This window comes from Dendrobates tinctorius, unplaced genomic scaffold (genome assembly GCF_039654945.1).
Source record: "Dendrobates tinctorius isolate UK_male_01 unplaced genomic scaffold, ASM3965494v1 ptg000173l, whole genome shotgun sequence".
Taxonomy (NCBI): Eukaryota; Metazoa; Chordata; class Amphibia; order Anura; family Dendrobatidae; genus Dendrobates; species Dendrobates tinctorius.
The window spans coordinates 7,577,625-7,649,713 of record NW_027361840.1 but is presented as its reverse complement, the minus strand read 5'-3'; the positions used below and the strand labels follow the sequence as shown (position 1 = coordinate 7,649,713).

General features: G+C 45.0%; 1 protein-coding gene across 2 annotated transcripts; it reads right to left on the bottom strand.

Annotated features, from left to right (window-relative positions):
• Positions 1 to 25,450: 25,450 nt before the first annotated feature.
• On the bottom strand, positions 25,451 to 69,876 carry MYL3 (myosin light chain 3). 2 transcript variants are annotated; one of them, XM_073551149.1, is made up of 7 exons: positions 69,737 to 69,876; positions 45,003 to 45,030; positions 34,372 to 34,521; positions 33,585 to 33,758; positions 33,411 to 33,488; positions 31,499 to 31,531; positions 25,451 to 25,597 (listed from the first exon to the last, which is right to left on the bottom strand). In XM_073551149.1, exons 1-6 carry the CDS (start codon positions 69,857 to 69,859, stop codon positions 31,503 to 31,505), a joined length of 582 nt encoding a protein of 193 aa, XP_073407250.1. In that variant the 5' UTR covers positions 69,860 to 69,876; the 3' UTR covers positions 25,451 to 25,597; positions 31,499 to 31,502. The 2 variants fall into 2 exon arrangements, with proteins under 2 accessions (XP_073407250.1, XP_073407251.1); XM_073551150.1 differs by lacking the exons at positions 45,003 to 45,030; positions 69,737 to 69,876 and adding an exon at positions 34,651 to 34,744.
• Between the last annotated feature and the right edge of the window lie 2,213 nt (positions 69,877 to 72,089).

Here is a 72,089-nt window from a genome sequence, read left to right as displayed (position 1 = left end):
TTTTGGTCAATAAATCTGTTGGATTATTCCCAGGCCTGTTGTCCCTCCTTGCTCTGGAGAATACTCCCGTCACACCGTATACACACATACACACCGTATACACACTGTATACACACCGTATTCACACATACACACACTGTATACACACATACACACACTGTATACACACATACACACACCGTATACACACATACACACACCGTATACACACATACACACACCGTATACACACTGTATACACACCATATTCACACATACACACTGTATACACACATACACACACTGTATACACACATACACACACCGTATACACACTGTATACACACATACACACCGTATACACACATACACACCGTATACACACATACACACCGTATACACACATACACACACTGTATACACACATACACACACCGTATACACACATACACACACCGTATACACACTGTATACACACATACACACACCGTATACACACATACACACACCGTATACACACTGTATACACACCGTATTCACACATACACACTGTATACACACATACACGCACCGTATACACACATACTCACACTGTATACACACATACACACACTGTATACACACATACACACACCGTATACACACATACACACACCGTATACACACTGTATACACACATACACACACCGTATACACACATACACACTGTATACACACATACACACTGTATACACACATACACACCGTATACACACATACACACCGTATACACACACCGTATACACACACACACACCGTATACACACATACACACTGTATACACACATACACACACCGTATACACACATACACACTGTATACACACATACACACCGTATACACACACTGTATACACACATACACACTGTATACACACCTACACACCGTATACACACTGTATACACACCGTATTCACACATACACACTGTATACACACACTGTATACACACATACACACACCGTATACACACATACACACACCGTATACACACATACACACACCGTATACACACTGTATACACACATACACACACCGTATACACACATACACACTGTATACACACATACACACCGTATACACACACTGTATTCACACATACACACTGTATACACACATACACACACTGTATACACACATACACACACCGTATACACACATACACACCGTATACACACCGTATACACACATACACACTGTATACACACCATATACACACATACACACACCGTATACACACATACACACCGTATACACACATACACACACCGTATACACACCGTACACACATACACACACTGTATACACACATACATGCCGTATACACACATACACACACCGTATACACACATACACACCGTATACACACATACACACACCGTATACACACCGTATACACACATACACACATTGTATACACACATACACACACTGTATACACACATACACACCGTATACACACATACACACTGTATACACACATACACACCGTATACACACCGTATACACACATACACACCGTATACACACTGTATACACACATACACACACTGTATACACACATACACACCGTATACACACATACACACTGTATACACACATACACACACTGTATACACACATACACACACCGTATACACACTGTATACACACCGTATACACACATACACACACCGTATACACACATACACACACCGTATACACACATACACACACCGTATACACACATACACACACCGTATACACACATACACACACCGTATACACACTGTATACACACTTCCACACACTGTATACACACATACACACACTGTATACACACATACACACTGTATACACACATACACACACCGTATACACACATACACACACCGTATACACACATACACACACCGTATACACACTGTATACACACCGTATACACACATACCCACACCGTATACACACATACACACACCGTATACACACATACACACACCGTATACACACATACACACACCGTATACACACATACACACACCGTATACACACATACACACACCGTATACACACTGTATACACACATCCACACACTGTATACACACATACACACACTGTACACACACATACACATGTATACACACATACACACACTGTATACACACATACACACCGTATACACACTACACCACAGACGGCGCTTGCTGCCCCACGCTTCCAGCTCATCTTAGAACCTCTGCCTGGTCCCTGTCAGACTGGATCTTTTTTCAGCCCCTCCTGCACATTCATACTGCCATGATTGCTTCCTTTTTTTTCTCTTGTGCTTTAAGTGAGGTTTGAAAAAGACCCGACATAGGGTCGAAACGTTACCTCAACACACTATTCTGCTGTGGTGTCTTCAATAAAAAAATTTTTTTGCATTGAAAATCAAAATTTCCCAGAGTGCAGCTGTTTTCTCTTCACTGGATGACTGTCTGGTCTAAGTTCCACGTTCAGCTTGCACCTATCTCATATCCACAGAGTGCACGCCTTGTCTGTATCACTACACACTGTATACACACAGACACACCGTATACACACAGACACACCGTATACACACATACACACCGTATACACACATACACACTGTATACACACATACACACTGTATACACACATACACACCGTATACACACACATACACACCGTATACACACATACACACCATATACACACACATACACACCGTATACACACACATACACACCGTATACACACACATACACACCGTATACACACACATATACACCGTATACACACATACACACCGTATACACACATACACACCGTATACACACACTGTATACACACATACACACCGTATACACACATACACACTGTATACACACCGTATACACACTTACACACACACACTGTATACACACATATACACTGTATACACACATACACACTGTATACACACATACACACACACACCGTATACACACTGTATACACACATACACCCTTAGGAGCGTTATCAGAAGGAATCTTTGATGTCATTTTTATTTGTTGTTTGTGTTTTCCTTTTATTTTTGTATCAAATTTATGAAAGTTTTCAATTGGTCCAGAATTATTATTGCGTTTGCAACTATTTTTTATCTCTTTTTTTCTAGTCTATGGCTCTTTTTTTTTTGTTTTGCAGTACATTTTTCTTTTACGTTGTTTTCTATTTTCTATTCTCTGTGCGCCATTTTAGAAGGTATTTCTGCAATCTAGATGTTTGAGCCTTTTTTTTTAAAAGTCACAGTATCTGTGTGCACATGTGGTTCAGCCCCCGCTCAGAGTAATGGTACCAGTTGTGACTTTTTAATAGATCATGTAAATTTTTGTTCTAAAAAGGCGTAAAAAAAGGTATAAGAATACAAAATAAAAATAAAAAAAGAGCTTTTTTTTCTTTTAATTTTGCACAAAATTCAGGAACTCCTTGGTGACAATTCAAAGAATTTGGCTCAAAAAACTGCAATGTTTTACAGTATAATTATAGCATTTATTTGGGTATCACACTTCTGTCTGGACTCTGGACCAGATGTAGGACTTTTTGCTCCACCCGCCCTGGGCTAAGTTTGTTACTTTTTGTGTTACTTTTCTAAAAAAGACCATTTATAAACCAGCCTCAAACCTCAGTTGCATAGCGTAGTAACCTGTGTGGTCAGTATTAGTCTGCACTTACATTTCACAGGAATGTCCATATGATAATCCAACTAGCAGAAAACATATACAGACTGGCAGAGGAGGAGAAGCTGTGTAGATCAAGGAAGCAACTACACCACAGCTAGCTAGAAGTGGGGGTGAGTAGCACTGGTTATTTTGGTGCATCAACCTACGGCTTGGTGATGGCCACAGAAGAAAAAGCAAAAATGACCAGCCTGCACTGTATGCTGGTGAAGATTGAAGCAGGCCAGCTCTCCTGTCTGAGAGCACCATTATTACTGAGAGAAGGTGATGATTTGCCGCCTCAGAGAGACCTATTTCTGTGAATGAAAAGTGCATGAGTCATAAGAGCAAGGAGGTGGGTGTATAGAGCATGACAAAGATGGCAGCAGACCGATGCGGGCGTCAGATCATTGCCACAGGTGTAAGTGCCACCTGTTCAGGAAGCTTAGAGCCAGTGTGCTGTCGCCTCTTGTGAGTAAGCTGTTTTTGCGTTGCCTCCTGTGGACACCGGTAATCTTACTGCCATCAGGCCATGCAAAAATCACTTTATCCCTGACAGCAAAATCATCCTAGAAATGTAAAGGGATAACATAAACCCTGTTCCAACTTGGAGACCACCATAAACTTGCTCTCCACATAAACCAACCATTCAGATGTATTCCAAATGTTGCCATTTTTTTCCTCCTTTTCAGATCAGTAGCATGTCTCCATTCTGTGATTTCCATAAGTCCACGACTGTTGCTTCATGGAAATGTTGAGGAGTGCAGTGGCCCAGCCTCATACGGTCAGACATACGGTAGTCATCCCTTGCAGCTTGAATTGTTCTGGATGATTTGCATTCATACAATAGGATAAAAGTAAAACATTCATATTTATATTTATGCCTCAACAAGGTTGGGAGGCAGGAGGACAAACTAGTGCATGGAGAATATGGAGGAGGAATGTGCAAGGATGAGAAGAAGTGGCCTGATAATAATTATCAGTCTACAATAGTGATCCAGGAGTCATGGAAAACCACTGGTGTATGTGAGAGCTGGATAGGGAGAGATCCATGGCATGCAAATCCAAAATTGAGGAGAACTGAGGAAAAAGGGATCTTGGAACCAGAAAAATTACAAAAGTAATGAAGGAGGACATAAGAGAGCCAGGGATGAAGTGATCATGCACATAGAGAATCACATGTATAAGATGAGAGATAAACAAGAAAGGATGCCAGATTTAGGAGAGCAGGAAAAAAGGGAAAATAGAATAAAGAGAGCTGATGATAAAAGGATTCAAGACATAAACCAGAGATAGGAGGGAGACAGTAGATATAAAAGCAGCTGTTATCTAAGATATAGGAAAGCCAGATAAGAGAGAATCACACAGACTGTAAGAAAGCTGTGAAAGGAAGGATCCAGGACCTGGGAGAAATGCTGAGGTCAGTACACAGGCCTGAGAAGATCTGGTGAAGTAGGGATCCAGGAACTTGGAGAAATGCTGAGGTCGGTACACAGGCCTGAGAAGATCTGGTGAAGTAGGGATCCGGGACATGGGAGAAATGCTGAGGTCAGTACACAGGTCTGAGAAGATCTGGTGAAGTAGGGATCCAGGAACTTGGAGAAATGCTGAGGTCGGTACACAGGCCTGAGAAGATCTGGTGAAGTAGGGATCCAGGACCTGGGAGAAATGCTGAGGTCGGTACACAGGCCTGAGAAGATCTGGTGAAGTAGGGATCCAGGACATGGGAGAAATGCTGAGGTCAGTACACAGGCCTGAGAAGATCTGGTGAAGTAGGGATCCAGGACCTGGGAGAAATGCTGAGGTCAGTACACAGGCCTGAGGTGATCTGGTGAAGTAGGGATCCAGGACCTGGGAGAAATGATGAGGTCAGTACACAGGCCTGGGAAGATCTGGTGAAGTAGGGATCCAGGACCTGGGAGAAATGCTGAGGTCAGTACACAGGCCTGAGAAGATCTGGTGAAGTAGGGATCCAGGACCTGGGTGAAATGATGAGGTCAGTACACAAGTCTGTGAAGATCTGGTGAAGTAGGGATCCAGGGCCTAGGAGAAATGATGATGTCAGTACACAGGCCTGAGAAGATCTGGTGAAGTAGGGATCCAGGACCTGGGAGAAATGCTGAGGTCAGTGCATGGACCTGAGAAGAGCTGGTGAAGTAAGGATCCAGGACCTTGTAGAGATGGTGATCTAGGGATCCAGGACCTTGTAGAGCTGGTGAAGGAGGGATCCAGGACATGGGAGAAATGATGGGGTCAGTACACAGGCCTGTGAAGATCTGGTGAAGTCGGTATCCAGAACCTTGTAGAGCTGGTGACGTAGGTGTACGAGTGGTGGACTGTACTGTCACGTTTCTACCTCTGAAGCCACCAATCACATTATAACAGAGTGTAAATAATGTTAGGCATGTTTTATATGCATTGTGATTTGGTAATGTGTAATGAATACTGTTAGGTGTTATGATGAGTCACCGAAGGAGGAAAAAACAAAATACCAGCTAAGTCCAGAAAAACCAGAGAGGTTGGCAGCTATCGGATTGCAGACCCCTGAACCTATCCACAACAACTAGTAGTAGCCGTGGGGGGTTCCTACGGAGCCCTAGACCCCTTGATCACAGCCGGAGAGCTACATAGCCTAAAGACAGAAAGGGGAAAAACTAAACTGCCCCAGAGCAGATCCCAAAGCAATAGGCAGCCCCCAACATATAATGACGGTGAAGCAAGATGAAAACACTAACACAGATAGAAAGATAGCTTGAGCAAATGATGGGGCCCAAGCTAACTACATAGGACAGGATAGGAAAGCTGCTGTCTGCCATCCGCAAAAACCCTATCAAAATGAGCCAACCAACTGATAGGAAAAACAGGCCCTGAAGTCGCTAGGCTTCAAAAGACTATATCAGCACTCAGGTATATTCTGAAGACAGAGCAAAAGATCAACAGATCAGAGACAAAAATGGAATTCAGCTCACCCCCGGCCGGGGATGGCAGAACTCCCAAAAAACAAGGCAAAACAAAAACAAAACTGAAAAGTACAAAGCAGAGCAGAAAAACTTAGCTTTGAGACGCAGGAATCAGACTGGTCTCCAAGAATCCAGCAGGAAAATCACCAGCCAGGAAGAAGGGCGTCGGCAGCCTTATATCCAGTCCTCAATTCCAGCCACCCAGTTATCATCTAGCTGCCCAGGTGTTTGGTAATCAGTTTCACTACCTTCCTTCACCAGAGGAGGGAGTTCATCAGACCTCAATGGTGAAGGGAAAAATGAACTCACAACAGTTAGGGCTGGCGGAACACACCAAATAATAAAGATGGTAAAAGGTGCGTTCACAGCCCGCGGTTCACAGTGCAGGGGTGGTAAACTGCTGCTAGTAATGGTGGACGCTATATAACGGTATAATAGAGGAACATATGCGGGTGAACCTCACCCGGTGTGTACTGGGGCGGACTCTGTTGCTTCACAGAGCCGCACTACCGCTGAACATAAATGCCGGAGCCGGTTAAAGCTCACAGAGCTCGGCAAGGTAAACGCTCAGTATCAGGTCACAGAACTCAGCCCCAAGGACACAGGGTCAGAGTCCCTCTAGACCTACTAAGCGTGCGGCGTCACAACTGCGGACAACACTAAGTGATGTTGGCGACCGTGGAGTGTTGACCTAGAGAACTGTGGCGTACAGACCAAGCCACCACTTGGTGTTGATGCCAGTCTCTGACTCTGCCTCCTACTTGCTCCTCAGCATGGGCGCTAACAGGCTAGGCTACACAACACATGCGTACCAAGGGTAGGGGTTTCCAATGAGTCATTCACCAGAGACATTCATACATGCATACAACTCTCACTCCACATGGTCTAAATCTTTCTCTATATTAGAGCATGGCTGAGCGGCCATGCAAACCTTTTATAGCCGTGTCCTTCCGGGACCTTCCTGACCTTCCAGATGGTCCAATCCGAGCAGGAGGAGGACCTGAGCATGTGACCTCCGATCTCCAATGAGAGATCGTCCCACGGGCATGCTCAGTGGACCGAAGGGAGGACTTAGTCCTTGGAGTAGCTCGCTGCTGACCAGCATGCGTTGCTATCACTGGACCTGAGGGGGAAGCAGCAACCAAACCTACAGAGCTGGTCTGAGCAGAGTGCCTGGATCAATGAGTCTGCTGAGCAGCCTCCTCTGCGGCTGGAGAGGAATGGAAGACTGCTGAATGCAAGGCTTGGGATTCCTACAGTGCAGCGAGGTCTAATGAACTCCCTCCTCTGGTGAAGGAAGGTAGTGAGGCTGATTACCAAACACCTGGGCAGCTAGATGATGACTGGGTGGCTGGAATTGAGGACTGGATATAAGGCTGCCAACGCCCTTCTTCCTGGCTGGTGATTTAACTGCTGGATTCTTGGAGACCAGTCTGATTCCTGCATCTCAAAGCTAAGTTTTTCTGCTCTTCTTTGTACTCTTCAGTTTTGTTTTTGTTTTGCCTTGTTTTTTGGGAGTTCTGCCATCCCCGGCCGGGGGTGAGCTGAACTCCATTTTTGTCTCTGATCTGTTGATATTTTGCTCTGTCTTCAGAATATACCTGAGTGCTGATAAAGTCTTTTGAAGCCTAGCGACTTCAGGGCCTGTTTTTCCTATCAGTCGGTTGGCTCATTTTGATAAGGTTTTTGCAGATGGCAGACAGCAGCTTTCCTATCCTGTCCTATGTAGTTAGCTTGGGCCCCATCTTTTGCTCAACCTATCTTTCTATCTGTGTTAGTGTTTTCATCTTGCTTCACCGTCATTATATGTTGGGGGCTGCCTATTGCTTTGGGGTCTGCTCTGGGGCAGTTTAGTTTTTCCCCTTTCTGTCTTTAGGCTATATAGTTCTCCGGCTGTGATCGAGGAGTCTAGGGCACCGTAGGAACCCCCCACAGCTACTGCTAGTTGTTGTGGATAGGTTCAGGGGTCTGCAATCCGATAGCTGCCAACCTCTCTGGTTTTTCTGGATTTAGCTGGTATTTTGTTTTTTCCTCCTTCGGTGACTCATCATAACAGGGGATGTTCTCCACTGGCTCCCAGGTCCGAGCTTCTGGACCACGACCCTTCCAGTCCACCAAATTAAACTTTTTTCCACGTACCACCCTGCATCCCACGATGGCATTAACCTCAAACTCATCTGAGGACAGGTCTGATGTTTCGGCAGATGACTCGGAGAACCGAGATATGTGGACCGGCTTAAGAAGGAACTCGTGGAAGGTGTCAGAGATAGTCAAGTGTGGTGGAAAGGCCAGCTGATAGACCACAGAACTGATCTGCTCGAGGACCTTAAAGGGACCAAAGTAGCACGGCGCAAACTTAGTGTACTCGACCCGCAGCCTGATATTATGGGCAGAGAGCCACACCAAGTCGCCAGGGGCGAAAGTTGGAGCGGGACGCCGGTGCGTGTCAGAGGATGCCCTCATTCTCTCCTTAGAGGCCCGGATGGCATCCTGAGTGCAGTCCCAAATGTCCCAAGCCTCCACTGCCCAGTCTGCCACCCTGGAATCAGTGGACGACACTGGCATCGGGACAGGAACGCGTGGATGCTGGCCGTAGTTAAGGAGGAACGGGGTCTGACCGGTGGAGTCGGCTACAGCATTGTTCAGGGCAAATTATGCCCACTGTAGTAAGCATGCTCAGTCATCCTGCCTGGCCGAGACAAAATGTCGAAGGTATGTGACCAAGGTTTGGTTAGCCCTCTCAACCAACCCGTTTGTCTCGGGGTGATAGGCAGAAGACAAATTTAGCTCAATACTGAGCAGGCTGCAGAGCTCCCTCCAAAACCGGGACGCGAACTGGGGACCCCGGTCACTAACTATCTTGTCCGGTATACCGTGCAAGCGAAACACGTGTTTTATGAACAACGCCGCCAGACCTCGGGCAGAAGGCAACCGCGAGAGTGGCACCAGGTGCACTATTTTAGAAAAATGATCGGTGACCACCCAGATGACCGTGCTGCTACTGGACTTGGGCAGACCGACCACAAAATCCATGCCAATCATCTCCCAAGGTCTGTCCACCACCGGTAGCGGGTAAAGAAGTCCGGCCGGTCTCTGCCTAGAGGACCTGTTCTGGGAGCAGGAGACGCATGCCCGAATGTACTCTCCCACATCCAGAGCCATATGTGGCCACCAACATGTCTTTGCCAAGAGTTCCGTGGTCCACTTCGTCCCAAAGTGACCGCCCACCCTAGACACGTGAGCCCACGAGAGGACCTCTGACCGCAGGCAGGGAGGGACAAAAGTCTTGCCCAGTGGCACTGACTCAAGAGCAACCGGAGCCACGGTCCTCAGACTCTCCTCGGAGGGGATGATTAGCCAAGGCACAGTGTTGTGAGTTCATTTTCCCCTCCGTCACTGAGACCTGGTGAACTCCCTATTCTAGTGAAGGAAGGTAGTGAGCCTGATTATCAGGCACCTGGGACTAATGAAGACGATTGGCTGAGTGGAGTCACTGACTGGATTTAAGGCAGCCTATGCCCTTTCTGCCCTGCGGGTGATTTCTCTGTGGACTCTTGGACACCAGTCTGATTCCTGCTCTCCTAAAGCTAAGTTTTCTGTTTTGCCTTTTGCATTTAAGATTTGTTTTTGTTTTTCTTGCTTTTTGGATTCTGCCATTCCCTGCTGGAGTGTGCAGTGTTCCGTGAGCTCTGTCTTCTGAAAGTACCTGAGTGCTGATTTAGTTTTTGAAGATTAGTTGCTTCAGGGCCATTTTTATATCAGCTTGTTGGCTTTTGTCTCTGATAGGGTTTTGGCAGATTGCAGACAGCAGCCTTCCTATCCGTTCCTATCTAGGTAGTTTTTGGGCCCCGTCTTTGCTCAGCCTGTCTTTCTGTCTGTGTAAGTGTTTTCATCTTGCTTCACCGTCATTATATGTGGGGGGCTGCCTATTGCTTTGGGGTCTGCTCTGGGGCAGTTAGATTTCCCCTTTCCTTCTTTAGGCCTATGTATCTCTCCGGCTGTGATCGAGGGGTCTAGGTCATCGTAGGAACCCCCCACGGCTACTGCTAGTTGTGTTGATAGGTTCAGGGGTCTGCAATCTGATAGTTGCCAACTTCTCTGGTTTTCAGGACTTAGCTAGCATTTCTGTTTTTGCCTCCTACGGTGACTCAATCATAACAGCACAGCCTCCTCCTCCTCCACTGACACCACGGAGCGAGAGAGGGCATCAGCCCAGACATTCTTCTCACTGGACAGAAAATGCAGGGTAAACCGAAACGGGAGAAGAAAAGTGACCATCTGGCCTGGTGAGAGTTCAGGCACTGGGCCGTTTGCAAGTACACCAGATTTTTATGGTCAGTGTGCACCTGAAAGGGGAACCGAGCTCCCTCCAGGAGATGTCTCCACTCAGAGAAGGCCAACTTCATTGCCAGCAGGTCCCTGTCCCCGATGGAGCAGTTTCTCTCTGCCAGTGAAAAGGTCCTGGAGAAGAAGAAGCAGGGATGCTTCCGACCTTGAGCATCCTTCTGAAAAAGGACTGCTCCAGCACCGATGGACGAGGCATCAACTTCTAGGATAAAGGGTGTATCCACATCGGGACGGTGGAGGATAGGAGTGCCAGCAAAGTGGGTCTTGATGGCGGAGAAGGCCTCGGAGACTTGTTCAGACCATACCTTGGGATTGGCTCCCTTTTTGGTGAGGGCGACCAAGGGAGCCACCAAGGTGGAGAAGTGGAGAATGAACTGGCGGTAGTAATTAACGAACCCCAAAAAGTGCTGCACCGCCTTAAGGGAGTGGGGTTCTTGCCAGTCCATTACCGCCTGCAATTTGGCAGGATCCATAGCCAAACCCTGGGCCGAAATTATATTGCACAGGAACGGCAAGGACTCCAGCTCAAACTGGCACTTCTCCAACTTGGCATAGAGAGAGTTCGCTCACAGGCGGTCGAAGACCTTGCAAACGTCTCTCCGGTGGGAGGCTAAGTCTGGAGAAAAGATAAGAAGGTCATCCAGATAGACCACCACTGAGGTGGAGAGCATGTGGAGCGCTCCGGCCAGGGCTATCGGGGTACTCGGCATCGGGCCCGTTGATCTCAATGGGAGTTGTCATGGAAGCTGTGACCCGGTCCGTGGCCCTGGGGCTCCATTGCAAAAGGGGGTTGAAAGAATAATTAAATGGAATTGATGAATAGTTTGTGACGCCACCAGTGGTGTTCGGCAAGGGAGGTGTTAAGCCGACGCTGCATGCAGATCCTCTGGGACTGGTGGTGTGTTGCAGCCAAGATGGTGAAGCTCCCCACAGGTGGAGCTGTAGTCCCAGGGCAGTGTAGATATAGGGGTAGCTGAGAGGCGCAGGTAGTGTAGAAGCTGGTACCCAGATGTGGCGGTACCAGGTGTGCTGGCGCAATAGTGAATGGAGGACACCAGGGCTTGTAGTTCCAAAGCTTTACTCACAGTCTGTAGTACACACAGGTGCCGGCCTCCGCACTGTGTCCTCCGGGTCAGTGGCTCAATCAACCTCCAGGTCAGATGGAATTCTCCCTTCCAACACTCCGCCAACATGTGCCTTTCTGAATGTCTCCTCTATAGCGCCTTTAAGTGTGAAGATCTCCTAGTACGGAGTTACACTGGAGTTCCTCCTGACAGATGTTCCCAAGAACTCTACTTGTACGGCAGACAGCTGTAGCCTGCTTCAGGGACTCCTTACTCCTGAGTGCCGGCTCACCATCCGAGTTGCTGTTGTGCCCCCAAGTCTTAGATGGGAGTAGTGCATTTACAGCCCACTACTCCACCGGTGTCTGCTGCAGGACCATTAGCATCCATACAACCTCAGGGACCGGGCCCTGGCCTTGCGCTTAGAACTTCTAGGCAGGGTTCTCCTCTAACCCTCTTCCTCTGTTCTCTTTTACTCCTTCGTTCCGTACTAATCTCTCCCTCTCATGGAAGATCAGGTTTCAGTTCAATGTCTTTCTCCTTCTTTCCTTTCCCGTGCCAGCAGACCCAGGTCACTGAGGTCTGCTGCAGCACCTCCTTCCTACATCCCTCTCTCAGGGATCTTCTTTCCTCACTCCTCTCTGAGTGGCTTCCTCTCCTGACTGTCCCGACTGACTGACTGACCTCTAATCCTAAACCTCCCCGCTCTTTTATTTATTCTCAACTCCACCCGCCTCCCAGCACGTTTCGTGTTCCAAGCAGGGAGCCACCAAAGGTGCTCTGCTACACTCCAAGCAGGGAGCCACAATGTGGCTTTGCTGAACTACCGTGTTGTGTGGGATGCGAGTGTTGGAGCGTGGTCAGGAGCCCCCAACTCACCTGGATGGTGGGGTACCACACCTCAGGAGGAGGTGCAGTACCTCTGTGGCAACCGAACCCTCAGGGGCGCCACACATGTCCCGGAAGACATCATTCACAAAGTCTTGGAAGACAGCTGGGGCATTACAGAGGCCGAAGGGCATGACCAAATACTCATAGTGGCAGTCCCTGGTGTTAAAGACCGTCTTCCATTCGTCCCCTTCGCGAATACCTATCAGGTTGTAAGCCCCCCGTAGATCTAGCTTGGAGAAGATCCTTGCCCCACGTAACCTGTCGAACAACTCAGATATCAGGGGCAGAGGATATTTGTTCTTAACGGTTATAGCGTTAAGACCCCTGTAATCGATACAAGGACGCAGCTCTCCAATCTTCTTCTGCACAAAGAAGAATCCCGCCCCCGCTGGTGACACCGACTTCCTAATAAACCCTCTTGCCAGGTTCTCTCTGATATATTGTGACATGGCCTCCGACTCCGGGAGACACAGGGGATACACGCGACCTCGAGGAGGCGCCGCACCTGGCAAAAGGTCTATAGGACAGTCGTAGGGGTGATGAAGCGGAAGGGTCTCTGCAGTCTTTTTAGAGAATACGTCCGCGTACTGTTGGTACTGCCTTAGGAGTGCGGAAAGATCCGCGGGGACCTCGGTAGAGACTACCTGAATGCATTCCCTCACGCATCTACCCTCGCAGGACTTGCTCCAGGCAAGTATTCTCCCCAAGGACCACTCTATGTGCGGAGCGTGGCAACGTAACCAGGGAACTCCTAGGAGAACCTGATCGATGCCCTCAGGCATAATGAGGAGAGACAAGGTCTCGTGGTGGGATGGCGACAGTGATAGCCTAAGGGGAGCAGTCTGGTGTGTAACTTGGGAGGGCAGAGTCGAGCCGTTCACCACCCTGATGGTAATGGGGTGAGGTAGCTGCACCAAAGGAACTGCGTGCCGTTGGGCGAAGGCAGAAGACATAAAATTGCCCTCCGCCCCGGAGTCCACGCAGACCTCTACCTCCAGGGTGGAAACTCCACTCTCTATCGTCACTTTAAAGGACAGTTTGGAGGAGAAAGTTCCAGTGTCTAGTAGGCCTCCTCCAATTACCACTAGACGCGGGCGTTTCCTTGCTGTGGGCACCTGTTGACCAGGTGACCAGACTGTCGACACTGGAAACAGAGGGTGGAAGTACACACTGTGTGGGACTTGGAGCCCGTGCGAGACACTTCTATGGCCTCAGGAGGCATGATCCCCTGATCAGAAGGTTCCAGGGGTTTAGAAAAGACGGGAGCTAACTTAATCCTCGATCTGGACTTGGAGCGCTCCATGCCGCGCTCCGTGAAACGGAGATCTATGCAGGTGGAGCCGGTAATGAGCTCCTCCAGATTAACGGTGACCTCCCTGGTAGCCAGAGCATCCTTGACGTGCTCCGCCAAACCCCTCCAGAAAACCGGTATGAGAACCTTGTCAGGCCATTCTAGTTCGGAAGCCAGTGTCCAGAACCGGGCGGCGTAATGGCTGACCGAAAAGGAACCCTGTGTCAGTGCTAACAACAGCAGCGCATTGTCATGTGTGACCTGTGGCCCCAGAAAAACCTGTTTCAGGGAGACCAAGAACTGGGAGGCACTCTGTACCACGGGGTCACCACGCTCCCACAGTGGGGTGGCCCATTCCAGAGCCCTGCCCGACAGGAGGGAGATGGTGAATCCCACCTTAGCCCTTTCTGAGGGGAATCGTGTGGCCAACAGCTCAAGCTGGATAGAGCACTGGCTTACGAAACCCCTGCAGGAGGAGCTGTCACCCGAGAACATGTCGGGCAGCGGGAGACGGGACAAAGTCGGGGCAGGTATGGACGTGGAGGCGCGGAAGACAGCTTCTGCAGCTGCCTGAACAGCGACTGCAGTGACATCCGCAGCTGAGGCTGACCGCTCAAGAGCTGACAACCTGCCCTCCAGCTGCTGGACATACCTCTGCAGACACTGCTCGTCCGTCATTGCTAGCCAGACCCTGGCTCTAATATACTGTTAGGGCTGGCGGAATGCACCAAATAATAAAGATGGTAAAAGGTGCGTTCGCAGCCCGGGGTCCACCTTGCAGGGGTGGTAAATTGCTGCTAGTAATGGCGGACGCTATATAACGGTATAATAGAGGAACATATGCGGGTTAACGTCACCCGGTGTGTACAGGGGCGGACTATGTTGCTGCACAGAGCCGCATTACCGCTGAACATAAATGCCGGAGCCTGTTAAAACTCACAGAGCTCAGCAAGGTAAACGCTCAGTATCAGGTCACAGAACTCAGCCCCAAGGACACAGGGTCAGAGTCCCTCTAGACCTACTAAGCGTGCGGCGTCGCAACTGCGGATACCACTAAGTGACGTTGGCGACCGTGGAGTGTTGACCTAGAGAACTGTGGCGTACAGACCAAGACACCACCTGGCGTTGATGCCAGTCTCTGACTCTGCCTCCTACTTGTTCCTCAGCCTGGGCGCTAACAGGCTAGGCTACACAACACATGCGTACCAAGGGTGGGGGTTTCCAATGAGTCATTCACCAGAGACATTCATACAGGCATACAACTCTCACTCCACATGGTCTAAATCTTTCTCTATATTAGCGCATGGCCGAGCGGCCATGCAAACCTTTTATAGCTGCGTCCTTTCGGGACCTTCCTGACCTTCCAGATGGTCCAATCCGAGCAGGAGGAGGACCTGAGAATGTGACCTCCGATCTCCAGTGTGAGATCGTCCCACGGGCATGCTCAGTGGACCGAAAGGAGGACTTAGTTCCTGGAGTAGCTCGTTGCTGACAAGCATGCGTTGCTATCGCTGGACCAGAGTTGGCAGCAGCAACCAAACCCACAGAGCTGGTCTGAGCAGAGTGCCTGGATCAACGAGTCTGCTGAGCAGCCTCCTCTGCGGCTGGACAGGAATGGGAGACTGCTGAATGCAAGGCTTGGGATTCCTGCTGTGCAGCGACAGGAACCCGACGCCTAACAGTATTGAGGGCCAGCATTTACCAGTCGTTCAAGGCAGTGTTGGGCCATACTTATTTACCATGGGAACATTCTGGCTATGTCAGGAGGCCGTGGCGTGGGGTCTGATAGGCGCATCATGTTCACTTGTGCACAGGGGAAGATGAATGCAAAACCGTCTGAAGGTCAGGTGGATGATCCTGGGGCTGATGGAATCAGTGGGCTTAGGGATAGTCCAAGAGGAATGAATAGTAGGTTTGAAGATGTGTTGTGCCAAGGAAGTAAGGTATATGAAGTCCTATACCCTGTCCCACATGTTACACCCTGATAAACTTGAACTGACCAGTAAATGTTTGCTTGTTGCAATAAACTTGATGTCCCCTGAGTTGTGTGTCGGCTCCTGAAGATGGAGGCCTGGAGACAGTGGACTGAGTGTGATGCACCCCACACTTGACAGGCCACTGGGACTGGGACCCTGCTTTCCTGTAAAGTGCCAGAGTGAAACCGGACAGCAGCTTGATCATGACTACGGTTCATGGCACTTTACATAGGGATCAAGGAATTTGGAAAGCTGGTGAAGTATGGACCCAAGAGTCAAGGCCTATGAGACCTGATGAATTAAAGAAACAGGAGAGCTTATGTAATAGGGATCCAGGACCTTGTAGAGCAGGTGAAGTAGGGATCCAGGACCTGGAAGAAATGATGAGGTCAGTAGATGGGCCTGAGAAGATCTGGTGAAGTAGGGATCCAGGACCTTGTAGAGCTAAAGAAGTAGGGATCTAGGACCTGGGAGAAATGATGGAGTCAGTACACAGGCCTGAGAAGAGCTGATAATGTAGGAATCCAGGACCTTGTAGAGCTGGTGACATAGGAAACCTGGACCTTGTTGAGCTGGTGACATAGGTGTAAGAGTGGTGGAGTATACTGTCACGTTTGTACCCCTGAAATCACCAATCACATTATAGCAGAGTGTGAATAATGTTATGTGTGTTTTATATGCTTTGTGATTTGGTAATGCTCGTAGAGTGTGATAAGCATTGTGAAGTATAATATGCATGATATGTAGCAATTTAGGATGTTGGTAATGTACAGCATAGGGCAAGACATAGATTATGATCTAGGGCATAAGATAAGGATATTAGGTTTAGTACATATTGATATAAGACACAGTTAATGTTTGGGACTAGCCCATTGTGGAATGAGGTTAGTAATGTAAAAAAGGCACTCAATTCTTGGTAGGTGGCAGATAGGGAAGTACAGTAATATGGTAAAGTTCACGTGCAGGGCCAGGAAGTACCAATCATTCTAGGCAGTGTTAGGCCGTACTTATATACTGTGGGAACATTCTGGCTATGTCAGGAGGCCAAGGACTGGCGTGAGGCTGATGGGTGCATCATGCTCTCTTGCACACAGGGGAAGATGATTGCAAAACGGTTTGAAGGGCAGGTGGATGATCCCGGGTGCACTTAGGAACTGCACAGGAAATTTCTGGAGCTGATGGAATCAGTGGGCTTAGGGATAGTCCAAGAGAAACGAATGGTAGGGCTGAAATGTGTTGTGCTAAGGAAGTAAGGAATGTAAAGTGCTATGACCTGTTTCACATGTTACACCCTGATGTCTTTGAAATGACCAGTAAACATTTGCTTGTTGCAACAAAATAGATGTCTGCTGAGTTGTTTGTGTCGGCTCCTGAAGATGGAGGCCTGGAGACACCAGACTGAGTGTGATGCATCTCACTCCTGACAGAATACTGGGACCCTGTTTTCCTGTAACATGCCAGAGCGAAACCGGACAGCAGCTCAGTCATGACTACTGCTCTTGGCAACTCTACATAGGGATCAAGGACCTTGGAGAGCTGGTGAAGTAGGGACCAAAGACCTATGAGACCTGATGAAGTAAAGATACAGGACTTAGGAGAGCTTATGTAATAGGTATCCAGCACCTTGGAAAGCTGGTGAAGTAGGGATCCAGGACTACGGAGAGCAGGCGAAGTATGGATTCAGGACCTTGGAGAGCTGGTGAAGTAGGGATCCAGGACCTTGGAGAGCCGGTGTAGTAGGGATAAGGAACTAGGAGGCTGATGATATAGGGCTCAAAAACTTTGTGAGATGAGAAAGACTTGTTTAATATACAGTATGTACAGTAAGATCTGGGAATGTATTGATGGAGCCCATGTGTGACAACAAGGAATCCAGCCTATACGAATTCTGGGGATGGAAATAACCTGGAACATTAACATTCTTGAGTTGAAATTTCTTAGCAATAATTTGGGGAACTTATTAATTAGGGAGAAGTCTCATACAGCCTTTGCCTAGATATTACTCTAAGTTGGGTGGACTTAAGTCTGATTGTTCAGTCCCCACTAATTGAAGCAGACTTCAGGTAGCTTATACAGGCGGCTAAACCGCTATTCCAGGGTCCAATAAGAAGACTGTAGGTTGAATCTGCATTTTATTGAACGTGGTGGCATATTGGCGCGGTGAAACTACAAACAAAAACATATATATACACTGAGTCAATACAGGGTACATCAGGGATACATATCATACATAATACATTAAGAATCAACATCTGCACTACTAGCTGAGGAGGGAAAACTAAATTGGCAGGCTAATATGGGATGGAAATTAGTTACAGGAAGTGTGGTTGCATATCAGCGATGCTGTCGCAAAGGGAGAGAAGCAATGAGATGCTTCCAGGATGCAGGCTGAGAGAAAATGGAGAACTGGAGGGAAAATGGGGGCTGTACTAACCATAATCCTTTGCAAAACTTACCAGGCTGCCTTGCAATCCTTCCCAGAATACATTGTGAACGGAGGGAAAGATTCAGGAAGTACAACACACAATAACACTGTGGTTATGACTCTGGTCACTAGATGGAGCCAGAAACAATGAAAGCATTCAAATCTATGGAAGAAACTTAACATTCTGGATATTCACTAGTAATATTATCAGATAGACAATCAAAGGTTATGAATTAAATGTCAGAGACAGAACACTGATGCTCTGAGCCCATCAGTAACAATCATCCATGAACCTTTCTTGGACCTTTTTTCATACACAGATTATTACATTTCGATGCCTTGTATAGAATGTGGCTGTCATTGGAGCAGCGGTGCATTGGGAACCTTACCCTCACAAATCCTTGTGGTGGCTCTACCCTACAAGACGTCCTCCGCAATGTAAATGCAGCACGAGACGTGAATACTATTGACTAACACATCATTAGGAGTAAACAGACCCAGTCTTAAAAAAGCCTCCTCAATATGGGCATTCATCTCCCCCCGGCCTAATTGATTAATCCTTGGCATCTTCCCCTTAAGAAGTGACTCCAAAAACATCTTGTAAAAATAACATATTGGGGGCTCTTTGTGAGGGTCGGTGGGCACAGTGTGTACTGTAACCTGGACCTGGGCTAATTACAGCACCATTAATGTCACAGATCTGCTCACAGGATGTGATTACTCTGCCTGCCCGGCTCCTGCCCAGGACCAGAAATGACGCCTCTGTGTGTGAGCTGCAGCCCTCGACTCTGTGGTCAAAGTCGCAAACTGGCGCACGTTGGGGACACCAGGCCGCACAATCACTCCATTGAAGCCGGCAATTTCTCTCTGTGGTTTGTCTGGAATGTGCATACTATGTATTGCTGTCAATTGACAAGGGTGGTGGTGGCGGTTGGGAGGGGGCTAGGTCTCAAAAATAGCCCCCACAAGAAGTACACTGACCTTTGTTATTCTATGTAATGACAGTGTGCAAGTTATCGCTGCCGCCCCCCCACCCACAGAGACCAACAAACCGAGAGCGAAAATAGCCACATGGCAGCAGGATGGAGAAACGGCACATTAATTGCTTCAAGACCAAGCTCTTCTCTTTGTAGTTGTGCCTCATCCACAGGAATGTTGTGGCCGTGTGTGTGTATATATATATATATACTGTGTGCATATATAAATCTAGCACAGGACATCGCCAGGGCCATTCTTCATCCTAATCTACACTAACAATAGCCCCTCACTCCCTCACTATACTAATAATGTGGCGCCAGTTTGTTTTTGACACCAGGAGCTTTTTCTCAAGTTATCAGCTCCTCAATTAATATCTCAAGATTTTCTCCGATTAACCACGTTCTCCAGCACACATCACCCCGATGAAAAAGTAGCTGCCCCCTCAAACTGCAAATAGTGTTTCAATTAATAAAAAAAGACAATAAGGGAAAAGTTCTGAAACTTTTCTGTCTCAATTGTTCATCTTTGTTTGCTGCCACTGAACGAGAACACGACCCCGAACATCACTGATCCTGCGCTCGTCTGACCAGGGGACACAATGATCTGTGAGCGACACATCCTGACCTCCGGGCTGATACATTGTAACAAACGAGCAGCGAGCTTTGTGCAGGTGATGTGCAGACAGCACCGACAGCAGCAAATATCACGACGACGGCGGCGGCGGCAAAGAACAGAATCACAAAGGGCTGATGGATCGTCAGGGACATTTCTAACGTCACTTTTCTTTGTTTCTCTGATATTATTTTTGCAAAATTTGTCAAAGTGTCGCACAATGTTTAATACATCTGTCCTATATTAAAATATATGTCTAGAAATGTATGACACTTTATATGACATACTGCCATCTAGAGAGATAACATAGATGATAGATAGATAATAGATGGATAGATAGATAGATGATAAATAGATAGATAATAGATAGATACAGTAGATAATAGATAGATGGATAGATAGATAATGGTGATAATAGGTAGATAGATAGATAGATAATAGATAGATAGATACAATAGATAATAGATAAATGGATAGAAAGATAGATAGATAATAGATGGATAGATAGATAGATAATAGATAGACAGATAATAGATAGATACAGTAGATAATAGATAAATGGATAGAAAGATAGATAGATAATAGATAGATGGATAGATAGATAATAGATAGATAGATAATAGATAGATAGATGATAGATAGATGATAGATAGATGATAGATAGATAATAGATGACAGATAAATAATAGATAATAGATAGATAAATAATTGACAGAAATAAAAAATGGGAAGCAGCACTCCAAAAATATAAGAGTGGAATTATTAGGCCCACAAGCCTTTTTCAAGCTTTTGAAGCCGAAACGTTGCACCACGCCATGTGGGCCTAATCAAGTCCACTCTTCTATTTTTGGAGTGCTGCTTCCCAATTTTTATTCCTGTATATTTGGCAAGTCTGTGGATTAGTTGCTGGGAGGCCGGTGCACCCACTCGATTGCATGTGCTGTCCCATCTTTTTTTCTAACCTGATAATAGATAGATAATAGAGCGATATAGATAGATAGATAATAGATAGATAATAGATAGAAAGACAGATAATGGATGGATAGATAATAGATAGATAATAGATAACAGATACTTTGTATAATATACACCAGAGTCTATAGAACTTTTATGATCCCGGTTTATGGTCTTTTCCGCGGCCGGCTCGCGGTTCTTTGCAGTCGGCTCGGGCTTCCTCCGGCTCGGTACCATTCATCCTGACAGTCGGATTTCCTCTGGGGCTCGTTTCTTTCTACACGGCAGCGTTTTATTAGCGTCTGTTCTCCACTTCAGACACAAGTGTTGCGGGCCGGAGTTTGTCTCGGCTTTGATGGACGCCATCATTCTTTTCTGTAGTGTCTTACACTATTGCGCTGTAAACCTTTCCGCTCCGCGCGTGTTTATTGCCGCCGTAAGCGACGCTCGTTTCATCGCTACCTTGAATTCCTGCAGAATAAAATCCTTTCCGGCAGAAGGAGCCGGTTTTCAAGGAGTCACTAAAACCTGAGCAGGAGAAAAGGCCTCTACCTGTGCTGCAGGCGGGCGACATCCGAGTGCTGCAAAAACCACAAGAAAAACCATGCAATGTGTGAATATAATTCAGAGACGCGGGAGGGAAATAAATGGCTCCAGATACAACGCAGCGCTCTATCTGCCATATATATAGTGCCGTATTCTGTAGCACTTCATAGCCAATGACAATTCCCTATCAGCTCAGTATGTGGGAGGAAACCAGCGGAAAGCACCATGGGAGAAAGGACAGACTCAGGGACATGGTGTCCTTGGTGGGGTTGAAACCTAGGGGCTATCAACTTCCTTCCTTCTTTTCTTTCTTCATTCTCCTTTTTTCATGTTCCTTCCTTCTTTTCCTCATTTGTTGTTCCTTCCTTTCTTCCTTCTTTCCCTCCTTCTCCTTCATTCTTTCCTTGATTGCTTCCTTTATTCCTCCTTTCATTCTGTCTTTCTCATTGTCTCCTTCCTTTTCCTTCCATTTACTTCCATTCTTCCTACCTTATTCCTTCTCCTTCCTTCTTTCTATCCTTCCTTCTCCTTCCTTCCTTCTATTCTTCCTTACTTCTCATTCCTTCCTTTTGTTTCCTTCTTTGCGTCTCATTCCTTTCTTCCTTCCTTTACATTCCTACCATCTTTCTTTCCTTCCTATCAGCCATATCCTCCTTTTTCATCTCTCGCTTCCTAAAACTCAACGTTGACAAAACTGAACTCATTATCTTTCCTCCATCTCGCGTGTTTTCCCTATCCAATCTATCTATTATGGTAAACGGCATCAGTCTCTCTCCGGCACCTGAAATCCGCTGCCTCGGAGTAACTCTCGACTCTGCCCTGTCCTTCAAACCGCACGTCCAATCTCTTGCCACCTCCTGCCGCCTTCAACTCAAAAATATTTCCAGAATCCGTCCCTTCCTCAGCCCTCAATCTACTAAAAGTCTTGTACATGCCCTCATCATCTCCCACCTTGACTACTGCAACACTCTCCTCTGTGGCCTTCCTGCAAACTCTCTTGCACCACTCCAGTCTGTCCTCAACTCTGCTGCCCGACTAATCCACCTCTCTCCTCATTACTCCCCTGTCTCTCCCCTCTGCAAATCCCTCCAGTGGCTCCCAATTCCCCACCGAATCCATTTCAAACTACTAACACTGACCTACAAAGCCATCCACAACCTGTCCCCTCCCTATATCTCTGAACTAATCTCCCAATATATTCCCTCACGTAATCTTCGATCATCCCAAGACCTCCTACTCTCCTCCACACGTATTCGTTCCTCACACAACCGCCTCCAAGATTTCTCCTGAATATCCCCCATCCTCTGGAATTCCATGCCTCAGCACATCCGATTATCCACCACCCTCGGACCCTTCAAACGGAACCTGAAAACCCATCTTTTCAGGAAAGCTTACAGACTGCAATAACCATTCTGCCGCCTCACCACCGCCTGAGCTGCCGCCTCATCACCACCAGAGCTGCTGCACCCCCGACCTTCTGTCTCTTCCCCACTATCCCGTAGAATGTAAGTCCACAAGGACAGGGTCCTCTCCCCTCTGTACCAGTTTGTCATTGTAAATTTGTTTGGTCTATAACTTTGCATGTAACCCCCCTTCTCATGTACAGCACAATGGAATTAATGGCGCTATATAAATAATAATGATAATAATCTCCTTCAATTCTTCCTTCCTGTCTTCCTTCTTTTCCTACTTTCTTCCTTCCTTCCTTCCGTATGTCAGTACCATGTGAGATAATATGTCGGTTTTCCTAACTATATGGCGGTCATATTCTCAGTGCTGTATATTAGTATTATTTGAGTACTTGGTGGGATGATTTCAGTGCTGTATTATACGCACAATGTATGGCGGTATTATACACACAATGTATATGCATTATATGCACAATGTATGGCGGTTTTATAAGCACAATATATGGCGGTATTATTTAAGCACTGTATTTTGCCACAAATCACTTTTTCTAAAAACTGTGCAATATTAATCACATGGACAGAAAACACTTGTTCGACTTTCACATGTCTGTTTCACTGTTGCATTTCTCACATTAATGATGCAGAAGCCTCTGTAAGCGCCATGACAGCGGCGCTGCAGATTGACAAACTGCAGAAGTCTCCAGTACAGCGAGTCAGTGGGAATTCATCATTGACATGGCACACTTCATCTGAATAATCACTGAGCAGAGCGCCAAGAAAATCTGCAGTGCATGTTATTAATGAGGACATTGCAGAATTAGTGGCTGGCAGCCGCTCCAGCACCGCAGGCCCCGGAGCACAGGGTAATATATAGGCAGTGCGCCCTGATAATAATGCTTACACTGTTCCAGTCACATCCTGATGGTATAGGACACAACATCCAGATGAGGTAAAGGAGAAACAAGCAGCAGGACCAGTATGGCCATGTAACAGTATGGCGGTGTAACAGTATGATGGTCTAAAAGTATAGCCGTGTAACAATATGGCGGTGTAACAGAATGGTGGTGTAACAGTATAACTGTGTAATAGTATAGTGGTGTAACAGAATGGTGGTGTAAAAGTATGACTGTGTAATAGTATAGCGGTGTAACAGTTCGGCGGTGTAACGGTATGCCAGTGTAACAGTCTGATAGTATAACAGTATAGCGGTGTAACGATATGACATTGTTACAGTATAGTGGTGTAACAGTATGGCGGTGTAATAGTATAGCGGTGTAACAGAATGACTGTGTAATAGTATAGTGGTGTAACAGTATGGCGGTGTAATGGTATACTAGTGTAACATTATAGCGGTGTAACAATATGACATTGTAATAGTATAGTGGTGTAACAGTATGGCGGTGTAACAGTATGACTGTGTAATAGTATAGCAGTGTAACAGTATGGCGGTGTAACAGTCTGATAGTATAACAGTATAGCGGTGTAACGATATGACATTGTAACAGTATAGTGGTGTAACAGTATGGCGGTGGGAAGATTTCAGAATAAGAGGTTATATCCTTTCTGCAAAATCAATGGTGGAGAACCCAGACCAGAGGCAGAGCCTGGGGCCCTCGGGGTCCCAATGCAACATCTATAACAGGGCTCCCGGCACCCGGGGCTGTGATTTTCGCCACCTCTACGCCTCATATAGCTACGTCGCGGCCTGAACTGAATTCCCCTTTAAGGTTTTTTTTCGAGGCTTCACATCTCTCATAACCGTCCTGCTCCAACCTGGATCTGATCCCCATCATATTTTATATTTTTAAGGAAGACGGAAAACCTTCCATAACCCTGCAAATTACAGATGACGATCCGGAGCTTTATTCATCTGCTGGTAATCTAATCCCACAATGACTAAGTCCGCATGGCAGAGCTCGAAAGGAAAATGGAAATTAAAGGGCAGTCGGGGCCCGTCGCTTCCTCCCTTGTTATTCTTAAAATTTTGGCTTTTTTGGGGGGATCAGGTCCCATGGAACGTCCAACCATGAAAACCTCAAGCACCACAGCTGCAGCTCTAGAGAATACCTGGGTATGACGCCCTCTACAGGTCATAAAAGCAACAGCAAACTATGGGAAAGTTGTTCGACTTTTGCGGGAACCATTGTTATCGTCACCCAGCTTTCCCAGGAACTGGAATAACATCAAAACAATTCACTTCCCAGAAAGAAATGTGAAGGACTTCAGCCGCAGTCGCTGGGGATTCCTACACAGAACCCCGAAATAGCAGGACTGTACCACGATCATGAAAGAAGACAAAGCAGAGCATTATTTATTTTCATGGAATTTATTCACTTTCCATCTCTGGGGGATTTTCATTTCATTTTTCGGGTCTTCTCTCCAGGGAATGATAAGTGAGGGGGGCTCCAGCATTGGTCGAGCAGAGGCTGCTGGTTCCCGGAGACTTGGACATTTCTGCAACAAAGTAACAAATAAGCAACAGAAAAAAAGAAAACAATAAAGAGTAGGGGTGTGTAATAAGGCATCACATGGTAGAATACGGTCAGAATGTGACCCACTAATGAGCCAAAATCACCAGAGACTGAAAAATATGTACAAGACTAATAACATATAAGAAATACAGAAATATATACATCATGGAAACAAATGCGCGCTCCCGTGCTACAGCTAGCGGCAGGAAAGCAACACAAGAAAGGGTTAATGGCACAATCGTTTTTGCACTTTTATTTTTCCTCTTCACCTTCCAGGAGCCATGACATTTTCTTTTTCTGAGATAGCTTGTGTTTTTTATGAGATAAATTGCAGTTTTCTTTCACGTCATTCACATTACCATGGAAAACACTGAAAATTAACAAAAATTCCCAAATGCAGTGAAATGGTGAAAGAAACGCAATTTCATCACAGACATTTTTTATACTTTGTTTTCACTGCGTTCGTTGTGCGCTTACAATGACAGAGCAATGTGATTCTCCGGGTCAGCACAATTACGGCCATACCAAACTTATTACTATTGTTATTATTGTTATTTTGTTATTTTATTTTAGTGGCTTATACACTTTCTAAACTTTGTTAAACAGAAAAAATGGATTTTGTCAGAATTTTCAAAGACCATAATGGGTTTTTTTTCCATTGTTGGAGTGGTGCCAGGACTTGTTTTTTGGGTGTTACTTGTAATATTTTGCAGTGTGAACGACGTTGGATTTTTTTATTGTATTTTTTTTTGGGGGGGGGGGCGATGAGTTGAACCGGAAGTTCTGGCAATTTCCTTTTTTTTTACTTTTATGGCTTTCACCTTTTGGAATAAATAACTGAGGTCAATCGCTTCCTATAACCATCCACAAGCTTCTTACTCCTCTGAGCTGGAATTTTGGACTTTTCTTTTGTAAACTGCTCCAGGTCTCTCATATATGAAGACGTCTTCTCCCAACAGCAATTTTAAGATCTCTTCACAGATGATCAATGGGAATTAGATATGGACTCACTGCTGCCACTGCAGAACTCTGCAACACCTTCTTTCTATCCATTTCTGAGAGCTTCTTGAATTATGTTTGGGGTCATTGTCCTACTGGAAGACCCATGACCTAGGACGAAAACCCAGCTTTCTCACCCTACATTGCCACCCAAAATCCTTTTGTAATCTTCACATTTCATTATGCCTTGTACACAATCAAGGCACCCAATGCCAGAGGAAGGAAAAAAAACCAAAGCATCCATGAACCTCCACCATATTTCACTGTAGGTCCTGTGTTCTTTTCTTTGTAGGCCTCACTCTGTTTTCAGTAAACATTAGAATGATGTGCTTTACCAAAAAGATCTATTTTGGTCTCATCTGTCCACAAGATGCTTTCCCAGAATGATTTTGGCTGACTCACAAACATTTTGCCGAACTGCAGTCTAGCTTTATGTCCCTGTGTCAGCAGTGGGGTCCTCCTGGGTCTCCTGTCATAGCGTTTCATTTCATTCACATGTGGACAGATAGTTTGCAATGACAATAATGCCCTCTGAGCGTGAGTTTCTCTGGAACATGATTGGGGCTTATCCACCATTCGGGATATCCTGTTACAACCTTTCATCAATATTTCTCTGCCATTCACGTCCAGGGAGATTAGCTACAGCGCCATGGGTTGTAAACTTCTTGATTATGTTGCGCACCGTGGACAAAGGAACATCAAGATCTCTAGAGACTCGTAACCTTGACATTGTTGATATTTTTCAACAATTGTGGTTCTCAAGTCCTCAGACCGTTCTCTTCTCCTCTTTCTGTTCTCCATGCTTAGTGAGGCACAGAGAATGCAAAGATTGAGGCAACTTCTCCCCTTTTTATCTGGTTTCAGGTGTGATTTTCATATTGTCCACACCTGTTACTGGCCACAGGTGAGTGTGAACGAGCATCACATCCTTGAAGCAAGGTTGTTTACCCACAATTTTGGAAAGGTGGCAACAATTTTGTCTGACTTATTTTGAGGGTTTGTGTGAAATTATGTCCAATTATCTTTTTTTTTCCTGTTTTTTTATGTTGTTACAATACAGACAAATTAAATTTACATGTCTATAACAAAACATGCAATTTAATAATTTTCTGGGAGAAATTCAGTACTTAATTTTCTGGAACAATTTCAAGGGTGCAAACACTTTCAGCCATGACTGTATGTACTGCAATATTCCAGTATTTGAGTATGTAGTGAAATTAATAATATTTTTGCAGCTCATCAGCCTAGGACATATCATTAGATGACACGTTAGACAGACATGTGATTGGTGTCGGATAGGCACCCCACCGAGACTGTGTAACTCAATTGCCATTGTCAGGGTTTGATACTGGTATCTAAGTGGTTAAACTGCAGACAGAGACAAGTTCCACCTGTACAGAACAGCCAGCACCTGCCCTACGTGGACTCAGCTTCTGAGTTCACTCCATAGAGCCACACTTTCCCTAGGAGATGATTTCTCTTCTTCTAATACACAGAGTTTCATCATCATCTACAATTAACCCTTCCATTTAGCTGGCTATAGCAGGGGCGTCTCGTGTATCTACACTCATCAACATTGAAATTGCAAAACAAAGAAGGAAAAAGGGGGGAATTCTGGGAATCCCAAGATGGAGGCATCACTGATCTATAAATGATGGAAAAATGGAAGCTACATTTTCCAAACCTCTGGATTAGTCAGTCAAGTCTGAGCCTTGTGTAAAAATCCTGACAACTCTGGCCACGGCTGCTGTCACTGGGGTTATTAATGGTCGTCTGAGGAAGGTTCTGCCGCTGATTGTACAAATTATCAGGATCCGCTGTCGGCAGCTCCTGTGTAATCACCGACCAATGATTTCCCCGATGTGCTCAATGGAGACAAGTCCGAAGACATTGCTGGCAGCTCCTGTGTAATCACTGACCCATGAAGTCCCTAATGTGCTCGATGGAGGAAAGTCTGTAGACACTGCTGGCATCTCCTGTGTAATCACCGACCAATGACGTCCCCAATGTGCTCAATGGAGACAAGTGATGAGACACTGCAGCAACAAGAGCAGGTTTAGGCCTGTCCCGTGTGTATCCATCCTGTGATTTCCAAAATTCCATGACTTTTCCTTCTTGGTGTTTCAGTTTCGGTGTTGAAGAGTGAAGTTTTCAGTAATTAGTGTTTCTATTCTTCTTATTATTATTTATTATAGCGCCATTTATTCCTTGACGCGTTACATGTGAGGAGGGGTATACATAGCAAAAAAAGCCCATGAGGGCTCACAGTCTACAAGGGTTGGGTGAGGATACAGTAGGTGAGGGTAGAGCTGGTCATGCAGCGGTTTGGTCGATCGGTGGTTACTGCAGGTTGCAGGCTTGTCGGAAGAGGTCGGTCTTCAGGTTCTTTTTGAAGGTTTCCATGGTAGGTGAGAGTCTGATATGTTGTGGTAGAGAGTTCCAGAGTAGAGGGGATGCGCGGGAGAAATCTTGTATGCGATTGTGGGAAGAGGAGATTAGAGGGGAGTAGAGAAGGAGATCTTGTGAGGATCGGAGGTTTCGTGCAGGAAGGTACCGGGAGACGAGGTCACAGATGTACGGAGGACTCAGGTTGTGGATGGCTTTGTATGTCATGGTTAGGGTTTTGAACTGGAGTCTTTGGGTAATGGGAAGCCAGTGCAGGGATTGACAGGGGGGAGAGGCCAGGGAATAGCGGGGGGACAGGTGGATTAGTCGGGCAGCATAGTTTAGAATAGATTGGAGGGGTGTGAGAGTGTTAGAGGGGAGGCCACAAAGCAGGAGGTTGCAGTAGGCAAGGCGGGAGATGATGAGGGCATGGTCTAGGGTTTTTGCAGATTCTTGGTTGAGGAATGTGCGGATCCAGGAAATATTTTCAGTAGAAGTCAGCAGAATGTGGAGAAGGCTTGGATGTGTTTTTTGAAGGAGAGATCAGAGTCCAGGGTTACCCTGAGGCAGTGAGATTGTGGGACCAGAGAGAGTGAGCACGCACTGACTTTAATGGATAGGTCTGTTGGGGGGGGGGTCACGTGAGATGGGGGAAAGATGATGAATTCTGTTTTGTCCATATTAAGTTTTAGAAATCTAGCGGAGAAGAAGGATGAAATAGCGGACAGACATTGAGGGATTCTGGTTAGTAGGGAGGTGATATCTGGTCCAGAGATGTAGATCTGTGTGTCATCAGCATAGATGTGATACTGAAAGCCGTGAGATTCTATGAGCTGTCCGAGGCCGAAGTTGTAAATGGAGAAGAGCAGGGGCCTAGGACTGAACCTTGCGGGACTCCAACAGATAGGGGGCGCGGTGAGGAGGTGGTGTGTGAGTGGCAGACGCTGAATGTCCGGTCTGTTAGGTATGATGAGATCCAGGATAGGGCCAAGTCTGTGATGCCGAGGGATGAGAGGGTCTGTAGTAATAGGGAATGGTTCACTGTGTCAAAGGCAGAGGACAAGTCCAGGAGGAGGAGGACAGAGTAATATAGAAGGCAGAGGACAGAACTAAGAGGAGGAGGAGGACAGAGTAATATAGAAGAGGATAGGACTAAGAGGGGAAGAGGAGGACAGAGTAATATAGAAGGCAGACGACAGGTCCAGGTGGAGGAGGAGGACAGAATAATATTGAAGGCAGAGGACTGGTCCAGGAAGAGAAGGACAGAATAGTGTTGCTTGGCTTTGGCAGTTAGTAGGTCATTGGTGACTTTAGTCAGGGCAGTTTCAGTGAAATTAAGCTTTCAGAGGCCAGACTGTAAGTAGTCAAAGAGGGAGCAGGAGGAGAGGTGAGAGGACGGTTCAAGATGGGCATGTTATTCCAGTAGCGTGGAGGCATAGGGGAGAAGTGATATGGGGAGATAGCTAGACACAGAGGATGGGTCAAGGCAGAGCTTTCTGAGGATGGGATCTTCTGCTTAAAGAATGAGGCAAAGTCTTCAGCTGAGATGAGTGGAGAGGAAGGAGATGCTGGGGGACGGAGGATATGAGAAATGAGAAGTAAGTTTGTTTTGCTGCAGCGAGTGTGGCCTTGAAAGTAGTAAGGGACTGTTTGAATGAGATGAAGTGCTCGTTGGAGTGGGATGTTTTCCATCTCCGCTCAGCAACTCTGGAAGCCCATCTAAGTTCTTTGGTCAGGCTGGTGTGCCAGGGTTGCCTGCTGATTGTGCGAGCTTTGGTATATGCGAAAGGGGCAACTAATTCCAGAGCTGCAGCTCTCGTGTTGTTATATAAAGTGGCAGCAGCGTCCACATTGTGTAAGGAACTTATGGCTATAAGAGGGAGAAGAGACTGAGAAACTGAGTGTAAATCTAGGTGTTTTGAGATGTCTGCGAGGGTGTGCGAGTTGATGGAGTGGGGATTGTGCACCAGGAGAGGAAAGGGAAGAGAATGTGAGCAAGTTGTGGTCAGAAAGAAGGAGAGGTGAGTTACAGAGGTTAGATAGGGAGCAGAGGGGGGTGAAGATGAAATCCAATGTGTGGCCATCTTTGTGAGTGGCTGCAGAAGACCATTGAGCGAGACCGAAGGAAGAAGTGAGAGAAGCTTAGAGACAGCTGAGTCGGAAGTGTTATTGGAGATGTTGAAGTCACCCATGATGAGAGTGGGGATGTCAGCGGAAAGCAAAGCGGGGCTCGGGCGAATGTGTATAAGGTTAGAAAGGTTACGGAAAGTTGTGATAGAGCGTAGATGGGAGGTAGAAGTGACTGTGGGGATGTGGTGAGGAGGACCAGGATTTGGAGAGATATCAGAGATGGTTTGTTCCTTTATGATCACATTCTGTGTTTGTATCAGCACCGGCCTCCGCTCTTGTTACATTTGTAGTTTCCGCCGAAAACTCGTCCAGAAGGAAACGTATTATAGTCTCTGTGAGAGGTGACACTAATCCTGGAGGTGAACCGTACCTGCTCAGCTGGCCATGATGTGCTTCACGAAGGCTGCGGGCAAGAAATAAGAAGAAACATTAATATACAGATAATGCAGTCCTATGTAACACCACAGATAACACAGTGATAACTCTCTGAGTACAGATAATGTAGTAGATTACACCTGCAGTCCTATTTAACACCACAGATAACTCTCTGAATATGGGTAATGTAGTAGATGTCACTTGCAGTCCTATGTAACACCACAGATAACACAGTGATACTTGTCAGTACAGATAATGTAGACGTCACCTGCAGTCCTATGTAACATCACTGATAACACAGAGTGATGACTCTAGGTACAGGTCATTTATTAGTCCAGCAGTCCTATGTAACAGTACAGCTCAGTGTAGTGGTATAATTCCTTATGTTATATCAGCTTCCAGCCAGTGATGATTATTTTTCCTCTTTTGTCTCCCTGACATCAGACACGGACTCGGCCGGTGGCAGGAATCTCGCTCCTGATGTTTTTGCCAATATTCCTAATGACATTTTCAGAAAATGTCCAAGTTTTACAAACATCAGCATTGTTTCCACTCTCTGCAGAGAAGCGTTTCCTATTTTGTTATTTGCCTATTTTTTAGCAATGAGATTTTTTTTCCTTTGATTAATTGCATTGTTACTTTATATGTTTGGACCAGAATTACGTCCGATGACTGAACACATTCCAGCCTTGAACTTTTTACTTTGGGAATCAAATGTAACTCTGCGGCCAATGCAAATAAATATCTCTGCAGTCATTATGACCTGCAGGGTGAGCGCCACTCTCAACACTATCGGAACCCCCAAAATGCCGGTGATACTTTTAAAACTTATGGTAGAGCAGGAAACCAGTGGTGGTCTAAAGAACTGCAGGGAATGCACAAGACATCGGCATCAAGGTGCAGGTAGAACGATGACATCACCGCCTGATTGATGACATCTGATGAAAAAGACGTGAAAAGTAAATGTCTCCCATCAGAAAGGAAGTCACCATGAGTCACTGTATGTAAGGATACTTTATTCACTTAATAAGTCTGCAGAATTGGTATGTCCCACTGTGTGGTCGCTGTCACGTGGTAATATTGGTCTTGGTTCTTGTATAGTGTATTTTATTCAGCGATAGCTTTCTAATCCGTTGAGGTGACTACAAAATGAGATTAGGGTAAAGTTGTTAACATCTTATATCTGGGTTGGTGGATAATTAAGCTTTTTTTTTACCCCTCCACTCACTCTGTGTGGTGGGTTAAAAAAAATTAGTAAAGGGCCAAAATTCAATGCTTTACAGTATGAAGCTATCCATTTTTTTTTTGGGGGGGTGAGATTTGGACATAAATTTTTTAAATGTATATTGCCCTCTTTTTAAATATATATTGTTAGAAAATAGGAGATATGTTGAACTAATTGTAAATGATATTAACATACTGTATTAAATGTACTGAATGATGATCAGGTAACCGCAATGGGTACGTTCAGTGATGCCAATGTCAACACATGACTGTGCTGATACAGAAAACAGTAAGCAAATAGCACAGTGGTTCCTGAAGTGAAATAACCTTTAAAGAACTATTGTGGTCCACTACCTTCATTATCTACAGTAGATTAAACATATTATCAGATATAATTGTTTGTGAATAAAGAAGATACCGCCATGGGTACGTTCAAAATTACTATGTAAACATTTCTTTGACATAGACATTTGATGCAGTAGGATACTTGTAGGAGTTGCAAAAGATTAGAATCTTTTAATTAAACACTCAATGGTATATAATAATACTGAGTTGCCAAGAGATGAAAATATAGATATCTCTCCCCATTCGGTGTATTCAGTAATCCTGCTTAGCTGATATTACCATAATTTTTGTAGGATTGTTATTTGTTACTCCTATTCCTTGAAATATTCATTAATTACCTTCATAGTTGATGCAACCATTGGCATTTTCCTGCCCAGACATCAGTTTGTCAACTTCTTCTTCTGTCATTCGTTCCCCTAGTCATCAAGGATACATTTGTGAAAATTGGGTCCATTGATTATAATAAGAATAAATGCTTATGAATAAATGCTTATGTAATGTTCGGTAATTACCTAGAGTTGCCAATACATGTCGAATTTCTGCCCCCATGACGGTGCCATTGCCTTCCTTGTCAAAGACTCGGAGACCCTCCACAAAGTCCTCGTAGGTGCCCTTTTCCTTAGACTTGGAGATGTGTTGCAACATTGGCAAAAAGGTGTCAAAATCCATAAGTTTCGTATTAAGTTCTGAGAAAAGCATTGTGAAGGAAAAGGAAAAATGTGACCCCATGGATGAAATGTTACACAGCTATGACAAAGCACAATAATAAAGCAAACATAGGCCAAATAGCCACTGTGTGGAGATACAGGGTTGAGGCAGTAAAATAATGCTTTAGCCTGGGTGATAGAAAACTTACAAAAGCTTCAACCTAGGTAAGATCTCTATCCTGTGCCTGATACACAGCGACACCACCCAGAATGAGGGACTCCGAGCATCTCAGTAGCCACATGGCTCAAGTGAATGGCCAAGAACTTTTACCCAATCAGACAGAAGTTTAGTCAGGTACTTTACATTCTCTTGTCTCTAGGACAGATACATTTAGCCAGTCTGGGGTGTGAATCATTAGCTTTAGAAAAGACTCATCATTTTCGTTTTTCCTTTGGATATTCTAAAATTTATATATAAAATTTGGGTTTTTCTCTGGGCCAGATTTTGGCAGCCATGACCAGTAGTCATTACAAGCTAGAGATAATCCTTCCTTCACTCTTCTCCTACCAGAGAACTTGCATTGACTCTGTCCTCAGACTGTTTGCAGAAAGTCTTCCTTCTGGATCAGTGACATGACAAATACTCACGAACCTTCAGGCTTGGGTCTGCCAAGAACTCTTAAAACTTCAGCATTGGTCGGGTTCTGTCCTAACGCCCTCAGCACATCGCCACATTGCCCATAGGTGATTTTCAATTCGCAGTTAGGGGTCCGATCAAACAGTGAGAAGGCTTCCTTAAATTCTGCCAAAACAAAGAGAGCCTCAGCCTGTGCACAGTCACCGACGGTATTATGGAGATGGCAACTTTATGGTTATTATGCTAAATCTCAACAAATATTTGGTTTGGTGCGACTTTACACGGGACGCTCACCCACATGAATTTTTATTATTAGCTGGCTTTCCTGGAATCGTGTTCCCATTGCTGTGTGGTTAGACATCTGCAGCCTCATGTGATGGAGGATTATGTTCCTTTTCAAGCCACAGCAGAGCGATGACACAAAATAACAATTTTGACAAGACAGCTACAATGAAAGAGACTCAAAAAGTCTGAGGAAAGGGCTGTGCTCATCAGAAATCACTGATAACGTGGGCTGAGAATGACAACACCAGCAGAATAGTGAGTGCAGCTCTGGGGTATAATACAGGAGGTAACTCAGGATCAGTAATGTAATGTATGTACACAGTGACTGCACCAGCAGAATAGTGAGTGCAGCTCTGGGGTATAATACAGGAGGTAACTCAGGATCAGTAATGTAATGTATGTACACAGTGACTGCACCAGCAGTATAGTGAGTGCAGCTCTGGGGCATAATACAGGAGGTAACTCAGGATCAGTAATGTAATGTATGTACGCAGTGACTGCACCAGCAGAATATTGAGTGCAGCTCTGGAGTATAATACAGGAGGTAACTCAGGATCAGTAATGTAATGTATGTACACAGTGACTGCACCAGCAGTATAGTGAGTGCGGCTCTGGAGTATAATACAGGAGGTAACTCAGGATCAGTAATGTAATGTATGTACACAGTGACTGCACCAGCAGTATAGTGAGTGCAGCTCTGGGTTATAATACAAGATGTAATAAGTAATGTATTATATGTAGTCAGTTACTATAATGTATGTAGTATAATTCTATTTGGAAAGTATGAGAGGTGCAGACACATAAATTACTTATTTCTGGCTTTACAGCAGGAAACTAATGGTTGTTGTGTGACAGAATGCAATGTAACGCATCGAATGTGCTTTCTTTCAGAATGAAACCATTTGGCGATTAATGGTTGGGTGACCTTGCCTTGATTGACTGGATTTCAGCTTGTGATGGCCTTACACCATTAATCGGCTTCACTCTCCACTCACCACTACACTGAGGCGCAGGAATGCCGAGCGGCTGCCAGTGCCGATGTGTGGCATCCCATACCATCTGTCTCCATTTAACTCTATTCTTTGTTTTTGCTTCCATTTCATTTCCACTATATTGTGGGAGTTTTTGGATCTGGACTCAAGAACGTTAACAGTTCTTGGAGAAAAGCCTCCACTTCTGTAAGTGATTATATCTCAATGTAATGTTTCAAGACTTTGCTAAAAAATCCTGAGCAAGTGAGCAAAAATACCACGTGGCTGAAATCAGGGGCTGTGGGATCACACAAAATAACTGAGAATTGTTTAATGTCTGATCTCAGAAATGTAGGAATTACTAAAAGTAACTAATTAAAAAAAAAAAAAACTGAAGTCAGGAAGAAATAAGGATTGGTGAAAACAGGTTACAATATATCCCCATCTTAAAAAGGCTATCCCATTGTCGTAAATGTAATTGTAAAATCTTTCCGACTCTCTTGAGATAGAATGTGTCACCATCATATTGAGCATTGATGCATGGCTTCATCATAAACTGTAAAGAGAGAAAGAGCTAACACTTTTTTCCGACCCTTTGTGCTATGACCCCCTGCTGTGAACAGGTAATTGAAGTAGATTATCTGATGGAGAGCAAACAGGAAGTCAGGGCTCCGCGTGTACAGCAGGATGTGATTTGATGTCTTTCTCTCCTGTGAAGATTACTCTTTATATGTTCAAAAGAATTATAGGCAGACAGGATATATTCTTGTACATAGGAGCAGTATTATAGTAGTTATATTCTTGTAAATAGGAGCAGTATTATAGTAGTTATATTCTTGTACATAGGGGCAGTATTATAGTAGTTATATTCTTGTACATAGGAGCAGTATTATAGTAGTTATATTCTTGTACATAGGGGCAGTATTATAGTAGTTATATTCTTGTACATAGGAGCAGTATTATAGTAGTTATATTCTTGTAAATAGGAGCAGTATTATAGTAGTTATATTCTTGTACATAGGAGCAGTATTATAGTAGTTATATTCTTGTACATAGGGGCAGTATTATAGTAGTTATATTCTTGTACATAGGAGCAGTATTATAGTAGTTATATTCTTGTACATAGGGGCAGTATTATAGTAGTTATATTCTTGTACATAGGAGCAGTATTATAGTAGTTATATTCTTGTACATAGGGGCAGTATTATAGTAGTTATATTCTTGTACATAGGAGCAGTATTATAGTAGTTATATTCTTGTAAATAGGAGCAGTATTATAGTAGTTATATTCTTGTACATAGGGGGCAGTATTATAGTAGTTATATTCTTGTACATAGGAGCAGTATTATAGTAGTTATATTCTTGTACATAGGGGCAGTAATATAGTAGTTATATTCTTGTACATAGGGGTAGTATTATAGTAGTTATATTCTTGTACATAGGAGCAGTATTATGGCAGTTATAATCTTGTACATAGGAGCATTATTATAGTAGTTATATTCTTGTACATAGGTACATAGTACTATAATACTGCCCCTATGTACAAGAATATAACTACTATATTACTGCCCCTATGTACAAGAATATAACTACTATAATACTGCTCCTATGTACAAGAATATAACTACTATAATACTGCCCCTATGTACAAGAATATAACTACTATAATACTGCCCCCTATGTACAAGAATATAACTACTATAATACTGCTCCTATTTACAAGAATATAACTACTATATTACTGCCCCTATGTACAAGAATATAACTACTATAATACTGCTCCTATGTACAAGAATATAACTACTATATTACTGCCCCTATGTACAAGAATATAACTACTATAATACTGCTCCTATGTACAAGAATATAACTGCCATAATACTGCTCCTATTTACAAGAATATAACTACTATAATACTGCTCCTATGTACAAGAGTATAACTACTATAATACTGCTCCTATTTACAAGAATATAACTACTATAATACTGCCCCCTATGTACAAGAATATAACTGCCATAATACTGCTCCTAAGTACAAGAATATAACTACTATAATACTGCCCCTATATACAAGAATATAACTACTATAATACTGCTCCTGTGTACAAGAATATAACTACTATAATACTGCCCCTATGTACAAGAATATAACTACTATATTACTGCCCCTATGTACAAGAATATAACTACTATAATACTGCTCCTATGTACAAGAATATAACTGCCATAATACTGCTCCTATTTACAAGAATATAACTACTATAATACTGCTCCTATGTACAAGAGTATAACTACTATAATACTGCTCCTATTTACAAGAATATAACTACTATAATACTGCCCCCTATGTACAAGAATATAACTGCCATAATACTGCTCCTAAGTACAAGAATATAACTACTATAATACTGCCCCCTATGTACAAGAATATAACTGCCATAATACTGCTCCTAAGTACAAGAATATAACTACTATAATACTGCCCCCTATATACAAGAGTATAACTACTATAATACTGCTCCTATTTACAAGAATATAACTACTATAATACTGCCCCCTATATACAAGAATATAACTACTATAATACTGCTCCTAAGTACAAGAATATAACTACTATAATACTGCCCCCTATATACAAGAATATAACTACTATAATACTGCTCCTGTGTACAAGAATATAACTACTATAATACTGCCTCCTATGTACAAGAATATAGCTACTATAATACTGTCTCCTATGTACAAGAATATAACTACTATAATACTGCCCCTATGTACAAGAATATAATTACTATAATACTGCTCCTATGTACAAGAATATAACTGCTATAATACTGCCCCCTATGTACAAGAATATAACTACTATAATACTGCTCCTATGTACAAGAATATAACTACTATAATACTGCTCCTATGTACAAGAATATAACTACTATAATACTGCCCCCTATGTACAAGAATGTAACTACTATAATACTGCCCCTATGTACAAAAATGTAACTACTATAATACTGCCCCTATGTACAAGAATATAACTACTATAATACTGCCTCCTAGCTGTGAGGTTGTGTGTTTGTAGCTCTCCTGATGTCTGGAGCAAGCCCAGGGGGAGGCCACCCTGGGCGGGGTAACTCCCCAAGCAAGGCCCAGGCTTCCAGGCCTACACTTGGAAGTAGCACTCAAGTTGTGTCTAAGGCGGATGCAAGTCCCAAAGTTGTTTCTGAGGGAAAGAAAGCTCAGAATGGAAGTAGCAGCAACAGCAGCAAGAAAGATGAAGCTGTGAAAGTGCAAAAAGTAACGGAACAAGGAAAAGCCATGGCTGTGGGTAAGAAAGTTCCAGTTAAGCAGTCGGCCAGCCAAGGCAAGCAGAGTGAAGGACAACTAGGAGAAATCCAGAAGAAATCTACTGGTGAGAAGCTGAATGGAGGAAAGCAGCCTGCAGCTCAGGAGGTGCCATCACCGGCTTCAGGTGTGCAGCTGACTCCCAGCAGACAGAGGAGAACCTCACTGGAGAGACAGACGCTCCAGGAGAACCTGCAGCAGAAGCATGTGGTGGCCAGCATGGCGAGCTCTGGGCGCACAAGGTCGCAGTCAGGTGGCAGCAGTAAAAGTGCTGTGGAGCCTGGAGCCACGAAACCAGCGGTGGTGAAAGTTAAGGAGACGTCTGGTTTCAAGCATCCAGGGACATTGCTGAAAGCAGGATCCCAGGAGGAGACGCCACGTGCACCTGAGCTTCAGGTCGCAGAGGAGATCCCAGGACTGGTCAAGAGGATCGGTGAGTTACAGCAGCACAAAGACTTGCTGCAGAAACAGATAGACATGGGCTATAATGTAAGGGCTGCTAATCCTGGTGGGGATCACACCTTTTGTGATCAGACTCTGAACATGCTTGGTATACAGCTGGCAAAAGTGGTGAGGGACATGGACTGTGTCCTAGAGAGGATGGGGCCCCTGGCAGAGACTTATAGGAACCAGGAACTGTTTATGTCACACAAGTAGGACTCTGCAGGTTCCAGCTCAGACATTGTCCCAGGTGGGCCCCAGAAGCCGGTGCGGCCAGTGCTGCAGCCTGCAAGTTTCTGCTTCCAAAAGGGTCAAATACTGCAGCCGCAGCAGCCTGCGGCAGATCCCAAGCAGCAGCATGTTATGCAGATTCCAGCAGATGTACCACAAGTCTCAGAATGCCCAGCACAGCAGCCTGCAGCAGATTCCAAGCAGCAGCATGGACTGCACTTTCCAGCAGAGGGACTACAAGTCTCAGAATGCCAAGCACAACAGTTGGACAGTGGACATGTGCCGGTCATTACTGATGGTGCCCAGCAGGGCTCTGATGCTGGGGATAACCGCGCTGTATCTGGGGGGTCGGGGGCTTGGGGGAGCACAGTATCTTTGCTGGACGCTGCACAGTCTGATAATGACATTAATGCTGATGATAACAATGTGCATGATAATGTCTGTGATTTCCCACCTTTAATTTCAAGCACACAAGGTGTGGCTGCCCCTCCTGCTGCAGACCTTCACTCCGTCAGTCAACCCAATGTGACCCCGCACGGTCCCCCCAGTAATGCCTGGAGTCGTGGTGCTCCGTCCTTTACCTCTGGTACCAATTATACAGGCCAGGCGTTTAAACGGAGAAACGTCGTGCGTTTCCGGCACAGAGGTGCCAAGGAGGACCTGCCAGACAGGAGGTTTGTCATCAGGGAGCTCTTGTGCCACCAGATGGGGTTTGTGCCAGTCAGCATCCTGGCAGTGATTAATCTTCCAGACAGGCAGGGCTATGATGTCAGCTTTAAGCTCATGTCTGACCTGGACAGATTCTGGTCTAGTTTCCCCAAGTTTAGAGACACGGAGGGCTGGAGTAAGTTCAGCTTTATTCCTATCTCTAAGCCAGATACTGTCACTGTTAGTGTCATCTTCTGGAATGAGTCTGTTCCCCCGCAGGACATTGTGGTGTGGCTCCGGAGGCATTGTGACCTGGTCTCTGACCTCACCAAAAGCAGAGACAGTGATGGGATCTGGACGGGAGGGTGGCGGGTTTTGGTGAAACTGCGCCAATGCAATAACATCACTGCCCATTTACCCAACTCCTTCTTTATTGGGAGGGAGAGGGGTGTGTGTTTCTATCCTGGGCAGCCTCGTAAGTGCTTTAAATGTGGCAAGGCAGGTCACCTGGCAAATACCTGTACTGTGGTGAAGTGCAGCCTGTGTGGGGAGGTCGGCCATCTAGCTGCAGACTGCCAGAACATCAGGTGCAACCTCTGTGGGAAGATCGGTCACCCTCACAGGGACTGTCCAGACGCCTGGCACAATATCTGTAAGGACTTTCCTGACGAGGACTTGGTGGCAGGGGCAGAGATTCTGGAGGAGGCAGCTTTACTGTCAGGGGAAATACTGACCAGACCAGAGGTCCACCAGGGGTCTACTCAGCTAACACCAGAGCAGCAGGGTTCAGAGAGAGAACAGGGGAGTATGGAGGTTGTACCTCAGGGGCAGCGGTCACAGGAAGGCATTACTTCAGTGCTACCATCTGTGTCTGAAGAGAATAGCAATAATCAGAAAAGGAAGAAAAAGGACAAGGCCTCCCGTAAACCTGAGGAGTATGACACTGGCCAAGGAGCCGGGAAGAAATTCCAGAGTTCTACAGGTGTAATGGTCGTATCTAATAGGTTTGATGTTCTGTCTGAGTCTGACGGCGATTTTGAAGATGACCTTAAGAGAATTGACGCAGAGTGTGATAGGGACGTAGAGGATTGTCCTCCGCCAAAGCGGAAGCCCTTACCTGAGGGCACTCAGGTAGAGTCTGAGATGGAGACCGGTGGTGAACAGAATAACTCCGACTCAGATCTGTGACGCTGTCAACCAGATAATGTCCAAACTCAGATAGGGAAAATCATTAGGAGAAATTAGGAAATGTTAAGATAGTGAAGGATGAGTCACTGGGTAGGAATATGATGAGCTCTGTTTGTAAAGTGTTTTTTTTTTTTTCTCTCCTCAAACTAGGAGTATGGACTCTAAGTTAATTTGATATGTATAAACTGGATATGTAATGAATGTATGTACAATCCTAGTGAATTCAGTTTTGTATTATTGGAGGAATGTTATTTGTATTTGTTTTGTTTTTACAATAAAAATTGCCCCTATATACAAGAATATAACTACTATAATGCTGCCCCCTATGTATAAGAATATAATTACTATAATACTGCTCCCTATGTACAAGAATACAACTACTATAATACTGCCCCTATGTACAAGAATATAACTACTATAATACTGCTCCTATGTACAGGAATATAACTACTATAATACTGCCCCTATATACAAGAATATAACTACTATAATACTGCCCCTATATACAAGAATATAACTACTATAATACTGCCCCCTATGTACAAGAATATAACTACTATAATACTGCTCCTATGTACAAGAATATAACTACTATAATACTGCCCCTATGTACAAGAATATAAGTACTATAATACTGCCCCTATGTACAAGAATATAACTACTATAATACTGCTCCTATGTACAAGAATATTACTACTATAATACTGCCCCTATGTTCAAGAATATAACTACTATAATACTGCCCCTATGTACAGGAATATAACTACTATAATGCTGCCCCCTATGTACAAGAATATAACTACTATAATACTGCTCCTATGTACAGGAATATAACTACTATAATACTGCCCCTATATACAAGAATATAACTACTATAATACTGCCCCTATATACAAGAATATAACTACTATAATACTGCCCCCTATGTACAAGAATATAACTACTATAATACTGCTCCTATGTACAAGAATATAACTACTATAATACTGCCCCTATGTACAAGAATATAAGTACTATAATACTGCCCCTATGTACAAGAATATAACTACTATAATACTGCTCCTATGTACAAGAATATTACTACTATAATACTGCCCCTATGTTCAAGAATATAACTACTATAATACTGCCCCTATGTACAGGAATATAACTACTATAATACTGCTCCTGTGTACAAGAATATAACTACTATAATATTGCCCCTATGTACAAGAATATAACTACTATAATACTGCCCCTATGTACAAGAATATAAGTACTATAATACTGCCCCTATGTACAAGAATATAACTACTATAATACTGCTCCTATGTACAAGAATATAACTACTATAATACTGCCCCTATGTACAAGAATATAACTACTATAATATTGCCCCTATGTACAAGAATATAACTACTATAATACTGCCCCTATGTACAAGAATATAAGTACTATAATACTGCCCCTATGTACAAGAATATAACTACTATAATACTGCTCCTATGTACAAGAATATTACTACTATAATACTGCCCCTATGTTCAAGAATATAACTACTATAATACTGCCCCTATGTACAGGAATATAACTACTATAATACTGCCCCTATGTACAGGAATATAACTACTATAATACTGCCCCTATGTACAAGAATATAAGTACTATAATACTGCCCCTATGTACAAGAATATAACTACTATAATACTGCCCCTATGTACAGGAATATAACTACTATAATACTGCCCCTATGTACAGGAATATAACTACTATAATACTGCCCCTTTGTACAGGAATATAACTACTATAATACTGCCCCTATGTACAAGAACATAACTACTATAATACTGCTCCTATGTACAAGAATATTACTACTATAATACTGCCCCTATGTACAGGAATATAACTACTATAATACTGCCCCTATGTACAGGAATATAACTACTATAATACTGCCCCTATGTACAGGAATATAAGTACTATAATACTGCCCCTATGTACAAGAATATAACTACTATAATACTGCCCCTATGTACAAGAATATAAGTACTATAATACTGCCCCTATGCACAAGAATATAACTACTATAATACTGCCCCTATATACAGGAATATAACTACTATAATACTGCCCCTATGTACAAGAATATAACTACTATAATACTGCCCCTATGTACAGGAATATAACTACTATAATACTGCCCCTATGTACAAGAATATAACTACTATAATACTGCCCCCTATATGCAAGAATATAACTACTATAATACTGCCCCCTATGTGCAAGAATATAACTACTATAATACTGCTCTTATGTACAAGAATAAAACTACTATAATACTGCCCCTATGTACAAGAATAAAACTACTATAATACTGCTCCTATGTACAAGAATATAACTACTATAATACTGCCCCCTATGTGCAAGAATATAACTACCATAATACTGGTACTATGTACAAGAATATAACTACTATAATACTGCCCCTATGTACAAGAATATAACTACTATAATACTGCCCCTATGTACAAGAATAAAACTGCTATAATACTGCTCCTATGTACAAGAATATAACTACTATAATACCGCCCCCTATGTACAAGAATATAACTACCATAATACTGCTCCTATGTACAAGAATATAACTACTATAATACTGTCCATATGTACAAGAATATAACTACTATAATACTGCTCCTATGTACAAGAATATAACTACTATAATACTGCCCCTATGTACAAGAATATAACTACTATAATACTGCTCCTATGTACAAGAATATAACTACTATAATACTGCCCCTATGTACAAGAATATAACTACTATAATACTGCTCCTATGTACAAGAATATAACTACTATAATTCCGCCCCCTATGTACAAGAATATAACTACCATAATACTGCTCCTATGTACAAGAATATAACTACTATAATACTGCCCCTATGTACAAGAATATAACTACTATAATACTGCACCCTATGTACAAGAATATAACTACTATAATACTGCCCCTATGTACAAGAATATAACTACTATAATACTGCTCCTATATACAAGAATATAACTACTATAATGCTGCCCCCTGTACAAGAATATAACTACTATAATACTGCCCCTATGTACAAGAATATAACTACTATAATACTGCCCCCTATGTAGAAGAATATAACTACTATAATACTGCCCCTATGTACAAGAATATAAGTACTATAGTACTGCCCCTATGTACAAGAATATAACTGCTATAATACTGCTATGTATGAGTATACACATATGATTTGCTACTTCATATGACCCTGACATGTTGAATATTCTCTTCTCTTTCTATAGACCGTGTCTGTTTTCTCTATGCCTCCTACTAATATCTTGCCACTTACATGAAGGAATAAAACTACTATCATTCTGTCTCTTTCTTTATACCTGTGGATGAGATGTGTGATTTCTCACACTGTGGTTTGGAGGATTTGTCTGATCCAATGATTTATATAACTTCCTATTTTTTTGAGTGTTTTTTTTTTTAATCTATTTATTTGCAAGTAGAATGTGATGTGTTCTTACCTTCTATCTGATCTACTGAGAATTCAATCTGTGGGATGAGAAGAAAAACAAATTTTAGTAAATCATCTCTTTTATACTGTCATTTTACAACTTCCAGTATGCCCTGCACAAGGAGGAGTCCAGAAGGCGGAGTCACATGCAACTCACCATGCAAATAATACAAATTCTTTACACTGATACTTTGTAATAAGAATCTTAGTTAATGTGACAGTCACTTGTCACTAATCCACTTTATACAGGTTTGATAATTTGCTGCATATTCGGTGGCATTTTTTTTAGCTATTCTTTATTAATTTTGGCACATCTTACTCTGGTCCCGGAATATCGATATTGGATTCCTGCTTCTGGACGACAAATGATCAGTCTGCCTAATGTGACATCATCAGAGAGATAACCATGGGGATCACTAAAGATTAATGTGTCCACGACGGGTAAATATTAGAAAAGACCAAGGAACAATAGTGTGTGATGGGTACAGAAGAGGGGAAGGGATCATGTGTCTGGGGATCTCCGCAGAGTCACCAGAGGCGGTGAGAAGGTGAGGGTCATTTCATGTCGGGTTGGGGAATGATTTGACAAAAGCCGGCAATTGAATGAGCGGCTATTCTGCTATGAAGAACTCTGTGACATATAAATATATATATATATATTTATGTGTGTGTGTCTCAATGACATGTATATATACAGTCATATGTAAAAGTTTGGGCACCCCTATTAATGTTAACCTTTTTTCTTTATAACAATTTTGGCTTTTGCAACAGCTGTTTCAGTTTCATATATCTAATAACTGATGGACTCAGTTATATTTCTGGATTCAAATGAGGTTTATTGTACTAACAGAAAATGTACAATCTGCATTTAAACAAAATTTGACCAGTGCAAAAGTATGGGCACCCTTATCATTTTCTTGATTTGAACACTCCTAACTACTTTTTACTGACTTCCTGAAGCACTAAATTGGTTTTGTAACCTCATTGAGCTTTGAACTTCATAGCCAGGTGTATCAAATCATGAGAAAAGGTATCTAAGGTGGCCACTTGCAAGTAGTTCTCCTATTTGATTCTCCTATGAAGAGTGGCATCATGGGCTCCTCAAAACAACTCTCAAATGATCTGAAAACAAAGATTATTCAACATAGCTTTTCAGGGGAAGGATACAAAAAGTTGTCTCAGAGATTTAACCTGTCAGTTTCCACTGTGAGGAACATAGTAAGGAAATGGAAGAACACAGGTACAGTTCTTGTTAAGCCCAGAAGTGGCAGGCCAAGAAAAATATCAGAAAGGCAGAGAAGAAGAATGGTGAGAACAGTCAAGGACAATCCACAGACCACCTCCAAAGACCTGCAGCCTCATCTTGCTGCAGATGGTGTCACTGTGCATCGGTCAACAATACAGCGCACTTTGCACAAGGAGAAGCTGTATGGGAGAGTGATGCGAAAGAAGCCGTTTCTACAAGCACGCCACAAACAGAGTCGCCTGAGGTCTGCAAAAGCACATTTGGACAAGCCAGTTACATTTTGGAAGAAGGTCCTGTGGACTGATGAAACAAAGATTGAGTTGTTTGGTCATACAAAAAGGCGTTATGCATGGAGGCTAAAAAACACAGCATTCCAAGAAAAACACTTGCTACCCACAGTAAAATTTGGTGGAGGTTCCATCATGCATTGGGGCTGTATGGCCAATGCCGGCACCGGGAATCTTGTTAAAGTTGAGGGTCGCATGGATTCAACTCAGTATCAGCAGATTCTTGACAATAATGTGCAAGAATCAGTGACGAAGTTGAAGTTACGCAGGGGATGGATATTTCAGCAAGACAGTGATCCAAAACACCGCTCCAAATCTACTCAGGCATTCATGCAGAGGAACAATTACAATGTTCTGGAATGGCCATCCCAGTCCCCAGACCTGAATATCATTGAACATCTGTGGGATGATGTGAAGCGGGCTGTCCATGCTCGGCGACCATCAAACTTAACTGAACTGGAATTGTTTTGTAAACAGGAATGGTCACAAATACCTTCATCCAGGATCCAGGAACTCATGAATAGCTACAGGAAGCGACTAGAGGCTGTTATTTTTGAAAAAGGAGAATCTATGAAATATTAATGTCACTTTTATGTTGAGGTGCCCATACTTTTGCACCGGTCAAATTTTGGTAAAATGCAGATTGCACATTTTCTGTTAGTACAATAAACCTCATTTGAATCCAGAAATATAACTGAGTCCATCAGTTATTAGATATATGAAACTGAAATAGCTGTTGCAAAAACCAAAATTGTTATAAAGAAAAAAGGTTAACATTAATAGGGGTGCCCAAACTTTAATATATGACTGTATATATATGCATTCTATGTGTCTATATCTATTCTTTGGTTTCTGTTAGAAACCCTGTCATAGGGCTCCATTATATGTCCATTTTGCAAGCCTGCGAGAAAATCTCGCCATACGGATGCCATACGGATGCTGACATGCGCAAAATACGCGACCACACCTTGCCTACGGATGACATACGGAGCACTGTATAGGGGCCATTCATCCGTATTACGCCTGTAAACTACGGACCGTATTTTGCGTCGGTTAGTGTGACCCCGGCCACACACTGATGTCAGCATCTGCAGTGTTGAAAACCGCACAAACGGTAAGGCCATGTGCACACGATGTGGATTCTGCTGCAGTTTCATATCCGCATGTCAATTCTTTGTGCGGAATCCATTGTACAGGTGTGAAACCGCAGGCTAATCCGCAGATAAACTGCAGGTCTTTTGACCTGGGGATTTACCTGCTAATTTTTCCAACTCTGCGGGGAACAATCCGCAGCACCTACCACAACGGGTGCACATGGCCTTAGTATCATCCACACTGTTGGATCTGTAATAGGATACATTTTGTGTACACAAAAATATGCAGAAAAAACAACAACATAACAAATCGTCATTGTGGATTTTAGCGTAAACCGGACGGTGGGCCGAGTATTCGGAGTGTAAACCTATTTGCGCTGCAGATGGCATTTCTGGGAGCGGATGCAGTTTGGCGCTGGGCACATCCCTCCTGGGCGCCGTATCGGTGACCCATCTTTGGCGGGCAGCATAGCATTGTGCATACAGAACTTCTGACAAACTAACAGTATAATGTGACATTTCTTGGCCGTCGCCCAGCAGCAGCAGCCGCCGCCGCTCGTCCTAAGGAGTCGCCTGTCGGAGCGAGCTGCTAATCTGCTAATATTCCCAATAATGAAGCCATGTCTGCAGCTAATCCCAGAAACGATACAACGCGGGGAGGGGGGAAGTCATGATCACTGTGAACACTTCTGCACATTTCTAACAGTTTGGGCTTCAATTATTCAAGACGGTTACAATCTTTTCTCGCTGATGGGAACCATACTGTTATTATTAAAAGACTGAAAACTTTCTACATCAATAAGTGCTGGCATCGGAGTAGTGAGGAGCGAGGATACTCGTTGCTCGGGTATCCTCCGAGTATTTTGGCATGCTCGGAGATTTAGTTTTTGTCGTCTCATCTGCATGATTTGCGACTGCTGATGACACAAAGCTAGGAGGGATAGCTAATACTAGAGAAGAGAGAGAGAGGATTCAAAAAGATATAAATAAACTGGAGAAGTGGGCAGCAACAAACAGAATGGTTTTTAACAGGGAGAAATGCAAAGTACTACATCTGGGCAATAAAAATGAAAAAAGCATATATAGAATGGGAGGAATAGGGCTAAGTGACAGCACATGTGAAAAAGACTTGGGTATACTAATAGATCACAGACTGAATATGAGTCAACAGTGTGATGCAGCAGCAAAAAAGGCAAATGCAATTCTAGGATGTATTAACAGAAGCATACAGTCTAGATCACGTGAAGTCATTATTTCCCTCTACTCCTCTTTGGTCAGACCTCATTTGGAATTTTGTGTCCAGTTTTGGGCACCACATTTTAAAAAAGACATCAACAAACTGGAGCAAGTTCAGAAAAGAGCGACCAGAATGGTGACCGGTCTGCAAACCCTGTCTTATGAGGAAAGGTTGCAGGATTTGGGAATGTTTAGTTTGCAAAAGAGAAGACTGAGAGGAGACTTAATAGCTGTCTACAAATATCTAAAGGGCTGTCACATTGTAGAAGGATCAACTTTATTCTCATTTGCACAAGGAAAGACTAGAAGCAATGGGATGAAACTGAATGGGAGGAGACACAGATTAGATATTAGAAAAAACTTTTTGACAGAGTGATCAATGAGTGGAACAGGCTGCCACGAGAAGTGGTGAGTTCTCCTTCAATGGAAGTCTTCAAACAGATGTTGGACAGACATCTGACTGGGATGATTTAGCGAATCCTGCTTTGAGCAGGGGGTTGGACCAGATGGCCCAGGAGGTCCCTTCCAACTCTACGATTCTATGATTCTATGACAGGCTGCATACACCTGAGCAATGCCTGTTTGTTGCCAATCATGCAGCTGAGACGACGAAATCTAAGCCAAAATACTCGGAGGACACCCGAGCAACGAGTATCCTCATCACTACTGCGGAGTCCTCTCTACAGTGCTTGGGAGAAAATCCCATCAGCAGTGTAAAGGTCTGTCCCATGGGGATGGTTTGTTACAGCGTATCAGGGCAGCTGACCAGCACCAGACTGGGATAATTGGGGCCTGCAGCTAGAGGTATTGAAGGGAGGGAAGTCATAGTGCAGGAAGCCAAAAAGTGTTGTGTCCCTACAGTTTGTTACAATGAATCAGTCTGGAGACTTTGGGGAGAAGGTGACAGAAAAATAAATAATAGCCATACAAGAAGCAACAAAGTCTCTAGAGATGAGTGAATTTGTCCGGACTCGGTTCTGAATACGATCCGCATCGAATATTGTTATTGTCTCTTGTCCTCATAGTTTGTGCTTTGTAACGGTACAAGAACATGTATCATCCTGGAGACCGAGCTGGGAAAGTGTCAGGTCGTGCGGCTTTACATGTAACCAGGAGCGATTTTCTTCACTGACTGCGACGAGAAAACGTCGTGAAAATAGTAAAGACTTAAAATACAAAGAATATTAGAAAAATTGCTGAACTTTACAAAATGGTTCAACTTTATTTACATAAAATATAAAATGCAGGAAAGCCCCGATGAGCCGCCGCCCGACCTTACCAGCTTTACACGTTCATTTCCCGAAATGGCAAATTTGTTTTTTCAGATTTTGGTGCCTAAGGAACATTTAACCTTAACCTCACAGGCTGGGACAGGAGCCAGGCGCTGCTGCCAGATCTCAGGGTTTGGTATGTGACTCCCCCGACTCCCCTCAGACTCGCACTAATGAGACCTCGAAATGTTCAACTTCGGAAATGTAATAACACAAAGCGAGCAGCGACCATAGCGGCCGAGACCCCAAAATGACTCACAGAAATGGGAGCGACCACATCCTCCAGAAATGAGCACCACGTAGGGGAAGAAAGGGCTGCAAGCATCACATAAAACGAAGAATGTTCCCATAAATGCAATGCACAATATTATCGATGATGACGAGGACCGCCACCGTGAATCGCTGCACAGAGGAGCGCAGTATAAACTGCACAGTGTGGTGCTTGCAGGTACGCAGGATGCAGTGACGAGTCGCGAGACAGTTTGGAGCTTTCTAAAATAACGTTTATAAGACTAGAGGGAACTTTCCTCAGTCCCGGCCTGATCGCCAACAGGGGTAACACGGGCTGCCCTCGCAGGGGCTCTATACAGACAAACACTAGTAGGTAGAACACGACTACTTCCAGCAATAGCCGGTCACTATAGGGCCGCGTTATGGCCAACTACGGGTCCATAATTGTAAAGTCAACTTAGCCGTCCAGACGTCCCTCGCCGTTCGGGTTGGTGGTCTTTCGGTGTAGTAGTTGTTGGGCCCTGTTGCTGAGGCATTGGCGGAGTCTTCGCGCCCTCTGGAACGCTGGTGACACTGGAGCCCCACAGGCCCCGGCGGAGTCCTTGGACGGGTAGGCCGCAGCCCCTGGACTGGGGCAAGCGGCAGCGATGGGTGGTGGCGAATGACAGGCCGCCTACGCAGCTAGCGGCTGCGACGGGGAGTCCACAGTCAGCAGAGGCCTGGCCCCTGCTGCGGACCGGAGCGGGACAGTGGTGGCCGCCGACAGCATGGTACTTGCCGCGGCCACGGGCAAGAGTGGGGCAGGGGCGGGTGGCAGGGAACAGGCCACAGCCGCAGGCTGAGGGGAGGCGGGGGCGGCCGCGGGTGACCACGGGTAGGCTACAGCCGCGGGCTGAGAAGAGGCAGCAGCGGCTGCGGGTTGGAGCGGGGCAGCAAGTCTCGGTCAGTCACCCTGGCACCATCCCTCTGGAGTCCTCAGTGAGCGTCCTCTCTGGCACTGGTGGGTCGCTCTAGCTTCCGGTCGCTCCCACGCTCTCCTGCAGTCTCTGTCCCGGTCTGCTGACTTATCGTCCGGGAAATTCCCCGCCTCCTTTATACTGGTCCCTCCCCCAGCCCATCTGTCTGTCAGAACAGTCCGTCCCCAAATTCTGTCCCGTGGGGACAGTTCCCCCGGAACCCAGATGACGGCTCCTTTGGTTCTGGCCTGAACACTCGACGGGGGCCGTTCCTCCCACACAGCCAGCCCCCAGGATAGAAGAGTCCAGAACCAATCTACAGAAATCTACATTCAGACTTACGAGATGAAAACACTGGAAGAAAGTGATGTATATGTGTGAAGAGATCACTGCTGCCATTGTATAAGAGGCAGTATGTGGAGACGCGGGGACACTGGGTGCTCCAGTCCGCTGGCCCGAGACCACATGGACCAGGGCTCATCCTACTAAACGCCCGCTCTCCTTTCCGCATGGACATAATACTACATGGTTGAGGTGCTTCTAACTGAAACACGAAAATTCACCACATTTTTTGCCTTTTCAATGCATTTTTCCCCATTTCTTTGGCTTGAAAGCTTTGATAAATCGCTCGCCGTATGCTATATAGGCTTTTCGCTACTGTTCACATTGCGCTGTCTCCACTCATCCTACACATTCTCCAGTCACATTCCTCTTCCGGTAATAGTAATGTCTGACTTTTGTATTCGGTGACCCACATTTCTGCATTGCTTTTCCTTTAAGCAGAACTTTTAGTAACTTAGTGCGAAAGTCAGAAAATATCTTATGAAAAACAGAAATTGTTCCAATGAGATAATTTGTATCTTTCTCGGGGCGCAGATAATTATAGAAGGACTTATTCTGCGCTGTCGTCTGTCTCTGACTCCTGACAGGGTTTTTTGTCTCCACCATTTTATATAATTTTTTTGTATTTCAAAGTTTTAGAAATAAAATAGATGTTTATGAGAAGAGACGGACGGGAGACTGATGGGCAGAAGAGGCCGCACAATGGGGAGTAATGGCCTCGGAGACATGCAGACGAGGCCCCTGTGCAAGAACAACATAAAGCAGGTGAAAGAAGTGCTGAACACGTCACCAGTTATCTTAATAAATGTATTTCTAGAGGCGCTACTGACACTGACCTCAGCCCTCAAAAGGAAAAAACAGTATTTCAATTTCAGCAGAACCAGAACTGTCAGGAATCCCATAATCATAACAGCACGCTCACCATCAACCTCCATGTCCTATATGCACGCTCACCATCAACCTCCATGTCCTGTATGCACGCTCACCATCAACCTCCATGTCCTGTATGCACGCTCACCATCAACCTCCATGTCCTGTATGCACGCTCACCAACAACCTCCATGTCCTGTATGCACGCTCACCATCAACCTCCATGGCCTGTGTGCACGCTCACCATCAACCTCCATGGCCTGTATGCATGCACACCATCAACCTCCATGGCCTGTATGCACGCTCACCACGCAAGACTATTGCTGAACAAAAAGCATATTCATGCACGTTTAACCTTTGCTCAACAACATTTAGACAAGCCTGTGACATACTAGAGAATATAGTCTGGTTAGATGAAACTAAAATTTAACTCTTTAGATGCCATAATACTCCCGATGTTTGTAGGCCAAAAGGCACTGCATATCTCTCCAAAAACACTATACCTACAGTGAAGTGTGGAGGTGGGAGCATCACAGTGTGGGGCTGTTTTTCAGCATACGGTACTTCATGTAATTGAAGGAAGAATGAATGGAAAAATGTACCAAGAAATTCCTGATAAAAATCTGCTGCCATCTATCAGGATTCACAAGGACAGGGGTGTATTCCTCTGACTTGTTCCAATGTGCAACAATACTACATTATTTATTCAAGTGTTTGCAATAGGGATGAGCGAGCACTATAAATGCTCGGGAGCTCGTTTTGAATAACGAGTATAATGGGAGTCAATAGGAAATCCGAGCAGTTTTCCTGCAGACCCCACAAGGACGTCTGGGGGCAGTGAAAATGCTCAAATGGATGGAAAAAGTGCTAAAAGCAAGGAGAAGAGAATGGGGAAGATCCCGGAGAAAACATCTGTGACCCCAGATTGCTGCTGAGGACAATGGGGTCACACTTGTACTCCACTTTAAGGACTGACAATAAAACATTCAAAATCAACGAGAAATTGGAGTTTACAGGAAAAAACTGTTAAGAAACATTCTCTCCTGTATAATGACTTGTATATAAGGATACATTTAAAAAGGATTTTAAAAAAATTTAATTTAAGCAAAACAAAGTTTAATTTTTATTACATTTTTATTTTGCTTAAATTATATATATTTTTTTTAAACTTGGAAATTTCAGTGTATATTATAAAGGAAGCAAGAACTGCCAAAAATGTGATTGATGGAAGAGGGACTCCGATAGTGTCACGACCCAACAGTGGTCGGTCCAGCGGGCGGCCCAACAACACCAACAACGGGGATGGAAAAAGAGAGAGGAAGGCCCTTAACAATAGGGAACGAGGGATCGGGCATCTCCTAACTCAGCCTGTGCCTATCCCTGAGCTTCCCTAACGCCCTATGCGGGTCTGTTATGAACGAGTCACCATAGGAGGCAAAAACAGAAATGCTAGCTAAGTCCAGAAAACCAGAGAAGTTGGCAGCTATCGGATTGCAGACCCCTGAACCTATCAACCACAACTAGCAGTAGACGTGGGGGGTTCCTACGGTGCCTAGACCCCTCGATCACAGCCGGAGAACTACATAGCCTAAAGACAGAAAGGGAAATCTTAACTGCCCTAGAGCAGACCCCAAAGCAATAGGCAGCCCCCAACATATAATGATGGTGAAGCAAGAAGAAAAAACACTAACACAGATAGAAAGATAGGCTGAGCAAATGATGGGGCCCAAGCTAACTAGATAGGACAGGATAGAAAAGCTGCTGTCTGCAATCCGCCAAAAACCCTATCAAAACAAGAGCCAACAGACTGACAGGGAAATAGGCCCTGAAGACGCTAGGCTTCAAAAAGACTATGTCAGTACTCAGGTATTTTCTGAAGACAGAGCAAAAGACACAAAGGAATTCAGCTCACCACAGCAGGGAATGGCAGAATCCAGAAAAGCAAGGCAAAATAAAACCAAAACACAAATGCAAAAAGCAAGGCAGAAAACTTAGCTTTTGAGGAGCAGGAATCAGACTGGTCTCCTAGAATCCCTCAGAGAAATCACCAGCGAGGAAGAAGGGCGTCGGCTGCCTTATATCCAGTCAGCAATCCCCGTCGCCCAGTCATCCTCCACCAGCTCAGGTGTTTGATAATCAGCCTCACTACCTTCCCTCACCAGAAGAGGGAGTTCATCAGACCTCAATGGTGAAGGGGAAAATGAACTCACAACATGGGTCCTTCCCCCCGCCGCCGTCACTAATAGAATAATGAAAAAAAAAAGAGCAACAAGACAAAGCTAGGCACAAAAGCAATGAGAAATTTGGCCCAAGGATGAGATTTGACTCTGATTGGTCTTTTATTCGTTATTTTTGTGAAAATCCACTGGAGTAAGATGCACCAAATGCATTTAACACTTGTTCCATAAAACCGCCTCCATTACGTGCTGCCTGCGCTGCAAACTAGGATTTATTCCGGTTTAAAGGGGATTTCCACGGTCAAGTTTGGTAAAAAAATGTGAAGTCCCCTAGATGCTGCCATCTCTCCAAAACTACATCTACTATGGCCACTGAGTTATGATGGAAAAGCAAATGCACCCAGCTTAGCACGAAACTGGGGTGCAACCAGACTGCCAACATTTTCCCTCCAGAGATCTGGGGTGCAGGCGTCATTTATTTCCCAAGTTACAGAACTTTGCTCAATAATGAAGCTTTACCAACTACACCATATTTTGTGTGTGTGGGCGGGGGGTGCTGCGTCTGTGCTTCTAGCCCCTAGGAGCCATGGGATCAGGGCGACTCCAGTCCTGCACTCAGGAGACATCTTTGTTCCCTTCTTGTTTGTTACCATTTTTAATATTTTCATAATTTCATTCTCCATCCACTTGATGAAAACCATTAAGTCTATTTTATACATGTCCGCTCGGTTTTTTTTTAATGTTTTTTATGTTCCACATTGTGGGTGTGGTTTTGGGTTTCCGGATATTTTCAGCTGATTCATCACGTGGGACTTTCCACAGTCCCCACTGGAATGATTTTAGGATAGCGCTGAGAATTTTTTAGGCTCAAATTTTGCAACATTTTATCAGAACAAAAAGGTGCAAACAGGTAAAACAAATAAAAAATAACATTTATAATTTATAAACGATTTTCAAAAATTTTGAGCAACAAACAAAAACCACAATATAAAAAGAAAAGGGACTTAAAAAAAAACCACAACTGATGAATCGAGCTCTTGATTATTTTACTCCACCTTTTTTTTGAGACTTTATAGAGCAAAATAAGTTGCATTTGCCGCTAAAATGTTGCAAAATTTGATGCAAAAAAATTTGCAGTTGTGTAAGAAGATATTCCGGGGGGCACTGTGCAAAAGAAAAAAAAAATCACAATTGATGAATCGGCCGAAATCTGAAAAACACAAACCTGATTCACTATGATGAATGTAAAAAAAACCCCCCAGAAATGCTGATCACATAAAATATACAAAAATGAAATAAGGCATAAATAAAAAAGAATAAGGTAATAAAGAAAAACAAGCAAAAAAAAAAAAACTATATGGATGTAACCGTAAGTCCGCCGGAGGGTCCCCATGTACGGGGCGGGCTCAGGCCGCTGCTGTTTATTAGAGATGAGCAAACATGGAATTAAATTTTACTAAAACTTTGACATATTTTTTTTTATTATTTTACATTTATTATGGTCACGTGAGAATAATATGGGCCAATAAATTCATGGAGAGTAACTTATCCGCTTATAAAAAGACACACAAACAGGCGAATATGAATTTTCCCTGATCTCTACTGTTTATCCATATAATCTGCAACATGCAGAACAAGGGAAGAAACCTGAGGAAGCGGCACATGAAACGTGCGTCGGGGTGCTTGTCAGGGGCGTGGGAAGCCACCGCTCAAGAACACTAAAGTTTTTCTACCTGCAACTAATAAATTTTATTTTGTGATTTATTTTTGGTTTATTTAGTGTTCAGTGTGAACGCTGCTCTGTATGACACATCTTCGTATCTGACGGTTGACTCATTGCTATACGTGCACTTTATTGATATCAATTATATATTTCACTCATCTTTTTCCATCGTATTTAATTATTTTTATGTTTCATATATAAATTAATTATGGAACTATTCATCCCTATTTTGTATAATTTTTCATTGCACATTAAATATTTGTTTTTCTATCTTCTATATTAGTTGCACACAGTCCTGGTTTAGTTTCTGCATCATTTATTATTAATTGTGGTGTTGATTTCCTGTGATCGTTAACCCTATACCACCCACGTGTCCCTGTAATTCTGATTCTAGTCTCTTTCAATAAAATCATGAATATTGTATTACATTGGTTTACAGTTTGATTTATTATTTACTGAGGTATTTGGGATTTTCAAGTTCTCTGAGGGGACTAAAAAAATAATTGAAAACTTAGAATAGTTTTTAAAAATTTCTTTAAAAAAATGGCCTAAAGTTCAAATCCTGCTTTTTTGTTCATGAAAAATAAAGAAAAAAAATCGTGCTTGGTATCACGACAACTGCAAAAGTCACCTATCATCATCAGATAATTTAACCAATGCGGTAAATGCTGTACACTGAAAAATTGGAATGCTAGAATAGGAAATTTTCAGTGGTGGCACCTCTGGGGTCTACTGGAAAGTTGCAGAACTTCTCATTAAGTGAGGACTGCGTTTTAATTGGAGAAGTTTTGCTCCAGTTTGATAACTTCTCGTTATGTGAGGACTTCTGTTATATTTAGGTAACCGCGGATGATAGCTGGAAAATAGGCTAGGCAATCAGATAACCAGAAAGGTTGGTAATTAAGCAGATTGCAGAGCCCTAAACTGACAACACAACTAGAATTAGCCGTGGGACGTACCTACGATGCCCTAGACGCCTCGGCACAGCCAAAGAATTAACTAAGCCTAAAGCAAGAAAAGGGAAAGCTAAACTGCCCCAGAGTAGACCCCCAAAGGAAAAGGAATAGATAGCCCCCCCATACATATATTGACGGTGAGACAAGATGAGGCACAAACACAGGTAGAAAATAGAGTAAGCAAATGATGGGGCCCAAACTGTCTAGATAGAACAGGACAGGAAAGATACTGCCTGCAATCACGCAAAAACCCTACAAAATCCAACACATCTTATATGCGAAAATAATGAGGCCACACGATCTCTCCCCCACTAGATCAGAATTCTAGTGTGAACTGGAAGCAAAACAAAAGATACTGATATAACAGGGGACTAGCAATACTGAACACACTGACCTGAGCTGTGGCATATGGCACGGGGTCCAGCACAGGTCCCAGCAGGGAACAAGGCTGAACCACACCAGCAAAGCAGAAATCAGAGAAAGGCAAAAACTGGATCAAATGCAAAAAGATTCCAGCAAACAAATAACTTATCTGAATGATGCAGGACCAAGAAGTCAGGCAGACTTCCAAATGCACATGAAGAAATCAAATCACCAGCAAAAGGTTGCTCACTTAAATCTTCCCAGTCTGTAACACCTGACCTCCAATCATCCTCTTCAGGTGATTGACTTTTGTCAACCCGACCAGCTCCATTACCCACAGTAACCACCAGAGGGAGCCCAAACTCAGAAGCCAGGTCAAAAGTGTTCACAACAGACTTCGCTATTGTTGAAGTTTTGCTCCAGATTAATAAATTCTCGTTACGTGAGGACTTTGCTATTGTTGGAGAAATTTTGGTGAAGAAGTTTTGCTCAAGTTTGATAACTGCTCGTCCCCTGGAGTCGGTAGCTCGGTCCTGTACGCAGGATTCTGTCAGTCTGGATTTTCTCTGTAATTGGTCGTCCTGAGCTTCACCTTACCTTTCATCTTGTGTAATTCTCCAGATCTGGAGATGAAGCTAAATCCTTACAGAGCCTCAGGCGGCTAATAAATATTACATGACAGGGGCAGCAGAGTAAAGTCCCATCATAACAGACAGGTCGTGGCTTCCAGCATCTGCTCGCTGCTCCCTGAATTATTCATATGTTTCCACAGGTTAATGACACTTTACAGGTGACAAGTCAATCACCGGCATCAATCTGGGGCCGGAAATAGTGATCAAAGTGGAAAATCGCCTGTAATGACGCGCTGTCAGCCCATACTCACCGCAGCTCTCTCACAGCGATGACTGTCACTCAATGTCAAGCACCATGACCATGTGCGTCATAAAGAAGTGCCGGGGCCCCTGGGGGCAGGAACCGGGGCCTCAGGGAATGATAGAACAGAGGATTCAGAGGGGATGTGACTGTCGAACTTGGGTTCGTAACAGAGAGTTCTTGAACCAAAAGTTATTTCTGTCTTGATAATGTTCGCATACAAATGTCGCAGAGCTGAAAGTGGAGGCAAGACGGGCTGAGCGGAAACTCACATACGGCAAACATGATACTTATGTGATGCAGAATTGTATCCAGATGCCCTTGTGATCTGGTGCTGATCTGGTGATAAATCTGCTCTATGTGCTCCACAGAATTGATATTATTGCTTCTCCATCTGTTACAGGCCATTTATAACTCCGCTGCCCCCTAATAATACAGAGGGGTCCTCCAGCCATGGTGCACTGGAGAAAAGCTTCAAAAGCGAGTGATAGCCCTTTTGAACCCTCTTCGAAAGCTGCTCTGGCGCCTCTAGTTCTTCCTGACTTCTAACCATTCTCTATGTGACCTCTCGTAGTTACTCAAACCTCCATCCATCGACCATGTGATAGAAGCATCAATGACCAGAGATGGTGAGAAATTATTGAAGTGACCTTTTCTTTGGTCATAGATCTTTCGTGTTGTGACTAGAGTTGAGCGAAACGGGTCGAAAAAATTCAAAAGTCGCCGACTTTTGGCAAAGTCGGGTTTCATGAAACGAAACCCGACCCTAGGATGAGGTCGGCCACGAGGTCGGCGACTTACGCGCCAAAGTCGCGTTTCAAAAGTTTGTTTTGCGCTCTTTTTCAGCCAATCAGGATCCACGGACACTGTGGGCAACGTGATGACCTAGGCACGGGTCACCACCATCTTTCAGAAGGGCATGCAAGTGATTGGCTTGCTTTGGTGGGCGTCACAGGGGGTATAAAAGGGCGTGCACGCCGACCTCCATCTTACTTCTGCCGATCTTAGTATAGGGAGAGGTTGCTGCTGATTCTGTAGGGAGAGCGTTAGGCAGGGAAGAAGACAAAAAAACTGCTTCTGCTGCTAGCGATTTGGCCTGCACAACACACAAGTCACTGTGTGTGCAGTGCAAGGGGAGGCTATATAGTGGTGTATCAGTGGTGTTGGTTGTTGGGCTGCCTTTTAAGGCTTCCTGACACGCTGGCATTGCTGTTTACCCACTGCTCCGCAAACTGCTTTTTTAAAAGCAATCCAATCTCCCTTATCCTCTAGTCACTTTTGTCACAGCTGTGCCATCGAGCGTGTCACATAGCGCTCAGATATCAGTGGGCCTCACACAATCCACAAGTGTCCAGTGTCCAAAAGTGTGCGCAGAGATTCAAAATCTCCATTATCCTCTCGTCACTTTGGTCACAGGCAGCTGTGCCATCGAGTGTGTCACATAGCGCTCAGATATCAGTGGGCCTCACACAATCCACAAGTGTCCAGTGTCCAAAAGTGTGCGCAGAGATTCAAAATCTCCATTATCCTCTCGTCACTTTGGTCACAGGCAGCTGTGCCATCGAGCCTGTCACATAGCGCTCAGATATCAGTGGGCCTCACACAATCCACAAGTGTCCAGTGTCCAAAAGTTTGCGCAGAGATTCAAAATCTCCATTATCCTCTCGTCACTTTGGTCACAGGCAGCTGTGCCATCGAGCGTGTCACATAGCGCTCAGATATCAGTGGGCCTCACACAATCCACAAGTGTCCAGTGTCCAAAAGTTTGCGCAGAGATTCAAAATCTCCATTATCCTCTCGTCACTTTGGTCACAGGCAGCTGTGCCATCGAGCGTGTCACATAGCGCTCAGATATCAGTGGGCCTCACACAATCCACAAGTGTCCAGTGTCCAAAAGTGTGCGCAGAGATTCAAAATCTCCATTATCCTCTCGTCACTTTGGTCACAGGCAGCTGTGCCATCGAGCGTGTCACATAGCGCTCAGATATCAGTGGGCCTCACACAATCCACAAGTGTCCAGTGTCCAAAAGTGTGCGCAGAGATTCAAAATCTCCATTATCCTCTCGTCACTTTGGTCACAGGCAGCTGTGCCATTGAGCGTGTCACATAGCGCTCAGATATCAGTGGGCCTCACACAATCCACAAGTGTCCAGTGTCCAAAAGTTTGCGCAGAGATTCAAAATCTCCATTATCCTCTCGTCACTTTGGTCACAGGCAGCTGTGCCATCGAGCGTGTCACATAGCGCTCAGATATCAGTGGGCCTCACACAATCCACAAGTGTCCAGTGTCCAAAAGTGTGCGCAGAGATTCAAAATCTCCATTATCCTCTCGTCACTTTGGTCACAGGCAGCTGTGCCATCGAGCGTGTCACATAGCGCTCAGATATCAGTGGGCCTCACACAATCCACAAGTGTCCAGTGTCCAAAAGTGTGCGCAGAGATTCAAAATCTCCATTATCCTCTCGTCACTTTGGTCACAGGCAGCTGTGCCATCGAGCGTGTCACATAGCGCTCAGATATCAGTGGGCCTCACACAATCCACAAGTGTCCAGTGTCCAAAAGTTTGCGCAGAGATTCAAAATCTCCATTATCCTCTCGTCACTTTGGTCACAGGCAGCTGTGCCATCGAGCGTGTCACATAGCGCTCAGATATCAGTGGGCCTCACACAATCCACAAGTGTCCAGTGTCCAAAAGTGTGCGCAGAGATTCAAAATCTCCATTATCCTCTCGTCACTTTGGTCACAGGCAGCTGTGCCATCGAGCGTGTCACATAGCGCTCAGATATCAGTGGGCCTCACACAATCCACAAGTGTCCAGTGTCCAAAAGTGTGCGCAGAGATTCAAAATCTCCATTATCCTCTCGTCACTTTGGTCACAGGCAGCTGTGCCATCGAGCCTGTCACATAGCGCTCAGATATCAGTGGGCCTCACACAATCCAAAAGTGTCCACTGTCCACAAGTGTGTGCAGAAATTCTAAATCTCCCCTGTCCTATAGACACCTTGTACCTTGTTTTACATTACTATATAGTTTGTTGGATTTTGTCTACATTTCTACCAAAAATGAGGAAGGCTGGTGGAAGAGGCCGTGGAATTGGGCGGGGGTTGGCAGCTGGTAATGATGGTGTTGGTGGTGGATCTGATGGTAGTGGCAAGAGCAAAATAGGACCGAATGCTGGAGGTGCTGACCCTGCGTCATCGTCTGTCTACATAAGGCCTCGAACGCTTAGTTTTCTAGGAGTTGGCAAACCGCTTTTAAAGGCAGAGCATCAGGAAAAAGTTTTGTCTTACATTGCTGACTCAGCCTCCAGCTCTATCGCCTCCTCTTCTTCAGTTGTAAAAAGTAAAAGCACTGAGTCGTCATTGGAGGCTCATGTTCATGAACCACACCTTTCCTTGTGTCCTTCACCCCAACCAAGATTGAAGGATGACGCAGGCCATACTACTGATTACTCCATGGAGCTGTTTTCACATACCATGCCTGGATTATCAAGTCAAATGGTGAATTACCCAGGCCAAGATGAATCTGACATGGAGTGCACTGATGCACAGCCGCTGATAGATGATTCTGCTGGTACATTCACTCAGAGCACTACATTGTCCTCGCAGTGTACAGAGCCAGATTTTGAACCTGATGAGACTCAGGTGCCCCTTCCCGCACACTATACCACCATACACGGTGACACAGAGAAAGGTGCACATGACATAGAAGAGGAGGTGATGGATGACCCAGTTGTTGACCCAGATTGGCATCCATTGGGGGAAGAGGGTGCTGCTTCCAATAGCTCAGATGAGGAGCATCCACAGCAGACATCGACATCGCAACAGCTGTTATCTGGCAGGCCCGGAGCACTCCAAAGACAGGTTCCAAACATCAAAAGAGTTGCTGGACAGCTTGTCCAGAGGGTCAAAAGATCACAGCGTGCTAGGCCACAAAATGTCTGCCAAAGTAGGAAGAGTGCAGTGTGGCACTTTTTTGAACAAAATCCTCATGATCAGGCCAAGGTTATCTGTAAGAAGTGCGCAAAGATCTTTAGCCGAGGGAAAAATCTGAAAAATTTGAATACCAGTTGCATGCTTAGACATTTAACCAGCGTGCACTTGCAAGCGTGGACACAACACCAAACCTCAAGTGCCACATGTGCAACTGATCACAACGAAGGTAGTCAGCAACGCTACATTGTTTCCCCCACTGTAAGCCCACCGGTTAGCACAGCAGCAAATGTTGAGGTGTCGTTGCAAGGCCACAGCAGTCAGGGAATCCCACTGTTATATCAACGAAAGACTGATTCTAGGCCATCAGAAAGAACACCAACTCCATCACCATCATCAACCCTCTCTCAGTCCGCCCTGTCCACCGCTACTTCCACCATATGCAGCTCTCAAGTCCAGCTCACCCTCCCAGACACTATAAGTAGGTCAAGAAAGTACTCAGTCTCTCATCCGCGTACACTGGGTTTGAACGCCCACATTGCCAAACTAATCTCGTTTGAGATGATGCCCTTTCGGTTGGTGGAAAGCACAGCTTTCCGCGAACTCATGGCCTATGCAGTACCACGCTATGACCTACCCAGTCGCCACTTCTTCTCTCGCAAAGCCATCCCAGCCCTCCACCATCATGTGAAAGACCGCATTGTCCATGCACTCAAGCAGTCAGTGAGCGGAAAGGTGCACCTCACAACTGATGCATGGTCCAGTCGGCATGGCCAGGGCCGTTACGTGTCCATCACTGTGCACTGGGTTAATGTGGTGGATGCAGGGTCCACAGAGGACAGCGGTGGTGGGACAGGGCTGCCTAGCCCACGGTATAGGAAACAGTTGGCTGTAGGCGTTCGACCCTCCTCCTCCTCCTCCTCCTCCAGAAGCGAAAGCTCGTCCACAGAGCGCAGTCGTATGAGCACTCCATCTGCAGCTGCCACTGTTGCACATGATGTGTCCCCCTATCGAGCAGCTAGTGGAAAGCGTCAGCAGGCTGTGTTGCAGATGATGTGTTTGGGCGACAGACACACCGCTGAGGTGCTGGCCGAGTACTTGAAGCGACAAACTGAGTCATGGCTGGGCAGTGTACATCTTGAGGCAGGCAAGGTAGTTAGTGATAACGGCCGTAATTTTGTGGCAGCCATAGCCCTTTCAAAACTCAGCCACATACCTTGCTTGGCTCACACCTTGAACCTGGTGGTGCAGTGCTTCCTCAAAAATTATCCGGAGTTAACAGCCCTGCTCCAGAAGGTGCGAAGACTGTGCACGCACATCCGCCGGTCGCCTGTACACTCCACTCGTATGCAGAAGCTGCAGCGATTGCTCCACCTTCCCAACCACCGCCTCATTATCGACATTGCAACAAGGTGGAACTCCACCCTGCACATGGTGGAGCGGCTGTGCGAGCAGAGGCAGGCCATAATGCATTTGTGGGAGGATACACGGCCAGGCACTTTGAGAGCAGACATGGAGTTGACAGGCGTGCAGTGGTCGAAGCTGAAAGACCTTTGTAAAGTCCTTCAGTGTTTTGAGGAATGCACACGGCTGGTAAGCGCAGACGACGCCATCCTAAGCATGAGCATCCCACTTATGCGTCTGCTCATGCAAACTTTGACGCACCTTAAGGAGCAGGCGTCTGCAGCCAATGTTGATGAGGAGGAAGAAGAGGAGGGAATCCTTGATGACATTCAGCCATTGTCTGCTCAGGGACCTCTCCTGGACGAGGTGGAGGAAGAAGAGGAGGAGGAGGAGGATGATGGGGATGATTACTTAGGGGAGGAGGATGTATCTCGTGGGGCAAGTGAAAATGTTGGCGTGGCAAGGTCTGGTACAGGGTTTGTGCGTGACTGGAGGGATGTGGATTTGCCAGAAAGTGCTCCTCCACCCAGCACTCGCAGTGCATCATTGACACCGGGAACATTGGCCCACATGTCAGATTATGCCTTGCGGATCCTAAAAAGGGACCCCCGCATTGCCAAAATGATGAACGATGACGACTACTGGTTGGCCAGCATCCTGGATCCACGCTATAAAGGCAAATTACAAAACATCATGCCACAGGAGAACCTTGACCTAATATTGGCTAATAAACAAGCAACTCTGGTAAATCGGTTGCTTGAGGCATTCCCAGCACACAGCAGCGGTGATGGTTCTCACACGAGCCGTACGGGCCGGGGGCAGCTTGGCAGAGGTGTTCGTGGTGCACACAGCAGAAGTGGCGTTGGAGACAGGGGTTTCATGACAATGTTGTGGACTGATTTTTCAAATACCGCTCACACAACTGGTAATACTGCATCGATGGAAAGTGATAGGAGACAGCAGTTGTCAACTATGGTTACAAACTACTTTTCCTCCCATATCGATGTTCTCCCACACAGGTCATTCCCCTTTGACTATTGGGCTGCTAAACTGGACACCTGGCCTGAATTGGCCCAATATGCCTTACAGGAGCTCGCTTGCCCAGCTGCAAGTGTGCTATCGGAAAGAGTCTTCAGTGCAGCTGGATCAATCCTGACAGAAAAAAGGACCCGTCTGTCAACCCAAAATGTGGATGATCTAACCTTCATTAAAATGAACCATGCATGGGTTTCCAAGGATTTTGTCCCACCTTCCCCTGATGACACATAGGGTGACAGAAAAATGGCTTGCTTTGGTCCACCTCTTCCTGGTACTTCACCTATTTCGCCTTTTGCATCAGCTGAATGTCCGACATCAACATATGCCACTTTCTAAAACTCCCTAACTGTGCTGCCTCCCCCCCCATGGCCGGGGTCACCACCTAGCGCACGACACCGTGCGAGTGCCGTTGCCCTGGACAGGTGGGTAGGCCGACTCTTGGGCGCGGGCACTGGCACAGGGTCCCTCATAGTGCAATCAAGTGTCTCTGACGGTGGTGCACACCCGCCGTCAGACACACCGCTGTACTATGAGGGGCCCAGTGCCAGTACCGACGCCCACGAGTGGGCCCCCCTTGCTTGGGCAGGGCCCCAGCATTTGCAATCTTTACCTCTCCCTGCTCCTCCGCTGTGTAATCTGGGCCGTCAAATCCATACTGTGCCTAACACCGTCTGAGCCTGCCTCCTGAGACATATATTTTGAATGTGTACGCTATCCATACATGTTATCCGGGGATACGGTACCCTTTCTAACCTTTGTGCAATCACGTGCAATCCATACTGTGCCTGACACCGTCTGAACCTGCCTCCTGAGACATATATTTTGAATGTGTACGCTATCCATACATGTTATCCAGGGATACGGTACCCTTTCTAACCTTTGTGCAATCACGTGCAATCCATACTGGGCCTGACACCGTCTGAGACTGCCTCCTGAGACATATATTTTGAATGTGTACGCTATCCATACATGTTATCCAGGGATACGGTACCCTTTCTAACCTTTGTGCAATCACGTGCAATCCATACTGGGCGTGAGAATGGCTGGCGAGCTGTTAAGCAAGCTACAGCACCTGTCCAGACAAGTACAGGGATTCCCTAGCGAGGAGACTTATTTGATTGTTTTCAATGTTGGGACAGCAATTTTTGGGGAGCACTATACTCTGGAGAATGATAGATGGGGCCCACCATACACTGGAACATTCCAAAGGTGGACATCAGACACTGGAGCAGCATTTACAGGGCCCATTATACACTAGAGCATTAGAAATGGGGCTCATTATGTTTGGAGCATTATTTGGGCCCATAAGACAGTGGAGCTTCATCCATGGGGACCAACATATACTGTAGCATTATGTGGAGCTCATCATATACTGTTTCAAACATTATATGGGACCAATGATTCTGTATGGAGAAATAGATGGGCCTCGTCATGAGATGTAAAAAGTGAGGTATTTTTCATTGTACTATACCGCTATTTCTCTGCCGTATCGGAGCATGATGAGTTGTGGTATGTGTTAAAGGGGCGCTCTTTCGCCCAGGGCACATGAAAACCTGCAGCCAGCCCTCCCCCCCCACAACTTTAGCCAAATAACCCCCATTTTTCAGTGCGTAACTTATATTATGAAGTTAATTAAGGTTGACAAGCTTAAGTAAGAAGAATTGATGCTTTTGGCATTCAAATGGGCACTGTAGGTGTGTTTCCTGTCCTCCTCTCACTGCCGACTTTTATTCCCCATTGACTTACATTGGGTTTCGTGTTTCGGGACGACCCCGACTTTTCCCTATAATCGGACGATCTTGCTCGACCCGACTTTTGGAAAAGTCGGGTTTCACGAAACGAAACGCGACCCTAAAAAACCAAAAGTCGCTCAACTCTAGTTGTGACCATAGTGCAGATCACATTTGGTGGAGGATGCGGGCACAGGATATAAGATAGAAATAAAATCATTCATTGTGTATTAAAACATTATGCAAATTTCTAATATCTTCTAATATCCTCTGTGATTCAGTTTCATAACATCTGTAAAGGGTTGTGTGGGACTTTAACACTGATGGCCTATCCTTAGGAGAGATCATCAGTGTCTGATCGGTGGGCACCTCCATCCCTCTGATCAGCTGTTCCTGGTGTCAGCAGTAACGGAGCTCCTCCAACTGCCTAGTGGCCGCGGCCGGGCGCTGCACAGTCACCCCCTATTCAAATCAATAGGGGACTGACGTGCAGTACCCAGCTGTGCCCATCGGAGCTGAGCTGTGTAGCTCCATAACTGAGCGGCTCTAGCTGACACCGATAACCCCGGGGTGCCAGGTGTATGCTCAAGAATTAATACAGCACAAAGGGTCAGCAGCGCTCACCTGCTCTGGTCTCCGAACTAATGCCCTCAGGATGCAGCAAACCCATGTGGTAAAGATGGCGGCAACACAGGTGCACAATACTGATGAGACCACCACTCCCAACCTCCCAATACATGGAGGGGTGATCGCTCCGTATATGATTGCACAGAAGAGGCTTGTACCGGGCGCTGGTCACACACAGGTAGTGCACCTGTGTTGCCGCCATCTTTATCACATGGGTTTGCTGCATCCTGAGGGTATTAGTTCGGAGACCTGGACAGGTGAACACTGCTGACCCTTTGTGCTTTATTAATTCTTGCAATTTTGGAGGATTTTTAGTCCTCTTTATGCCTTTTTGTAGTTTTTTGATCTCCTGTTTACTCCTCCAATCTTAAGTCATTACGGGGGCAAACTGGAGACTGTGAGCCCCAATGGGGACAGGGATGGCAATGACTAAACTGCTGAATAAATGATGATGTGATGGATGTAGAGATCCTGGAGGTTTCTGCTTCTCCGCTGAGTCATCTCCAGCCTGAAGTAAAGGACCAGTCAACTATATTCACGGGACCCCAGACCTGACCATAAGCGATAGAGACCACTATATATCCTACATTATACCAAGCGACCTGCCCCACACAGAGCTCGGACGCCTCCGCTGATCCCAGACACTCGCACTCCATTCAGATGGATCTCTGCAGATGAGGAATGATTCGCTACCTTATAGGGAATGTGTCACTAAATCTGTGCTGAGCGGTGACTGGGGCTGCACCTCTGTGACTTGGGCCATGCCGGCTGCATCTCTGTGACTGGGACTGCAACTCTGACACTGAGGCCGCACCTCTGTGACTGAATCCGCACCTCTGTATCTGGGGCCGAGACAGCCGCACCTCTGTAACTGGGGCCGCACCTCTGTGACTGAATCCGCACCTCTGTGACTGAATCCGCACCTCTGTATCTGGGGCCGAGACAGCCGCACCTCTGTAACTGGGGCTGCATCTCTGTGACTGGGGCTGCACCTCTGTGACTGGGGCTGCACCTCTGTAACTGGGGCCGCTTCTCTGTGACTAGGACTGCAACTCTGAGACTGAGGCCGCACCTCTGTGACTGAATCCGCACCTCTGTAACTGGGGCCGAGACAGCCGCACCTCTGTAACTGGGGCCACGCCAGCCACACCTCTGTGACTGAGGCCACCCCAGCTGCACCTCTGTGTCTTGGGCCACGCCGGCCACACCTCTGAGACTGGGGCCACACCTCTGTGACTGAGTCCGCACCTCTGTAACTGGGGCCGAGACAGCCACACCTCTGTAACTGGGGCCGAGACCGCCACACCTCTGTAACTGGGGCCGAGACAGCCACACCTCTGTAACTGGGGCCGCACCTCTGTAACTGGGGCCACATCAGCTGCACCTCTGTAACTGGGGCCGCACCTCTGTGACTGGGGCCACACCTCTGTGACTGGGGCCACGCCGGACACACCTCTGAGACTGAAAACCAGAGGCTTCCAGGAGGAATAAAGTGCATTTTTTCCCATTAGCCTGCTTCACAATGAATCTAGTGTGCAGATTACCCCATATCTGCAGGTTAATAGCGTTTTTTTACATGACTGGTTCCCCTTAACGGAGAACTTCCATATGTGGTAGGAACCATATAATTAGGGCCCATCTGTCGTCTCCTGTCCCCTCCTTGCCCTGACACCGCGCTCACCATATTATCTGCTCCCACACCTGGATGGCGGGCAGTGCAGGGATGTGGGAGAGGCGGTGTCATTTATACATTGGGCACTCTGGAGATTTACTGCTTTTGTTTTGTGTGGACCCCATCTGGTCTTCAGTCCAGGGCGTTCACCCATGAGGCCGGACCATGTGAGACCACATCACTGACCTCCGGGACACACGCATGCCCAGAAACCATTGTCTCCCCTCCATAGAGGTCAATGGCTTTCTGTATGGGAATGCTTCTTACCCAAAGGTGGTCCACTGCTGCCCCCGAAAATACCACTGCGCCCCATCCCTAGGCTTCTCCATCCATACAGTCACGCATGTTATTATCGCTCATTGATGGACACCATGACCCTATCCATGTGTTATGAGTCTGACCGTCATCTACAGACCCTGACTGGCATGAAAGCCGCGCTGATCTCTAACACATTGCTCTTCAGGAGTTTCCGAACTACAACTCCCAGCATCCCCTGAATATATGCTGGGAGCTGTAATCCCATAAAACCTGAGGAGCCATTCAATAGGGATGCACTGTGCTGTAGGTGTCAGTATTCACTGTGATCTGGAATTCTGTTCATGAACCAGAGAGCACAGGATGAACAGCGTGGAACTGTGGGAGGACAAAGACTATAGACGGTCATAAAGCAGAATGAATGCTATGTGTATGGGGTCCTAGAAGATGAAGGGACTTACTGTGATGGAGGACAGGTCCAGCTCGGGCTCCTTGGGCGGTTCTGGCGGCGGTGGCTTTGGAGCGGCCTTGGGTTCCTCTTTCTTGGGTTCCTCTTTCTTGGGCTCGGGTTTCTTGGGAGGCATGATGGCTGTGAGATGATCTGGATGGAGGTGACAAGTGAGGACGGAGGTGGCCGGAGAGGTCTTTATGGAGCTCCCTCCCCTCCTGATGAGAAGGGTGGCAGCTATATATGGAGAAAACTCTCGCTCGATGCTATTTGGAGCAGGTGGAGTGGCCTTTGTTACAGCGGAGAGGCCACAGCCACCTTGGAAAAACACAATGGCACCTTCTGCCCCAGCGTCTACTGTGGACATTGTGAAGAATGCAATCCGCTCATTCTGCACCAGGAGGAGCAGGATGAACATTAGGTCCTACAAAAGATTCACGTTCTACAAATTCACGTTATCTGCTTCAAAGGGAACATGAACCTTCCCCAACCGTGGAAATATCTCCTGAAAGAGAAAACTACATAATGCACATTGTCATCTTCCTATACAATGGGGGAAAAAATCTAAAAAAATAAATAAATAATAAAAGTTACTAAAAGCCACAAAGGCAAAATGCAAATCTATATCTGGGAACATATTTAGACAAATATTTCTATTATATTTTTTTCCCAGATTATTACAGTTTTATTAGTCTTTTTATCGTATGGATGATTCAACAAATTATTCTTTTTTGTTTTCCATAAGATCATTTCAATATAAAATCATATTAAATTTCAGCTTTTAAAGGGAATCTGTCAGGCAAGTTTTTGCTATCCCACCTGAGAGCGGCATGATAAAGGGGTAGAGACCCTTATGCCAGTGATGTGTCACTTACTGGGCTGCATGATGTAGTTTTCATACATGGTGGCTCAGTGGCTACCCCTGTATGGTGGCTCATTGGTTAGCACTAGGGCCCCGGATTCAAATCCCACCAAGGATGACATCTGCAAAGACTTTGCATGTTCTCCCTGTGTTGCGTGAGTTTCTCTGTGATGGGGACAGAGATGATGATGACTGTAAAGTGCTGTGTAATTAATGGCGCCATATAAGTGAGTAGAATAAATAAATCACAGTTCTCTCTGCTAGAGATTAAGCAGAGCTCAGAATGCTGAGCTGTGTATAACCCCATCCACACCACAGATTGACATCTTTCTGCCTATGCACAGTATACACAGAAAACTGCGGGGAGGTTCACAAGGCAGCAGGGTTACTAGTCCTCTAGTGATCATCTCCTTCTAATTAAATTGTGATTTTATCAAAACTACAGCAAGCAGCCCAGTAACTGACCTTGTTGGAATCAGGGTCTCTGTCTTTACATCATGCTGCTCTTAGATGACATAGCTAAAATCTGCTGACAGATTCCATTTAATAAAGACATTTCTAACCAGTGTCATCCTGTATCCCTTCTTTTTCCCCCATGTGCAGGTCTTGGCTAAGTGCACACGTTGCAGAAAATTTCTGCACAAAAACCTGAATCCCTTCCCAGAAACCGCACCTATTTTTCCGCGGCGGTTTTTGCGCGTTTTTTGCGCAGTTTTGATGCGTTTTTGATGCGTTTTTTACCGCAGCGGTTTCTAAACGCATGGGAGAAGCCAAAACCGCGGAAAAATCCGCAAAATTAATGAGCATGCTGCGTTTTTTAGCGCGATGCGTTTTTTTCGCGGTAAAAAACGCATCAATGTGCACAAAAAGTGCAAAATGCATAGAAATGACTGTGCAGCTTATTTTTAGCGGGTTTATAGCGGTTTTATAGTGAAAACTGCGGTAAAAACCTCTAAAAAAACGCTGTGTGTGAACACAGCCTTAGAAGTCCACACGGGATGATGTGTTTCAACGTTATTAATTTAGTTATTTTAAATTACAAATAAAAATATAAAAAACATTGAAAATATTGCAACCAAAAATGTCAGAGACATAGTAACTTCTGATGTGTGGGTTTTCTCTTGGTGCAGTGATGATAGTAAGGGCCGCTCTGCAGATCCCGGGGCTCTCGGTGATACAAGGTGTAAAGTGGAACTTACTTCATTGGTTGATCTTCTGTTGGATCTCACAGGATCTGTAGATCGTTAGTGATCTGTGATCTGAGGCCCAAAGAGCAATCGCACCAATCGCAAAGCAGATGGGTCCAGAGGGGCACAGAGTATAGGGTCAGTACACCACTGTGCACATTACAGTCCACCCTGCTGCTGAGTAACCGCTGATGGGACTAAGGTGCGGACCCCACAAATCTACAGGGCTCACAGTGCGCTAGGAAATAAAAAAGTTATCAAAAGTTTAGTTACTTTTATAAGATTTTATATGTATGGAGTGTAACACACAGTGTGTA

What these genes read in the sequence shown, in the direction of transcription:
- MYL3 (XM_073551149.1), bottom strand. Translation starts at nt 69,859, where the DNA reads ATGCCTCCCAAGAAACCCGAGCCCAAGAAAGAGGAACCCAAGAAAGAG. An exon ending in CTCAGTAGATCAGATAGAAG is followed by an intron (nt 34,522 to 45,002) that starts GTAAGAACACAT and finishes TTGTTTTGGCAG; the next exon opens with AATTTAAGGAAGCCTTCTCA. An exon ending in ACATGTATTGGCAACTCTAG is followed by an intron (nt 33,489 to 33,584) that starts GTAATTACCGAA and finishes CTTGATGACTAG; the next exon opens with GGGAACGAATGACAGAAGAA.